Genomic DNA, 72089 nt, shown 5'->3' with positions numbered 1-72089 from the left:
ATTCCCGGAGAGAAAGGTGTAAATGTTGTATAAACTAGAGCTTTGTGGGACTCCGGCACTTATGGATTTTTTGGCTGACAAAGTTTCGTTCAAATATACGCAGAAGTGTCTATCAGTCAGGAAACTTCTAATTATATTGATCAGGTAGACTGGAGTGTTACTGGCTCTCAGTTTGTGGATTAAACCGTCGTGCCATACAGTGTCGAAAGCAGCTTCATCATCCATGGTTACCAAGCCAACAGATTGCTTTTCAACCAACTTAGTTTTGACAAAGTTAGTCAATTTGTCCAAAGGGAAGATACAGCTATAGTGCTCTCTAAATCCATATTGCATTGATGGTAAAATATTGTTTTCTTCAAGGTGGGTGTTGAGTCTGATCTTGATGATCCGTTCAAATATTTTAGATAAACCACACAGAAGGCTAATCGGACGATAACTCAAAGGAGAATTTGGAGGTTTACCTGGTTTTCCAATTGGAATAATCTTAGCAGTTTTCCATTCATGAGGAAAATAACCAATTTTCAGACAACTATTAAAGATCAGTGTAACAAATTCAACTGCACCTGCTGGTAAGTTTTTAAGACAAATATTAGGTATTTTGTCTATCCCAGGTGATTTTTTGTTTTTGAGTGACTTTATTATGGATTTTACATCTGTAGTTGAAATAAGGGAGTCACATGTGATATTGGTCTCAATAGCGAGTTCAATGAGAGAGTTATGCACTAGCTTAGAGGTAGCACTATTAGAGAAGGTTTCTGTAATGTGGTGTTTGGACTCAAATATTTCACTAAGACAGTTTGCCTTTTCTAAGTTTGTAGTGTAGATCTTATCATCATGGTTGAAGCAGGGAATAAACGGCTTTTTGTTTTTTATTACTTTTGTAAGTTTCCAGAAAGGGTTGGAGTTATAACCCAGTTTAGAGAGCTTTTCTCCCCAAATAGTATTATTATGATTAAATAATTCCTGCTTTATGATTCTATTTAAGTGGTTCATTCTAGCTTTGCAGATTGGCAGTCTCGTTCTGATCCATTGTCTCTGAACAGCATTTCTGGTAGCAATAATGTCTGTTATTCTGGCTGGAACTTTTCGGGCTTGTAACTTAACTTGTATTCTTGGGGTGCAGTGTTCAATTGCCTGTGTTATTTTTTCTATAATGGTCTTGGTCATACAGTCAACTAATACTTTATATGGGACGCAGTCTTTGAAGGCATTTAGGTCAGGATGGATTGATTTAGCAAGTGTACGTCTAAACGTTTCCCAATTGGACCTAGAATATTGCAGATAAGTTTCAACAAAACTGGCATTAGTATCAGTAGCAAGTTTGCAGGTAATTGGCAGATGATCAGAAGAGAGATCATTGTGTACTTTGGGATGAAATAGCTTTCTGGGTTGATTTGTTAGAAAAAGATCAAGAGTTGATGGCTTTCCTTTGTAGTTAGGAGGTATGTATGTAGGATCATTGGGGTGGAATAAAGTGAATTTCCCCATAGAAGAAAGGTCATTAAGGGTATTGCCATAAGTGTTTGCTCGATAGCAGTTCCAGACTCTGCTTCTGCAATTTAAGTCCCCTCCTACAAAGACCACTATCTTTGATTCGAGAAATCTTAAGAAGATCGGCTTTAAACATATCTTTTATGTGAATTGATCCATTTGGTGAGATGCATTGGCTTTTCAGACATTTAGCTGAGATGCCAGGGAAGTATGCTGCAATTACAAGAAGAGATGTTTGAGCATCTAAACAAACTTTTATTGCAACATTTTCAATAAGGTGAGTGTCAATGATCTGGATCTGAGAGTGTTTAATGGATTTCTTAACAATTATTGCAACACCCCCTCCTCTAAAGGCAGAGCGATCGTTTATATAGACTGAATAATTAGGGATGAAGAATCTGTTTGTTTGCGTCAGCCAAGTTTCGCTGACAAGACATATATGTATTTGGTTATCGTTCAAAAAGTTAATAAGTTCTAGACGTTTATTGAAAACGGCACGTGAGTTCCATGCCATGATATTAAGAGCGTTTGGTTGACTATTTGTACACATATTTAAGAGCTAGTTCAGTAATAATATTAAATTGATCGCTTTTAGTTTTACAAAGACTAAGTTTGTTTATCAATTCCCTAGTAAGAGTAGTAATTTCCTCAAATGTGAAAAGATCTTGGTTGGTGGAGTTGTTTGTACCATTAGTGACGACTTGGCTATAGCTCAGAGATGTAGTTAGAGGGCCGCTCTGGATGGTGTTGGATACAGCAGTGGCCCTAGGCGTTGATGGGGAGGCATAATTGTTTTGGTTTGAGTTGTTTTTGTTATATTTGGAACGCTTTTGTAATAGCGACAGGTAGGAGAGCCGGCAAGGGCAGTTAACATCTGTAGACGGATGGTTTCCTTTGCAGTTTGCACACTTTGTTGCAGTCTTGTCAGGGCAGACGGTCGTTAGATGATGGCCAGCACAGTGTGCGCAGGATGTCTTGATTGCGCATTGGTTAGCACCGTGACCATATAGTTGGCACTTGTAGCATTGCGTCAATTTATTGTGGGTTTTGGTTTTATACTCCCAACGAACTTTGGTGTGGTTTATGTGTGCATACTCATTCCTTAAAAGTCTTATAGTTATACTCTTTGGAGAGAAGTAAACAACATACAATATCAGTTTATAACCGTTTCTTGGAGTTTTTTCAATTAACTTAACATCAGTGCAGCTGAGACCAAGATTCAAGAGCATGGTTTTTACTTCATCATTGGACTGCTTGTCTAGTCCAGAGAGAACTGCCTTGTATGGCTTAGTATGTCTTGTCCCGTAAGAGAAAAATTCACAACTGTTTTCCTTTAGCTTAATGCACAGCAGGTTAAAGTCAGATTCAGATTTTACGTATATTTTATGTCCAATTGAAATAAATTTGATATAATAATCGCTGATTTTTGTTGAAAGCAAATTATGGACAAACTGCACTGTTTGTTTGATGACTGTGATTGGTGGTAATTTTACACTAGCCTCAGGCTCTGGTTCAGGCACAGGTATATTGATATTTTTGTTTTCAAGAGTCTGTAGTGGACGAAAATAGTTTGAAAAATTGTTTTCAGTGTGTTTACGCGGCGAATTTTTATCATTCGTGCGAGGCATTTTACCGTTGGCAGGTGCAGTAGCCCTGCCAAATGTCAAATTACGACGTTTAATGATTGTTTTTGGTTGTTGCTATGCAAGAAACAGATAAGCACGCGCTATTTTTAGCTTAAAGTACCGTAAGTTTTAACGAAAGAAGTGAAAATATAATCGAATGACTCAGATTAAGGTACGACCTCTCGCGTTGAGTGATACAACAAGACTGATAAAATGGTTATATTAAAACTGAATATATTGAAGGAAATAAAAGAGAACTAAACCTAAGTACATAAATTGGAATATAAATCTAAAGCTAAATACAAAAGAAGTAAATATGTAAGGCGTATGGTCATGCTATGAGCTCTTGGTCAGACGCTGTGTCAGCGTATTTATGCTTATGTGGAATTCGTCACATCGATGTTGCAGCTGCACAAATTCTTCTACCGTTCAATAGTAAAGACTTCATTTAAGAAAATAAAACTGTGAAAGAAAACTTTGAAATAAAATTAAAATAAATAATTCAATTATATTTATATTTTTCTATATTTAAAAAAAATAAAATTTTTTTATTGTAGAGATAAACAAATTAGTTATTATATATGTATATATTTTTTTTTTAAATTGTTATTATTTTTACGGTTGATCATTCCACCTTTTATTTTATAAATGGTTTTAATCTGTTTTTATGAACTTTTTTGTTTTTATTATTATCATCTGCAATTATTATATTATAATATTTTTCTATACTCACTACCTTATAAGACCCTATATATTTAGCATTTAGTTTATGACCTATTTCTTTTCTTAACAAGACTTTTTCTCCTATTGTTTACTCAAAATTTTTTTCGTAGTATTTCTTATTCTTTAACTTATGGTTTTCCAACATTATCCTAGCTCTTTTATATGCCATTTCTATTCTAAATTTGATTTCTTTAGAGTAATCGTCTAAATTGTATATAGGATCTATTCTATTTATTTTGTTAAAATCTATGACATGATTTGGTAGTCTTCCAAATACTAGTTCGTATGGACAATATTCATGCACTGCCGAGGGTGTTGTGTTGTAACAATAAGTGAAACATCATCAAAATCGGACGAACGAACATATTCGTTGAATGTTCTATAACTTCACTCTATTGTCCCTAAAGTCTGGTGGTGGTATGCTGTAGATGTTAGATTTTTAATCGTCATATACTTGCATATATCTGTTATAATCTGATTTTCATACTCAGTTCCCATGTCCGGAATGAGTGTTTTCATTGGACCATACTGTAGTATTTAACTACATTACTTGCACTCTTGGATGCAACTGGAATGGCTACTAAGTATTTTGTCAGATCGCATATCAATGTGACAATATACTCATTTTCATTATTTGGTTTTGGTAGCGGACCTATTGTGTCCACTTTCACTCTGTCAAAAGCCTTCGCTGGTGTTTCTGTTATTATCATTTATGACATTTACTTATGTGCTCTTTGATATGGCTTCCCATATTTTTTCAATAGTAGTGTCTTTTGAATTTTGCCAGCGTTCTGGTAATGCCAGTATGACCTCCTTGAATTGGATCATCATGGTATGTAGACAGTTTTGCTTCTTTTTTTTTCATTTTCTATTAGGGTCACCGGCTGGAGTAGCGCTACTCTTAATGTTTTCAATATAGTATTGCCCATATTTTAAAAAAAAGAATCTATTGAAATAATTTCAAAGATTTTTTCGCTTGGTGCCACTTTGAGTTGGCTGATTTCAAGTATACCGGCTTGCATTTCAAGCCTTTGAAAGAACTGACCTGAGTCGAGAATTCCATTGGTGTACAAATCGCTAACATCAATTCTTGCTATTACTTTTTTCCATGTTTCAATGAACACTTAGATTCTGTTATTCACAAGGTCACTACTTTCCGTACCTCGTCATTATTAATGACTTCGTATACGTTGGGCCTAGAAGCATTTTGAAGTTTTTGCCTTGGCAAAAGTTCTTCTTTATTAACTGCGCAGTTTTTCTGTCTACTTTGTTGCCTGGTAGTGACTTTCAGGACTGAATGAAATTTCCTCTGCATCTAAAGTTTTGTCTAGAGTGTCCTTGGCTTTTATTATTTTAATTTCGTTATTTTGGTAACCGTTTGGTTATTACCTCAGTTGCCTCGACTATATCCATTTTGTCGCTGTTGTATTTGACTGTCCTATTACTTCGGTTAGCTGTTTACATATTTGGAAATGGCTTCACTCATTTTATTGAATGTAACTGCCTGCATGATGAGTTTTACATAACTTATAAGTTTTTTTTTTATCAATGGAGCAGTTTCGAGCTATAGCTTTGACAGCAAGTGTTGTGCTTTTGAAATGTGAATGCAACAAGTTCAGATTGTAGTCCACTCATAGTTTGATGTAAAGGCTATCACACATTTGGCCACACTTCCCAAATGCGCGAGCACAACCGAAAAAGCTATTTTTACTATGTTTTTGTTTTGCTAGTTAGCGCTTAAAGTTGGCACCAAACGGCTAGCGTAACCAGCGAGGCTTTCGCCGTTAGTTTTGCGGCTGTTCAGCAAGTTTAAAAACATTGCCGACGACGTCTCGTTTTCATAGCGGTGGCGGAATTATTCTTTGAATTCATTCCTCTTAATGCCGGGATATAAAATTTGACTTAACCAATGCTATGCTACATCGGAGTTTTTTTGCTCCCGCTACTGCTCTGATTTCGAAGGGCTACGTAGCATAGCTACAGAGCAATTCCTTTTCTGTTGCTATCGTAGCAATTTCGTAATCGCACTCGTAGCAACTTCGTAGTCGCTCTCATAGTAGATCTGTACTAGAGGTGGGCATGGGCCAAAATATTACATCCAACACTACCCAGCCCATGGGCTGAAAAGCAAAAATTTACTCGCACCCGAAAGCTAAAAAAAAATGGACAATCAGAGGAAACTATAATTCTACAAACTGGGAGCACAACCGGGATAAATCCAGCATGCAAGTTAACATGGACAAGAGGGTTTAGCGAATGCATCTGCAATATTGGCAGTGGCCACGATCGCTGGGTAACATGAGTCGACCAATGCTTATGGTTCGTGGATTTAGCGCCTACATTCACAGTTGCTTGTCGATAGGCATCAATGTGTTTCGCAAGGTGAAAGTCCAAGGACCAACTCTGAAGTGATGCCACTCTGTTGGTTATTGTGGTTGGGTTTGCTCCGCTCTCATCTCGCTTTTAATACTTGTCCTAGTGCCCTTCGAAATCAGAGCAGTGGCGGGAGCAGAGCAATATATTTATTATTGTTTAAGAATAAACATCGTGTTCATCTGAAGCGGCTTCACCAAATCAGATGCACTAAAGAAATTATAATAAAACTGTACTTTTGTCACAAACAAGTAATCTAGCATATGACTAGAATTACAATCAGCCACACACATTGTGGAAAAACACTTGTAGTTCTAAACTAACCCAAAATATCACAACGGCAGAAGGTCATGTGGCCGAAGCCGTGCCCAAGATAATAATAATTTTCAACCCCCGATAACGTGGGATTTGAGTCTCATTAGAATAAGATATTTTAAGAACAATTGTTATCTCCTAGAGCCTAAGATTCCCTATATAAACTCCATACTTTTGTTAATAAAATCAGTTCATATTTTGAATTCAACGAATGAAGATGGTGTTTTAGTTTGCGGTGCTGAACTCCTATTCATTTTGGTCCTTCGAGAAAAAGGAACTCTGTAGTTTTCCCCCACCAGTGGTAAGAGACTCAGAGAATGAATCAGCTCCTTAAGAGTTTGAGATCTTATGCAAGTGTAAAATAAGAAAGAACTCTGTAGTTTTCCCCCACCAGTGGTAAGAGACTCAGAGGTTCAATCAGCTCCTTAAGAGTTTGAGATCTAATGCAAGTGTAAATGCTTAGACCAGCTAAAGGTAGCAAAATAAATAACTCTTGTTTTCCCCCACCAGTGGTAAGAGACAGAGTATAAAATTAAAGCAAAATATTGCTTAATAAATAAAAAGTGCGTGCGACCGAGTATATAAAGGCAGTTTGGCTAGTCGAGCAACTGCAATAATTTCGGCGGCGGTAAAAAAAAAAAGAACAATATAAAGTTCGTGTGTGGCGTATTCGAAGCCCTAATATCGAAAAAAAAAAAAAAAAAAAGTTAACTAGTGTATAGTTATATACATATGTACACTTTACGTAGTTGCAAGTCGGCAACTACCAACAGCAGCAGAGCAACAAGATAGTTGCAAAGAAGAGGCTGGAAAAGTGCCAGTATAAGAAAATCTGGTGCGAAATCCGGCACCGGTACCGCCTGAGCCCAAAGGCCCTGGACAACAGCAGCTGAGCGACGAAACAGTAAAAATAATACGGCGATCTCTACCCATTGGCGGACAAGCAGCAGCGAACAGGATCATCAGATAAGATATAAATTAAAATAGTCATAAGTACTTACATCAACCTACATATTTTAATATTATCATTATAAATTAAATCGATATCCTCTAAGACAAAAATGTTCCCTACCAAAATCGAAAAATTATTAGCGAAGCAGCACGAGTTGCATAAAAGGGTAAAGAAGATAGAAGAAATAGACGCTAGTAAGTTCACTAGCAAAGTTCTTAATGAATTAAGAGACATACAGAAGCAATGGATTAGTTACAATAACCAAATGCTAGAGAGTGGAGCAACCGAACATATCTATTTTACAGATAGAAAATATGAGGAAGGCTTAAATATGATTAATAGATTAATAGCCAAAGGAGAAGCAATCAGGCAGGGCACTGTTGATTCGGGAAACATTGAAGCAGATGCAACGATGTTAGAGAATTTTGAAGACAGCAGCGGAGAGTCGCGGGGAAACGCGACCTCCAGTAATGAGAATGCTAAGGTTAGCCAGGAGAAATTGCAAGAAAAGGTTCGTCAGCTGCAGGAATATTTAGACATGGTGAGCAAAGATTTACGTACGATAGATAATAGAACAGGCGAAATGTATGTTAAAAAAATAAAATTCTTGTTCAGGAAGGTACAGATGTGTCAGGCTTATACAGTTGAGTTTATAGGTAATGATACGTTTAAAGAGGTCATAGAAGAATTAGAGTTCGACCTTCAGAATACCTTGGTAGCATTAGAAGAAAAAATAAACGATCAGAAAAGTTTGAAAGTTGAGAATGTTACCGTGAGAGGCGAACTACCGGTGTTGCCAAAGATTCAGGTACCCACATTTTCTGGAGAACCTAGAGAGTGGGACCTGTTTGTAGAATTATTTACGGAGTTAATTGAAAAAAGAGAAGATTTAAGTCTTGCTCTTAAGTTCAATTATTTGAAATCCGCGTTAAAGGGCGAAGCAAGGAGCATGGTAGCTCATCTATTGTCAGGTTCAGCTGACAATTATAGTGCCGCTTGGGAACTGTTAACCAAGCGGTATGAAAATAATCGGAGGGTGTTTTCCGAACAGTTAAATCGGATCGTTGATTTACCGATGATCAACAATGCATCCGCAAAAAGCATAAAAGGAGTGATTGACATAGTTAATGAGTCAGTACACTTAATTAAAATTAAAACAAATTTGTCCGATGAAGTGGACATAATATTTGCACAAATGCTACTAAGGAAATTTGACAGAGAGACTCTACAATTATATGAGAGTCAGATCAGAAAAACCAGGCAAATACAATTGCTATCGGATGTCATGGAATTCTTGGAGCAAAGATATTGCTCGCTAAGTGCCGTGAGAAAGGAAGAGAAAAACCATTAGAAAAAACGTCGGCTGTGGCGTTTAAAGACAGTTGTCCGATCTGCAATGGCCCCTGGCATAACGCACTTCAGTGCTATAAGTTTAAAGCGCTAACACCTATAGAAAGGCTGGAAATAGCAAAAAAAGTACAATTGTGTACACGATGCTTGAAGCATTCAAGCAACAAGAGATGCAATAATGAAATAGTCTGCTCATTTTGCAGCAGAGGACACCATACGTTACTCCATTATGAAGAAAATCAGGAGAGCGTTAATACCTGTGTAACGGCACAACGAAAATTGTTGGCCTTAGCCCTAATACAAGTTAAGAAAATAAATGGAGGGTTTCAAACATTAAGAGCTTTGGTTGATAGTGGTTCTCAGAGTACTATATTATCTGAAGAAGCCGCTCAAATATTGAAATTACGTAAAATTAAACAATATACAGAAATAAGTGGCGTGTCCTTAATAAAAGCCAAAAAATCAAAATATAAAGTAAAAATAGATGTGAAGACGCGAAGTCCACGGGATAAACTTCTTAAGGTTGAGGCAATTGTTTTGCCAAAGTTAATAAAAGCTCTTCCGTTAAAAATAGCAAACGTGGATATGTCAAAATGGCAATCCTACGTACTTGCTGATCCTACCTTTAATAAACCTGGTAGGGTCGACATAATAATAGGGGTAGACTTATATACCCAAATCTTAAAAGGGGGAGTTAGAAAGATAAATGGCCTACTAGGTCAAAATACTAAATTTGGTTGGATCGTCTCGGGATGCACCAAATCAAAAATAAATAAATCTGTAGTGGCACCAACAATAGATGTTACAGGTTTTAAAAAGAGTTGGGAGAAGAAAAAAGGTAAATGTGAAAATAAATACAACACAAGTCCAAACAGACTCAACAACGATACAAAAAAAGAAATAACCTGTCGGGCCCCGGCAGAACCTCACCTTAGAGGTAAGATAAAAGCTGAGGTGAAAGAAAGAAGTTTATGGCCCCTGGCAGGACCTCAGTTCGGAGGTAAAGTAAAATCTGGGGAAGAAAAGGTATATATCCCAGAGCCAGTACAAAATGAGGACACTCAGATGGCAATGGTTAAATTAAATAATGATTATCTAAGAAATAGTGTCAAAATAAAATCAGGTAAGAAATTGTCCGAACATTTAATCCGAATAACCACTTAAAATTCAAATACCAGCAAAAGCCACATTGGTTTAAGCCGAGAGGTAAAAGTAGTTGGTCTTTAAAGTCTCCACCATATAAAAAGGCTAGAAGTCAGCACAGTAATACACATCAGGAGTGGGTAGATATCCCGAAACAAAAATTGTTAGGCATCGGGCGATATTAGTAAACCAATTTGGAAAATCATACAAAATAATAGGAAGTCAGTTTATAAGAAGGATAACATTGATTTGCTAGGGTTAACTTCTCTCATGTAGCTCGTCATGCTTCTTTACCAACAATTATCTTACTAATAATAATGTTAATAATAATAATTTGTTTAAGACAACTCAATAAAAATAAAACGTCACAAAACGTCACATTTGGCGGCCCTTTGCAGAATGTTTAAGAATAAACATCGTGTTCATCTGAAGCGGCTTCACCAAATCAGATGCACTAAAGAAATTATAATAAAACTGTACTTTTGTCACAAACAAGTAATCTAGCATATGACTAGAATTACAATCAGCCACACACATTGTGGAAAAACACTTGTAGTTCTAAACTAACCCAAAATATCACAACGGCAGAAGGTCATGTGGCCGAAGCCGTGCCCAAGATAATAATAATTTTCAACCCCCGATAACGTGGGATTTGAGTCTCATTAGAATAAGATATTTTAAGAACAATTGTTATCTCCTAGAGCCTAAGATTCCCTATATAAACTGCATACTTTTGTTAATAAAATCAGTTCATATTTTGAATTCAACGAATGAAGATGGTGTTTTAGTTTGCGGTGCTGAACTCCTATTCAATTATATAAATTGCTGCTATGTAGCAGCATATGCAAACACTGCTGCCCACCATAGCCTCACTTAACGCTGCTCCGTCATTATAATGTCTGCGGTAATGCACCATTTTAAGGCAGGTTTGCTGCTGTTCACGTGTTGATACTTGCATGGTTTTCAAAAGCTCCGACAGGTTTTGATTTTGCATTTGACAATAATACGCAATTGGCCCTCAGAGAATCCAGGAGGTTGGGCCGATCCCACTTCTGATGTCGGGGCGTGGACATTACTGGCATTCCACGAGGACATTACTGGCAAATTGAGTGGCAAAATTGATTTAAAAGAATATATTATCGTCCAAATTGATGGCTTTAAAAAATTTGTAAACCTATATTACACCCTCAAAATAGACACAGAAAGCTGTATCAAAACCATGACGTCTTGAATTTCTCTAATTGGTGTACCAACGCGCATTGTGGTCGATAAGAGTATATGCTTTACAAACACAGTTTTCAGAATTTCGTTGTTCGTTTCCAGTGATAAAGACTCGCCTTGGTTTTGTTTACCTGATAGCAATTGTAACAGTGGTGGCTGAACATCAACTTCACGTTTAGTCTTCATGATGTACCAAGTGTCGCGTATGTTAATAGTCGCGTTTTGTGACTGAATTATGAAAGTGCCTTCCAACCTGATATTTTCTCCATCGATATTGATGTCCCTCTTAAATTCGTTGAGCAAAAGTGTACCGGGAGCCACCTCTGAAATCGTTTTGACATGTTGGTTTTTCGTAACGTTGCAGTTAGGCTTTTCCCTGTGAAAGTATAGTTTAGTTTATGTCCATAGTCTATTTTTTCAATGTTTTTTCGTATTTTATAGGTAGTGCCATCATATTTTTTTAGAATATTCCTTGATTACTCTAGGTATACTGACAATGTAACGAAGAGCTTTGACATCTGATGCAATACTAACTTTGGAAAATTCTATTAGCTTTTCGATAGGAACAGATATGAATAGATAATTTTGGTGATTTCCTCTCTTACTAAGCTTAACTTATATTTTGTTATTTCTATTTCTTTAGTTTTTTTCTTTTGTTTTATATAAGAAAAATAGTATAAATAGTTATATATTTAACCTATCATACCTTCTGTTACCCTAGAATTTATGGTTGTATGCTTTGCACTGTAATATGGACTTAGTGCAACTTTAAATATAGAGAAACTTAAAGAAATAAGAGTGTGTACAGCTTGCACTAAGTCACGTACGCCTATGTTGCTTTTTCATATCATTTTTTTGCTAGTCGATTCACTCGCTAATCTACCGTTCAATAGTAAAGACTTCATTTAAGAAAATAAAACTGTGAAATAAAACTTTGAAATAAAATTAAAATAAATAATTCAATTATATTTATATTTTTCTATATTTAAAAAAAATAAAATTTTTTTATTGTAGAGATAAACAAATTAGTTATTATATATGTATATATTTTTTTTTAAATTGTTATTATTTTTACGGTTGATCATTCCACCTTTTATTTTATAAATGGTTTTAATCTGTTTTTATGAACTTTTTTGTTTTTATTATTATCATCTGCAATTATTATATTATAATATTTTTCTATACTCACTACCTTATAAGACCCTATATATTTAGCATTTAGTTTATGACCTATTTCTTTTCTTAACAAGACTTTTTCTCCTATTGTTTACTCAAAATTTTTTTCGTAGTATTTCTTATTCTTTAACTTATGGTTTTCCAACATTATCCTAGCTCTTTTATATGCCATTTCTATTCTAAATTTGATTTCTTTAGAGTAATCGTCTAAATTGTATATAGGATCTATTCTATTTATTTAAAGTTAAAATCTATGAACTGATTTGGTAGTCTTCCAAATACTAGTTCGTATGGACAATATTCATGCACTGCCGAGGGTGTTGTGTTGTAACAATAAGTGAAATATCATCAAAATCGGACGAACGAATATATTCGTTAAATGTTTTATGACTTCACTCTATTGTCCTGTGGCATGTTCTAGAATAACAACATTGCAATGTATACAAATATATTGTATCAATTAGTAACAATATTTATGTGCGCAACATTCAAGTACATTTGCCTCTTAAGCAACATAACCACCCATGAGTGCATGGTGCTGGACAATTGCTGCGTCGGCAAATATAACACGCGCGGCCACTCAGGCCCAATATGCAATATGATACATCCTCACTCTCTCGCTGCATATATACATACATGCTCTTATGTAAACATTATACACTTATACATTTATACATAAATATGTTTATACATAAGCATACCGCTCCTCTGCCTGCATTGCCAGCAGCGCAGCTATGCGGTTTGAGCTATAGAGAACAATTTTAATAGAATTAAGAATTATTCAATAAACCATACTCAAACTGAAAAGACCTGTTTGTGTCTTTCTTTTTAAAACTCAAACTATCACATCTTGAATGATACAACAGCGGAGTGACCGGAACTTACAAAAGTGACCGGAAGGCAAAACGGACCTAATATATAAACTGCAACAACGACCGCTGGAGGTGCTCAAGGGAAGATATTAAGCAGACTATTAATAACGTGTGGTAGGCAATCCGCCCACTACACCAACGGTGGAGCATCGTCGATTCGTGAGAATGAATGGAAAAAAAATATATAAACAACAGTGAGTACAGTGATGGGAAAATAATCCGGTGTGGCAAAGAAATTAAAAGCCAGAAAGGCTGAAATTTTGAGGCTATTAAACAGCCCAAATATTATTAGTTGGAATACCTCGGTGAGATTACACGCATAGGTAGAATTCATAAAAAGCCAATTGGGCGAAAGAAAAAATAAAGCCACAACCGAAGTCCCATACTTTTAATTACACAACGTGGCAAAGACAAAATTAAAAATAACGCCACAACCTGAGAAGGAAGTACCAAGATTAAAAATAGTCTGCCCAAACGACTGCGAGGGACCACTATATTCGCCGAATTGCGAGTATACCTGTAGCCACTGCTACGCGACCCGAAAAGAAAAACCTGGTGCGATGACCGGCACCGGTACCGCCTGAGCCCATAGGCCCAGGACAACAGCAGCAGATCAACAGCGAGAGGGGCAAACCGCCACTTTCGCCTGCGAAGGAGCGTCAGTGCAGCCAACCGGCGACGACCAGCTGACGCAGAGGATAATACAAGGCATACAACAAAAGACATTGAGACAATCAACACCTTTACGGATAATAATCAGCAACCGAGATTGAAGTGAACCGATAGCGCTACAAAGAGCGCCCAACAAAAATTAATAATAAAACTGTGCGCTGCGTCGCTTAATTTTTTTTAATGCACTGCGATGCATATTTTTTTTTTTATATAAATTATAAAACAAACTATGTACAATTGTGCGGCATTAAAGCTGTCCAATTAGAGTGTGGCCTGAAAACCACACGCAAAACTAGGCAGGGATATATGTAAAAAAAAAAAAGGAAAATTTAACAAAAACAAAAAAAAAAAACAGATGAACAAAAAATAAAAAAAAAACCCTATCTCTAATTAAAGCAGGATCAAAAGAATTCCAAAATAATTCAGAAAAGAAATAAAAAAAAACAATTTTAAAATTTGAATGTTTGATAATAGAATAAGCAAGTTTGATGACATATTAAATGAACCCAATATGGGGTTAATAGATACCAAGACAGTGGACTCCACTGCTAACGTCATTAATAAAATAGAGTCATCGAATGTAGATTTGAAGCCAACAAATGCACTTTTATTAGTAATTGTAATAATAATGAGCGCATATGTGTTATATAAAGCATACAAACTACACAATAAATGTGTAACAAAAAGAGCCTTAAGCCATGCTAATGATCTTGATAAGATCTAAATAACATATGCAACAATTGTAATAAAAGTGCATTTTAAAAAAATTATTATCAAAAGAACAAATATATATATCAATTTCAAAAAAAAATTTTAAGCTGAATAAAATATATATCAATTGATTAAGATGAGTAAAATAGATGATTATTTTAAGAAGATAGTAGATAGGCATCCCAGAATAGTTTCCCACTTAATTGAGGTTTTTAGAAGCGAGCAAAGTAATTCTCCCCAACGCTCGATTTGTTTAATACAGATTTGGTTAGCTTACCTAGATATAACAGGAGAAGAATTCCCAGTAAGAGGTTGCACTTGGGTACAAATGAGTTTCATCCTCACAGTACCATATGTATGCTGTTACACAAATGCCACACTCACATTTTGCTTCTACCTGATGGATGAAGCTCAACAATAATAAGTTGTTGCGAGAATAAAGCAAAAATCAAGAAAAACATAAGAGTAGAGCAAATGGCCTAGATATAATATACAAATGGATCGAGTAGAACTTAAATATTTGAACAAATATGTTCCATTCTTAGATTTCCTCTTCAACAGAGGTGAAACCAATCCAAAATATAAGGAAATTAAGGACTGGATTGTAAATAACAGAAAATTCAAATCAAGGATAGCCCACTTGATTGCAAGATCCATAGTAGAAGCATATAATCGCCTAAAGCGAAAAAAATAGAATTTTACCCTCCCCATACCATACCCCATAAACTCTTTGAAGAACCCATAGAGACAATCGATCTCTCACGGAGTAAAAAAAAAAAAAAGAGAGTGTAAATTTTTTCTATTAACAAAATATGATTACTTGGGATGATATAATAAGAGAAGCTAGAATACATGCACAAGAATTAAATAAATCTTGTAAATGCCTCTCGTAGAATAGGGAAACATCCCAAAGTACAATAGAAAAACACTCGAAAATAATAATAGAGAGTTTAAAAAAAATCAGAGCAGTGTTAAAAGAACACTACAGTAAACTAAGTGCGGGACGAAAAACAGCCGCAGATGCATTCTATGATGAATGCAAACAAAAGGCAAAGTCCGTATTGAAAAGATACAATATTGAATATAAACAAACAATTGATTTGGAAAGTTCAATATCGCTGGAAGAAGTAACAAAACCAATGGCTGATAAAGAAATAGGTCAAGAGGAACTATCAGTGAGCTCTGATCAATCAATAATAAGTCATAAAAAACCAGCCATTCCAAAAGAGAGCACAATGACACAAACGAGGGTAGAATTCATAAATACAGCCATCAAGCTGATACCATACTTCGATGGTGATGTTAAAAATCTACCAGGTTTCATCGGAGCGCTTCGCGTTCTTGACACTATAAAAGAACCGCACGAAGCGGTAGCCATCCAATTAATAAAATCAAAATTAAAAGGTCAAGCGGCTAGCAGCCTAAGCTCAGAAAAAACGATTGATGAAGTAATACAAAGACTATCAACAATCTTCAAGGGTGACTCAGTAGACCTTTTAACTGCAAAAATTAAAAATCTGCAGAGAAATCCCAATAACTGTGTTTCATACACAAACGAAATTACTGAGTTGACTGACGCCCTTAAAAGCGCATATATGTCCGATGGTCTTCCAAGTGAGGAAGCAGTAAAATATACTACCAAAGTGGCAGTAAATTCCATGGTAGGTCACACCAAAAGTCCAAGAGTCCAATTATTAATGGAATCAGGACACTTTCAATCAGCTAAAGAAGCAATCACTAGATTTACCACTCTTTCAGTAGAGTCGGGATCCACAGATAGCTTCCAAAATAATGCCATCTATTATGTTCAAAGAAACCGTGGTAATTATAATAACAAATATAATTATCGCGGTAGAGGCAATGGTCGTGGTTATTATAATAACTATAATAATAACAATAACGGCCAAAATTCCCAGCAAAACACGAATAATAACAACAGAGGTTACAACAAGAATAATAGAGGTAACCGAGGAAATAACCGACAAAACGGTTATACCAATAATAATGTTATGGTAGCACAGAATGCTTCGGGAAACTCCCAGGCACCTTTAGATACTCAGCAGTAAAGAGTAATAAGATTCACGCCATCAGTTCAAATCAAAATACGTTTGTTACCTTCACGAATGTGGCAACGGGAAAAAAGTTAGTATTCTTAATAGACACAGGAGCGGAAATATCTATTGTAAAAGGAAATTCCGATAATCTTCAAAATATTCAAACCAATAAAATCATCAATATACAAGGAATTAGTCAAGAAGTAACTAAATCCATAGGGTTTACTTCTGTGGAAATACAATCTTCAAAATATATAATCCCACACGACTTTCACGTCGTAAATAACCAATTCGCTATTCCATGTGATGGAATACTAGGAATCGATTTCATAAGGAAATACAACTGTCAATTAGATTTCAATCCGTCCGAAGATTGGTTAATAATTAGACCAAACAACCTAAAATATCCAATATATGTACCAATATCGTACAGTTCTGGTAACAATTCAATAGTATGTAACATATAACCTGCTACAATTTTACTGCGAGCTGTTGGAATCTGGTAGAATCTATCAGTAGTACGCGCTGGTCTCGGCTCAATTAGTCGGTGAGGAATGGGGGATGGGGAAATGGATAGACTACCCGCTCTACTAGTTACAATTTTATTAATGAATTCGCGTACTGACACAATTTATCCTCGGTTTAACGCTTTGTACTGGCAAAAGAAAAAAGAATAGAGAAAAGAATGAGAAAAAGAAAAGAAATATCGCGTTTCCTGGCGCAGCTGCTGAACAAGAAGGGGTCTGATATCAGTGACGCCCAAAACAAATTCGCCCACCCTACCATGATCGATGTATCCAAAGTCAAACAAAATTACCCAGCGATCCCTATTCCAAACCAATTTTTAACCTAACTTACTTTGCATGATTCCCCCCCCTTGTAAACGTCTCAGCCTAAATTCATCTCAAAAACTTATATTTAATAAAAGTAACAAATAATATAAAGCATTTCAAAAATTAAAAATGATAGATTATGATATAAATATAGATATGTAGATATGACAATGTTTATATGAAAAGTATATTAAAATTCAAAGAAAGAAAAAGAATTACTTTTTTTTTGAGCATAAGTCAAACTTCTGATGACCAAAAAGACCAAAATCAAATTTTATACGTTATTTAAACGAGAGCAACGAAAACTGCTTTAACTCTCTCTTTACTTTGCTTGGTCAATCATATACCAAAAACACAAAAAAAAAAAAATGATATAAAACCTAAGAGTACTCACTTAAGCATCCCTCGAAGAAAGATCTTTCTGGTGACTGTAAGTAAGTAATTGGGAAAAAATATGGGGAGAGAGTATGTTGTTGATTCAAGAGAGAATTAAACCATGCTAAGCTTTCGCCAGTGGCGTGCAAAAAAAAAAAAAAAAGGGGTGAACCAAAATTTTCACCGAAGTTCCACTCATGACCAAAAAAAATTACAAATGAAATTATAAAAATAAAGTAAAAAAAAATTTACAAAAAAAAATTAACTTGGCTTTGGAGTACACCAAAGACTCCGAATTTTACCATTTAAAAGTTAGCTTTAAGGCGAAAGTATTAGAAAAAAAAAATTAAAGGCATTTAATTATTTTTGCCCAACATTAGTTTAACCCATGCAATATTAGGGCCTGGCGAAGATATTTAGTTTCTTGGCTGAAGGCTAGGCAACGATCACCAGTAAATAAAATAACCAAAACGGAACGCCAGACAAGCGGCTACACATACGAAAGCTCCGCTGGTTGATAGTTATCACAAAAGAAAAGCTTTTACTTATCAGAGTTTGCTTGCAAGGTAAGGGTGGGGGGGAGTCTCTCCTCTAGTCTAGAGAATCCTATACTCTTTATTTTTTGTTTTACTCTTCATGCCCGTCTCAGATCTTTTCTGGCCAATACTCTGCGTTTGCTGCTCCAGGGGCTTCGGTCCGTTTTGACAGCTTGTCCCTCATAAGCCTTTCTCTAGTCGGCTGACCGGCTTAGACCATTGCATCTAGCCTGTGAACTAGGTGCCAACTCTATATATAAAACAAAACTTTCTTACTACACACATTAAAAGGCGCATTTTTTACTGTTTACCATTTGACTTGGCACCGGATTAAAAAGGATATATTACTTCCTCTCGACAATCTACTTCATCAGACTGCCCATGTGCCTAAAAGACAAACATTTTTCATAAAAATTGCTTCCTTTACTCAAACTGACATGCGCGTTCATATAGCGCTGGACTTACATTTATTTTGAAATAAAACACTATCACTCACTGGCGGAATAAAACTGCTTCGAATTCACCATTCAAACTTCACAATCGGACTTTTTCCGAAAAAAAATTAGTTTTCACTATGACTTTAATTTTTGCGACCGCACTGGTTGAAGATGATTTGGAAAAGAAAAGTCATTCCCATGGGGGCCGACATACTTGGCTAAATCTCTATCCCTTAGTCCTCTTTGGACCCCTCTCTTCGCCTCGATTACCCCCAAACTTCCCTGATCCCAACTCTAGAGGAGCCTAGGGGGCGCCACAAAAAAAAAGAAAGTAATCGGATAAAAAAATTCAAAGAAAATTTTCTGAACCAAAAAAAATGAATCTCGAAATCGCATTTCCTATTTTTTTTCAAAATTATACAATGTTAGTCTACATTCTGTTAGTTAGTATAACGCTAACTAACAATACAAGCAGTACAAGCAGTGGACGCAGATTACTCTGTGAAACTTATATTGCCCACTTTTAGGGATAAAACGTTTATATATCGTTTTAGTTATAAAGAAGAAAAATCATTCCTACTCTTTTTTTTCGTTTTCTTTCTAAATACAAACGGTTACAAGCGCTACTACAAAACCCCCCACTAAAATCACACTTACCTAATGGAAAGGGTGAAACTCGCTTGAAACCGGGCCAAAAAAAATTATTGCTTAATATCTTTTGCATGGAATTTGCCTACCAAATGGCCTTGTAGATTCTCCAACTCATAGTACGCGTTGCCGAGCTTGCGTCTCACTCTCGCCTTCACGAACGGTGGCGCTAACTTGGAGTTGAATCCTTTTGAGAAATTACTTTGCTGGAAGTTCCTACGAAATACCTCTTGTCCTACTGAGAAAGACACCTCGCGACTTCGTAAATTATACAGATTCTCATTCCGCTCATGCTGTTTTCGTGACTCCTTTTTAGCTTTAGTTCCCATTATTTCGAAAGAGTCGTCCCTACTAAACCTTACAGCCCGATCCTATAACAATTCTAAGTTCCGTAGCACTTGGTAAACGGACCCGTCGGTTACCATATGCTGACCAAATGCCATCCCATAGGGTGTTGTATTTATTGCCGAATGAATAGTAGACCTCAATGCACAAGCGATACTACTTAGCTTTTCGTCCCAATCAGACTGGCTTGGACTTACGTAAGCCTTCACTGCTGCCAATACCGACCGGTTTACTCTCTCCGACACATTAGCCTGCGGAGCATACGCAGCCGTATACGTGTGACGCACTTTATACCTTTGCAACAGCTCATTAAAATGGTGTGCTCTAAATTGGGGCCCATTATCGGATACTATAATCTCAGGTACCCCAAAACAATGAAAAAGATCCTCTTCTAGAAACTGGGTAACCACTTCCGCGGTAAACTTTTTTACTTTCTTTAGGAACGGAAATTTTGAGAAATGGTCCACTACAATAAATATTCCAATATTGCCAGACTTGCTATGCGGGTAAGGACCCAAGAAATCCACATACAGTCTCTCAAAGAATCTTGACGTTACACCCGACTTGCCTAATGGTGGCCTTAACGTATAATTCGGGTGTTTAGTGGCTTTACAAACATCACATCTGTTTATAAACTCTTTAATAAAAAATTGTTGTCCGATAAATTTCCGTTACCTAGAATTGATGACATTTTAGATCAAATAGGTAGAGCAAAGTATTTTTCATGCCTCGACCTAATGTCAGGTTTTCATCAAATTGAACTCGAAGAGAGTCACGAGACATAACATCCTTTTCCACATGTAATGGCTCATATCGCTTCACGCGATTACCATTCGGTTTGAAAATAGCGCCAAATTCGTTCCAGAGAATGATGACTATAGCATTCACTGGCCTTGAACCTTCGCAAGCTTTCCTTTACATGGATGACTTAATAGTCATAGGTTGTTCCGAAAAACATATGCTCAATAATCTAACAGATGTTTTTGAGAAGTGTAGGCAACACAACCTAAAGTTACATCCTGAAAAATGTTCATTCTTTATGCATGAAGTCACCTTTTTGGGACATAAATGCACAGATAAAGGAATCTTGCCTGATGACACAAAGTATCATGTCATTCAAAATTATCCAGTCCCACATGATGCGGACAGCGCTAGAAGATTCATTGCGTTTTGCAATTATTATCGAAGATTTATACAAAATTTCGCCGAATATTCTCGTCACATAACAAGATTATGTAAGAAAAATGTTAAATTCGAATGGACTAGTGATTGTCAAAATGCGTTCGAGCATTTAAAATCAGCATTAATGAACCCAACTCTGTTACAGTACCCAGATTTTAGCAAAGAATTTTGCATAATCACAGACGCAAGTAAATACGCATGTGGAGCAGTCCTCACGCAAAACAAAAATGGACTACAGCTTCCAGTAGCATACGCGTCTAGATCTTTCACCAAAGGTGAGATGAATAAGAGTACAACTGAACAAGAGTTAGCTGCAATTCATTGGGCAATCACGCATTTCAGACCATACATCTATGGTAGACATTTTACTGTTAAAACAGATCACAGAGCATTAACTTATTTGTTTTCAATGACAAACCCAAGTTCCAAGCTAACCAGAATGCGACTTGAATTAGAGGAATATAATTTTACGGTAGAATATCTAAAGGGAAAAGATAATTTCGTAGCCGACGCGCTATCGAGAATAACTATACAGGACTTACAAAATATACTAACCAGTCACAAAATTCTGAGAGTCACTACCAGAAATCAAAGTAAACAGTCAAATTCCTGCGCAGGAAAAGAAAAAGAAAATAATATGAAAGAGTTGCAAAAGCAATCTCTTAATGCTTCTAAGCCCAATGTGTATGACGTCATTGTAAACGACGAAGTACAAAAAGTAGTGACCTTGCGAATAACCGATTCTTTAACCACGTTCAAACATGGCAAGAAAGTTTTAGCAAGAATTGACATTTGCGATATGTATACCAATGGAATTCTCGACTTAGGTCAATTTTTTCAAAGGCTCGAAAAGGAAGCCGGTATACTCAACATAAGTCGATTCAAAGTGGCACCGAGCGAAAAGATCTTTGAAACTATCTCAATAGAATCTATTAAAAATATGGGCAATAAAATTTTACAATCATTAAGAGTAGCGCTACTCAAGCCGGTGACCCTATTATCAAATAAAGATAAAGAAAAAGAAGCAATACTGTTTACGTTCCACGATGACCCCATACAAGGAGGTCATACTGGAATATTAAGAACTATGGCCAAAATAAAAAGGCATTACTATTGGAGGAATATGACACGAGATATATCTATATATCTATATATCTATATCTATATATGAAAAGATGTAATAAGTGTCAACAAGCAAAAATAACAAAGCACACAAAAACTCCATTAATCATAACTGAAACGCCGCAACTGGCTTTCGACAGGGTAATTGAGGATACGATCGGTCCACTCCCAAAATCAGAATAAGGAAATGAATACGCAGTAACCTTAATCTGCGATCTAACTAAATACCTTGTAATAATACGAATAAAAGACAAAAGTGCAAAAACAGTAGCGAACGCTATCTTTGAAGATTTCATTCTGCAGTACGGTCCAATGAAGACGTTCATTTCGGACATGGGAACAGAATATAGAAATTCAATAATTGAAGATTTATGAAAAACCTTGCAAATTAAAAAGATAACTTCAACTGCACATCATCACGAAACTGTAGGCACTGTGGAGCGAAGCCACCGAACACTCAATGAATATTTACGATCATACATTTCAGTCGACAAAACTGACTGGGATGTATGGATACGGTACTTCGCATATTGTTTTAATACAACACCCTCTATGGCACATAATTATCGTCCATATGAGTTGGTATTTAGTAAAACTGCGAACTTACCCAAACATTTTAATAGTGTTGATAATATAAATCCACTATATAACATAGAAGATTATGCTAAGGAATCAAAATTTAGATTAGAACAGGCTTATAAAAGAGCCAGAATTATGTTAGAACAGCATAAGGCAAAGAATAAGGAAATATATGATAGAAAGGCAAAAGATATCGAATTAGAAATAGGAGGTAAAGTTTTATTACGTAATGATACGGGTCATAAGTTAGAACCTAAGTATTTAGGCCCATACATTATAGAAGAAATAAGAGATAGGGATAACATTTTAATTAAGGATACAAAGAATAAGAAACAATTAGTGCATAAAGATAGGTTAAAAATTTTTATCAATTAATATATATGAACAAAATAATAATAAAACAAAACAAAATTTTTATCTGCATTTAATGACACTATACATATATACAAAATATATATCATCAAACAGAAAATCAAACATTCAAATTAAAACTGAAAAAAAAAAAAAAAAAATTTTTTTTTTTTACCAATAATACATAAATAAATTCCCATTAGAAAATAACTCCATATAATTCCGTTATTTTTCTAAAGAGGGGGGATGTAGCATGTTCTAGAATAACAACATTGCAATGTATACAAATATATTGTATCAATTAGTAACAATATTTATGTGCGCAACATTCAAGTACATTTGCCTTCTAAGCAACATAACCACCCATGAGTGCATGGTGCTGGACAATTGCTGCGTCGGCAAATATAACACGCGCGGCCACTCAGGCCCAATATGCAATATGATACATCCTCACTCTCTCGCTGCGACATATATACATACATGCTCTTATGTAAACATTATACATTTATACATTCATACATTTATACATAAATATGTTTATACATAAGCATACCGCTCCTCTGCCTGCATTGCCAGCAGCGCAGCTACGCGGTTTTAGCTATAAAGAACAATTATAATAGAATTAAGAATTATTCAATAAACCATACTCAAACTGAAAAGACCTGCTTGTGTCTTTGTTTTGAAAATTTAAACTATCACATCTTGAATGATACAACAGCGGACGTATTACAGTCCTTAAAGTCTGGTGGTGGTATGCTGTAGATGTTAGATTTTTAATCTTCATATACTTTCATATATCTGTTATAATCTGATTTTCATACTCAGTTCCCATGTCCGGAATGAGTGTTTTCATTGGACCATACTGTAGTATTTAGCTACATTACTTGCACTCTTGGATGCAACTGGAATGGCTACTAAGTATTTTGTCAGATCGCATATCAATGTGACAATATACTCATTTTCATTATTTGGTTTTGGTAGCGGACCTATTGTGTCCACTTTCACTCTGTCAAAAGCCTTCGCTGGTGTTTCTGTTATTATCATTTATGACATTTACTTATGTGCTCTTTGATATGGCTTCCCATATTTTTTCAATAGTAGTGTCTTTTGAATTTTGCCAGCGTTCTGGTAATGCCAGTATGACCTTATGGATCATCATGGTATGTAGACAGTTTTGCTTCTTTTTCTTTTTCATTTTCTATTATGGTCAACGCCTGGAGTAGCGCTACTCTTAATGTTTTCAATATAGTATTGCCCATATTTTTAAAAAGAATCTATTGAAATAATTTCAAAGATTTTTTCGCTTGGTGCCACTTTGAGTTGGCAGATTTCAAGTATACCGGCTTGCATTTCAAGACTTTGAAAGAACTGACCTGAGTCGAGAATTCCATTGGTGTACAAATCGCTAACATCAATTCTTGCTTTAACTTTCTATCCATGTTTCAATGAACATCAGATTCTGTTATTCACAAGGTCACTACTTTCCGTACCTCGTCATTATTAATGACTTCGTATACGTTGGGCCTAGAAGCATTTTGAAGTTTTTGCCTTGGCAAAAGTTCTTCTTTATTAACTGCGCAGTTTTTCAGGACTTTTGTATTCATATCATTGGGTTACTCTGAATGAAATTTCCTCTGCATCTAAAGTTTTGTCTAGAGTGTCCTTGGCTTTTATCATTTTAATTTCGTTATTTTGGTAACCGTTTGGTTATTACCTCAGTTGCCTCGACTATATCCATTTTGTCGCTGTTGGAAGTACAGTCCAGTATTTGACGGTCCTACTACTTCGGTCAGCTGTTTACATATTTGGAAATGGCTTCACTCATATTATTGAATGTAACTGCCTGCATGATAAGTTTTACATAACTTAGAAGTTTTTTTTTTTTTTTCAATGGAGCAGTTCCGAGCCATAGCTTTGACAGCGAGTGTTGTGCTATACTTATTAGCTAAATCAGTAATTTAGGCTCCTTCTAGGGACTTAACCAATTTTTCTACCTCTGGGTATATTGATTAACAGCTTTGCTCTTTTGTTGCTCTTTCCTCTTTTCTTGCTCTTTGCTCTTTTGTTCGCGAATTGACTGTTTGGTACCCGGTTTTCATAATTCTTTTCAATACTACGACAATAAGGGTTACCCATTTTTATATTAGAGAATTTTCTTGTTTTTTTTTTTTTTTTTTTTTCTTTGCATATTTGCATATTTCTTTATTTTTCTTGTCAGCCAAATTAAAACGTTTTAATTTGGCTGACAACAGACGATGAGAGCCAAATTTGATTTCGTTATTGTTTTTGTTGTTTCTTCTTTTTTTTTTATCTATCTACCTCCTCATCTGAATCTCCTAAATCAAAAGTTTATATACCTGCTTGAATGATATTTTTATGGATTGTTCCATAAGGTATACACTATTCAACTTGTAATTGTTGGCTATCCAGTACCTAATTTCCTGGTATTTGTAATTTGTTTCACCTGAGTGTATCAGGAAATCAAGGAAAGGAATGTACTTTTGAAGGTATTTTGTTTCTATTATGCTCATATTGTTTAACATGTATTTGGTTTCGAAATGATTTATTGTAATAAATTCTCTGTGTTATTGTAATATTATTAATGAGTTTAACCTGAAATCTGGGTGCTTATTATAAATTTCTTTAACAATTTCTGTCATATTGTAATTTTACTGTTTTTAAATCTTGTCTAGGTTATTGGCTCTGCTCATATATCTTTTCTTTATTATTTTGTTATGTTTTACGTAGAGGGTCAATAGAAATTGACACACTGACACTATAGTTAGTATAAGAAGCAGCAGCCATAAAGCATTAATATCGTCAGTGTGATCAATAATTTTGACATTCTTGACCACATTGGCCGAATTATCTTTTGCCTGGGTATCCATTTTTACAATTTAAATTATTCGTTCACTTATAAAATATGATCTCTTTTCTTTGGAAAATATATTTTGTAACAGTGGTGGCTGAACATCAACTTCACGTTTAGTCTTCATGATGTACCAAGTGTCGCGTATGTTAATAGTCGCGTTTTGTGACTGAATTATGAAAGTGCCTTCCAACCTGATATTTTCTCCATCGATATTGATGTCCCTCTTAAATTGGTTGAACAAAAGTGTACCGGGAGCCACCTCTGAAATCGTTTTGACATGTTGGTTTTTCGTAACGTTGCAGTTAGGCTTTTCCCTGTGAAAGTATAGTTTAGTTTATGTCCATAGTCTATTTTTTCAATGTTTTTTCGTATTTTATAGGTAGTGCCATCATATTTTTTTAGAATATTCCTTGATTACTCTAGGTATACTGACAATATAACGAAGAGCTTTGACATCTGATGCAATACTAACTTTGGAAAATTCTATAAGCTTTTCGATATGAACAAATGCTAGACTTTCTTCCACAATTGACTAAGGAATTTACTGTATTGGCCTTAGCCCAATCTGATTTCCTCTCTTACTAAGCTTAACTTATATTTTGTTATTTCTATTTCTTTAGTTTTTTTTTTTTGTTTTATTTTCTACCAAGTTATTATTTATTACTTGCTTATTATTGTTTTGGAATTGTTCATATATTTTGTCGACCACGATTCTGTGATCTTCATGGTCCGGGGTGTCCGCGCGTCATTTCCACGCTGTTCTGAATTTGTCAGCAGCTTTGTTCATTTGAATCCATTTTCGATACGAGTTATTTTATATACTAAGTTCTTAACGACCTCCTTCAATACCTATACTTTTCTCTAACTCTACAACATCAATGATCTTGAAGATCCAATCGCTTATTAATACTAAGGTCGACTATTATCGCCTGGATAATACATTTTTAGGGGATTTTTTTTTATGATTCTGCAAATCTGTGTTCTGTTTCGTTAAAACTCTTCCTGAAATTCTTTCCCTTTCAAGCACTAATTTCTCCGTTGAATGCTCTAAGTTTCTGGCAAAGAATGTTTTTATTGGTTTCTTGTTAGTGATACCGTGAATTATTTTATTGTACTCATCCACGACTTTAAAAATTTCATCTTCGAATTCCATTTCAGGATGCTGATGTGGATTGAAATTTTTCGAATTGGCCGTTGCTAGACGAAGTATAGGGTGGGGACATATATTCCAAACTGATTTTTCAAGAGAACAATTTTTTGACGCAGAATTTAGCGAATTTTTATTAACTGTGACCACTATTTTTGTCATCCCGAAAGCTATCAATAACTCGGGTAGTGGTAATTTTAGATGTTCTGCTGCGAGTTTTACCTGCGCATATTTAGAAAACTTGTCTTTTGCTGTTAAAGTGATATTATTTTGTATTGAATAAAAGTTTATATGGATTATTTCACCTGGATAAGTTGGAATAGATTTTGGTTGTAGTTCTTGGTTTCGAAGGTGTCTTTGATATTTCGAAAGATTGCATATTTTGCATATAGAAGAAACATTTTCATAAATATTGGAGTCTCCCCATAAAATTTACCACAATGATAGAATCTATATATATAAAAGAAAGTCGTGTTAGTTACAACACTTATAACTCGAGATCTGCAGAACCAATTTTCATGGTTTTTGATTTGTTGTTTTTGTCACCACCCCGAATAGGAGAATACATCTTAAAAACAATAAATAATTTTTCTTTTTCTATAGGGTGGGTCAATTTAAAAATAAAGTCAACTGTTGTTTTAATGTCATTGTAGTGCTCTGTAATATACAATGTGAAAACTAAAGGAAAAATTCGAATATTGTGTTTTGTGTAGCAACATAATAGAAATTCGAATATCGTGTTTTGTGCAGTGTTTAGTAACCCATATTATCAGACGAAACACATTAGCAATCTAATCATTATGCCACGTCCTAGAAGATCTAATCTTTCCCAGCGGAGCCGTAATGCAATTAGGCTACAGAACATCGCTAGTCAATTATCCGATGAACATGAAGAAATTATACGAGAAGAGCGCCGCGTTAGTATTCAACGAAGAAGAGCATTAATTCGAGAGCAAACTGAAGCAGGCCGTGAAAGAGCTCGGTTGGTAATGCAGAATCGTTGAGCGAACAACAAAGGCAACAAATAGATAATTTGCGACGCAGAACAAGATATTTAGCTGATTTGAATCGAGCAGCGTTTGGATACGATTGCAGCAATGATTACAGCTTGCATCCTAGCGTTTGCATTGGGCAAATGGACGTTGTTTGCAAGTATTGTGGTGCATTAAAGTTTTCCGGAGAAACAGCTGGATTATGTTGCCTTAATGGTAAAGTTAAATTGCCAGTGTTGACTCCGCCACATGAGCCATTGTATTCATTACTTTGTGGCGAAACACAAGAATCACGCCACTTTCTTGCAAATACTCAAAAATACAATAGTTGTTTCCAAATGACATCATTTGGGGCAGACATTATCGAAGACGAAGGATTTAATCCTACATTTAAGGTATTTATTTTTGTACTTACATAGAATGTAGTTAAAGAATAACTTACTTTATCTATTGGTATGTATTATATTTGCTAATTACTCTCCCACAGAAAAAGTGTTTATAACCCAGTTTCTGGTTTAAATCTAGAACATTCATGTTTTTCCCATGGTCAATTATACGTTGCATGTTCACGGGTCGCAAGACCATCTGCGTTAATTGTTTTTGCGCCTGATAATAAAACAAAAAATGTCGTGTATCACAAGGTACTTAAGTGAAGAGCAACCTGTGTACTAAATACAGAAATAATAATGAATGATTAATGTATGTAGGTATTTAATTTTGTTTGTATTTTTTCAAAAAAAAAAAAAAAAACACAATCTGCTTATTTATTGTCATTATTAAGGCGGAACAAAGTTCGCCGGGTCTCTAGTTGGATATAAAAACTCAGATTCCAAAATTTCAATCCGATCGGATAAATAGAACAATCGGTTCAACCGCTGCCGGCAGCGCTGCTTGCTGCCTACTACGTCATCATCAAATTAACAGCACATGCATACACACACAGACGCAACGCTACATGAACTGTATGTGTATGCGTGCATTGCTTTGCTTAGAGAATGATGAAAGAAGAAGAAAAAATTGTAGTAAAAAGAGTAAAGAATATTTCAAAAAGTGCAAATTTTATTGCCAAGGAATGCAAGGGTATATAAACTTCGGCTACTGTGGGTTGGGTCAGGCATCTCTGCTGAGCGGGGCGAATTGAGCGAAAGACGTGGCTTCGAACCGAAAAGACGAGACAGTTGAAGTATGGATTGAGGATTTCGAAGACATGGCTGACATGATGCAATAGGATAGTTCAGTAAAAATTTATGTTTGTCAAAAGAGCTATGTATTAAAGGACTTGCTAAAATGTTTATTATGAGTGAACGCGGAATTAAAAATTGGTCGACATTGAAAGAATCACTTTTAAATGAGTTTAAAATAGTAATAAATAGCGGTGAGTTACATAATCAGTTGTCAGAACAAAAAAAACAAAAAAAGTAAAAGTGTTTGGCATCACGGGGGTAAAATAAAGAACAGTGCTCCTATGCAGTATGTGATTGACGGAATTAATGACTTGAGTATGATTAAAGCTATATTTTACAATGCTAATAACCTAGAAGAGTTTAAAGAGAAAATAAAATGTGAGTGAGTCCAAGAACGTTTAAAGCAAAAAAAGAAAGTGTAATTAAATACGAAAACAAAGAAAGTGATGTAAAATTTTTTAACTGTGGACAAAAAGGACATATATCTGAAAAATGTGACAATAAGAGTAAAGGAGGAAAGTGTTTAGTTTGCAATAATTTTGGTCACATAGCAAAAGATTGTCCAAATAAAATCCCTGAACAGAGCACAGATGTTCGTAATACTAAAAAATATCATTTGATCATATGATTATGTGTAAAGAAGTATCAATCAACCATGAAAAGTGTATAGCCTTGTTTGACTTTCGTAGCAAAAAAATTTATAATCGTTTGAAAAAACCTATGCGCGTTAAAGTTGATAAAGTTCTATTCGGTTTCGCAGATAAAAGGAGAGTGGTATCTTTCGGTTCATTTACGGAAAGGCTTTTCGTAAGCCAAAAGCAGTTTGATTTGGTTTTTCTAGAAGAGTCACCTGAATTCCTAGATGATGAAGTGATTTTAGGAAAAGACTTTCGTAAGCAAGCTGAAATAAAAATTATTCGTTATGGCGTACAAATTGGGATACACAGTCATACATATATCCAACTCCAATACCCAATAACATATAAATACTTCGCCCCCTAAAATTCATAACGTTAAAGTAAACATCCGTTTTTATAACAATTGTCCCCCTCAAAATCAAAGCGTATGGACGCTAACTCATAATTAACATAAACAATTAAACACTTGCAATAATAATTGTCCCCCTAACAACCAAAAGCGTGAGAACGCTAATTCAGCATTTAAATTCGGGCCAATCAAATCGCATCAGCATCAATCACGCCACTAAAGAGCCCACAAATTTAGCCTATAAATATAACGATAAGACATTTTTGTAACTCAGTTTTAAGTTTTCATTCAAATAATAAAGTACGTTGCTTTTAACTCACAATATATTTTTTTCAAAAAAAAAAAAAAAAAAAAAAACAAAACACCACTAAAACAAAAAAAAAAGAAGAAACAAAATGGATGTAGACTTCACCGAAGCCCACCTCAATCAAGCACAATCAAGGATAGATTTCATTATGCACTTATATGCAACCCATGATATAAGGCAACATAACATATTGTTCAGTGCAATCGAGATGCAGCTCACTGGAGAGACACAACGGCTCTCACAAATTGGACAAGCCAACACCTGGCCGGAACTAAGGTCACTCCTCACCAATGAATTGAAGACGCAGACCCCCTGTGAGGAACTTCGCCTCTTCAACACCAACTATACAGGAAACCCTCGTAAGTTTGTAACAGAATTAGAAGATAAGTCCTATATTATCACAAACAAACTAAGTCTAGAAAACGATGCAAATAACACCATTCTTTATACAAATGCTTTGAATATCACTATAAAAGATGTGAAAAACAAAAAATTACACGATAGATTATTTATGACGTTAGCTAGATACGATATAACCACAGTCAGCAAGTTGAAGCAGGTAGCTCAAAGAGAAGGGTTATACCAGAATAGTATAACAGAAATCAGAAAATCAAATTAAAGCCAAAATCAAAACCAAAAAGGTGGAAAACCCTTTGTACTCAATAGTACAACTCCGTCTCATACAAAACAATCCGATTCAATACAAAACCAAAAACTTTTCCAAGAATTTCAATAAAAATTAAATATTGACAGGGCTTAAAATCCAATGAATTATCAACAGCTAAATAATTATCTGAAAAATAATGTAGCAAACCAGCCTACAAAAAGGCAAAAAGAAAGTAATAGTGGAATTAGCAACACATCCAAAAATTTTCATCGGATTGTTTCGGATCATTCGGAAGAAGAGATGGGGACAAGTCTTTCATCAGAATAATGATGAACAATAAACCTTTGAGATGTGTAGTCGACTCAGGCTCTTCAATTAATATAATGTCCGAAAACTTTTTGAATTTCAAAACCTATTTAGGAGATTCCGAAATTCACATGATTGAAGGAGCAGTAGAATTAAAAGAAATAATTTTTCTTGCGCCGAGCAAACTTTGTCCAACATAACAAAAATTTTATATCCATAAATTTTCAAATAAATACTACATGTTGATAGGCAGAACTTTCCTAAAAGCCTGCAAAGCTCAAATAAATTATGACGAAGAATACGCAAAACTAGGAAACTATACATTTTATTTTAGAGATGTTGAAGAAATAAAGGAATAACATAACATAGAATGTTTGGACCCATCCACAGAGAGGGACCCAGAAACAAATTTCGCGATTGAAAATGAAATAATAAAAAGCAATGAGCATAGACTCGACCACTAAAATAACGAAGAAACTCAAAAACTTAAAAAAGTCGAATTCAGAGACATTTAGTACCGCGAAGGTGAAAATTTGACTTTCACGAGTACAATAAAGCACTCTATTCATACAAAACATGAGGACCCAATTTATAAACGTCCTTACAAATATCCCCAAACATTTGATATAGAAATCAACAAACAAATAAATGAATTGATTGAACAGAGTATCATTCGACAGTCGAACTCCCAATACTGTTCACCCATTTGGATCGTTCCAAAAAAAAAGGAATGCTTCCAACAAACAAAAATTCAGATTAGTCATTGACTATCAAAATCTAAATGAAGTCACCATAGATGACAAATTCCCAACTCCAGTCATAGACGAAATTCTCGACAAACTGGGAAAATGCCAATACTTCACCACCATTGACTTAGCCAAGGGATTTCATCAAATTCAAATGGATCCTGAATCTATTGCAAAAACAGCTTTCTCAACTAAACATGGCCATTACGAATACACACGTATGCCATTTGGTCTTAAAAATGCCCCGGCAACATTTCAAAAATGCATGAATAATCTTTTGGAAGACCTTTTTTAAGGATTGCCTTGTTTATCTGGATGACTTGATTACTGTCATTTGCTTATTTTCATAATGAACAAGATTTTCCCTTATTCCAACAAGCTTTTATTGAAATAATACAATCGAATGCAAATACAAAAACCTCGAAATCTATCATTAAGTTAGAGAACCTTCAAACGTTTGCACAATTTAAAGAAATAATCCTAAAACAACATAAAGAATTATTACATCCAGGAATCGAAAAAACGATTAATTTGTTTAAAGAAAAATATTATTTTCCCGATTTTCAAAACCTAATTCAAAACATTATTAATGAATGCTCAGTATGCAATATCGCAAAGACAGAAAATAGAAATACAAAACTAACTTTTGAAATGACACCAGAAACTTTTAATATCAGAGAAAAATACGTCATGGACTTTTACATGATCGACAATTTACAACTCCTTTCATGCATTGACATTTACTCCAAATTTGCAACACTTTTAGAAGTAAAGTCTAGAGATTGGTTAGAGGCCAAGAGAGCAATTATGAAAGTATTCACTGTAATGGGCAAACCAATAGAAATAAAATCAGATAAAGATTCAGCATTTCTGTGTATAGCACTAAAAAATTGGCTACAAGAAGAAAATGTAAAGTTAGAAATCACATCAAGTAAAAACGGCATTTCAGACGTAGAAAGATTCCATAAAACAGTAAATGAAAAACTCAGAATTATAAATAGTGAAAATGACATTGAAGATAAATTAATCAAATTTGAAAAAATTCTCTACTTATACAACCATAAGACGAGACATAAGACAACTAACCGAACACCAGCGGACATTTTTATCTGACCAGACTATAATACCCAAACGAATAAAATACACCGAATAAACAATTTAAATAAAGATAGACACGACTTCGAAATCGACACTAGATTTAAACAAGCACCATTAGTAAAGTCAAAAACGACCAATTTATTCAAAAAGACAGGAGAAATAAATCAGTTAGATGAGAAACATTTTGAAGAAAGAAATAGAGGACAAAAAGTCACACACTACAAAAAAAAAGTCAAAAAGAAAAAAAGTTAATAAAAGCAAATACGACAATTACTTAATTACAGGTCAACAACTCAAAATGACTTTTTTGTGCATTATGCTACTTTTAACATTAAAAACAACATGCAGCCAATCCATTGACATAAACCCAGTAAAAGCACCAAACGGTTACTTAATATTTAAAACAGGAACCATGGATCTACCGACAAACTTTGAATATCATTATTTAAAAGTGAATTTAACTCTAATAGACATTATATATAACAATTTAATTTAATGCAACAAGCACAGGAATTTTTACATATAATCCATATTCAATACTTAACAGAAAAACTAAGTAGGGAAATTAATGGAATACACATTGTAAAACGTAATAAACGAGGACTAATTAACGGAATTGGTTCAATATACAAATATCTTTTTGGTACTCTTGATCAGGACGATAAAGATGAATTAGAAGGAAATATAAATAATCTCGAAAGCAATAGCGTACTAGCAAACGAACTAAATTACGTAATAGACACTGTTAATAAAGGTTTAGAAGTAATAAACAACCTCAGGGAAGAAAAAGAAAAATCAGTAAATTTCTAAATTTCTAATTCTAGAAGTTCTAATCTTTAATTTTGAACATTTCACAGAATACATTGAAGACATAGAAATGGGCATGCACTAGACTAGGAATTTTCAACCCAAAACTTTTAAAACATAAGTCATGTTAATTCGGAAAAACTATTGAATATAAAAACTTCCACCTGGCTTTAACCAAATTTGAACGAGATATTTATCATTTCAAACATTCCTCAAGAAATAATAAAAACCGCTATCTTTGAGATACTTTCTTATCCAGATGAAAATAAAAATATTTTAACAGAGAACTCATACGAAAAATATTATTTTGACAACAACAATTTGTTTAATAAAAATACAAAACAAATGGAAACTAATGAATGTATAATAGGCATAATAGGAATGTATTAAATCAAATCCGAACCACTTGCAAATATACTAAAACATATAAGAATTTTCAAACTAATTGCATTGAACCAAACATAATTATAACATCTAACTTACCAAAAACTAAACTTAATCAAAATTGCGTAAAAAACGACTTAATAATAGAAGGCAATAACATAATAAAAATTTACGATTGTGCCTTACAATTAAACAAAATATCAATAATAAATTCATTGCTTGACTATAGCCAAACCAAATACATAAATATGTAACAAACAATATAACCAGGCTAGAACCTATTTCCTTTATCCACACAAAAGAGATAATTAACGAACACACCAAAAATTATACTGTATTTCAAACTATTACATTAACCACTTTGTACTTACTATAATAAGTTTGATTACATACTTAATCTATAAGTTTAAGACAATGCCACAAAAATTAATAATTAAGCATTTTCGATCAAATGACAAGCGAGCCCGCACATGAAAAATTGAAACCCCAATTATTGAAAAAATTGAGTCCCAAATTATACACAAAATTGATACTCCAATCTATACAGCTGAGAAAAAGCCTCGCTATATCCCAATGTATCCGCCTTAGGAGAGGCTGTTTTCTTTAGGATGGGGGAATCTTATATCCAACTCCAATACCCAATAACATAAAAATTTTTTCCCCCCTAAAATTCATAACGTTAAAGTAAACATCCGTTTTTATAAACAATTGGACACTTGCAATAACAATTGTCCCTCTCGAAATCAAAGCGTGTGAACGCTAACTCATAATTAACATAAACAATTAAACAATACCAATCACGCCACTAAAGGGCTCCCAAATTTAGCCTATAAATATAACCATAAGACATTTTTGTAACTCAGTTTTAAGTTTTCATTCAAATAATAAAGTACGTTGCTTTTAACTCACAATATCTCTTTTTTTCCTCTTTGGGAAAACCTGATATTTAATTATATAATGATAAAACAGAATTAAGTTCGGTAATGAGAATAAAGGTCGAAAACTACAAAGTGTGAAGTGAGCGAACTTATTAAAAACTATAAACCGGAAAAGTTAAAATCGACAAATGTTGAAATGCGTATTGTATTAGAAGACGATAGTCTTATAAAATCTTTTAATTTCCTAAAAGGATTAAGAACGCAGAAACCTGTTTTGCAAAATATTTAAACACAAGTTTGAAACAGAATTACAATCAGACGCATCGATTGATGGCTTCGGAGCAATTTTATTACAAAAGTTACCTGATAATAAAGAACTGCACCCTGTATACTACATGAGCAAACAAACGACTGAAGCGGAAAGAAAATTTACTGGATACGAATTAGAGATTTTGGCGTTAGTTGAAGCCTTCCGTAAGTTCCAAGTTTACCTTCTAGGTACGCATTTAAAAGTCACAAGCGATTGTAATGTATTTGCAAAGACGATGGTTAAAAAAAATATGTGTGCTCTAGAGTCGCTTGATGGATTCTTTAAATCCAAAAATTTGATTTTGATGTTGAGCACCCTGCACGAAATCTTATACATCATGCAGATGCGGTTAGTCGCTACCCCGTTATGATTACATACACAGTAAATTCAAGAGTGTCCAAGTACAAGGCGACCGATTGAAGGTCATAGTCGATATCATTGCTCAGAAAACTTCTCACAAGAACTATTTTATGAAAGCTGGCATACTCTATAATTTGGTCAATGATGAAGAACTAATTGTATCTGCAACGGAAAATTATTAAACATGCATGAGCAGGAGAAAAAGGTCACTTTTCTGTGAAAAAGACGAAGTAAATTATTTCTAACACTTAATCGAAAGCTTGGTAAAAAAGAATGAGAATGAGCGTCAACGCACAAGCAGTATAAGTACATTCTTGCAGTTATCGATGGCTTTACAAAATTTTGCTGGTTGTACCCGACAACGACATCTACGAAGGAAGTAATCACAAGACTACAACAACAAAGTTTAATTTTTGGTAATCCAATTCAAATTTTTTCTGACAGAGGTACTGCGATTACTTCTGACGAGTTTAAGGAGTATTGCAAGGCAGAAAATATCGAACTTCACGCAGTCACGACTAGTCTTCCACAAGCCAACGGACAAATCGAATGTCGCTGTTTTTTTTTTTGTTGTGTAAGATTTCAATAGAAGACCCCAGCAAATGTGATAAGTTTGTCGGCAAAGTGCGACAAACGATTAACTTAACGTACAGCATAAGCACACATTCAACGCCGTTCGAACTACTGATTGGTATAAAGATGCACACAAAAGACGACCTGAAGCTGAAAGAAATAATTCACGATAAGATGATTCAGATTTTTAGCGATAACAGAGATGAGCTACACAGTTCAGCGAAGCAGCAGATCCTTCGTATGCAAGAAGAAAATAAGAAGACCTAGAACTTACGTCGCAGACCTGCTTCTATATATAATGTTAGTGATCTGGTAGCGGGAGGTTTGAAGCTGAAGTGCAAATACTTTGGTCCGTACCGCATTACCATGGTAAAATAAGCTTTCTGCTCTCTGACGTGACGGTCGTGTTTTTGCATAGCTCCTGAGTTTTTATTAATATTTATTGTTTTTTCTCAATTTTTAATTGTGCTTAGTTTGTTTACACTTCCGCTGGTGTTGTTCGCTCCCTTGTGTTTTATTTCCATAATTCGCCAAATTAATCAGTTAAAACAGTTTTTTCTTTTTCGTGATTAGTGTTTGGTGCATTTACATTTTTTTTTTTTTTTTTTTTTCGTCATTGCTTCTGCTCCCCTCATCGTCCCCATCATACCATCAGTGCTAGTGGCTTTGTTGTTCTCTCTGCTTTGTGCTTGTGCTTAGCTTCTCTCCCGCGTAATCACTTGTAAGGCCGCCTCTCAAAGCTCGGCTTATAACTGTTCTTGCACTCTCTGTTGTGCTGTGCACTCTAGCTGTCTCTTTGTTTTATTTGTAATTATTGATTATTCATCAATAATTATCTTTGTGCTGTGAATTTAATTTTTCTATATATTCTTATATATATATAATTTTTTTTGCCTTTCTTTCGGCTTTTCAATGGCTTGTTGTCTACCTAATTGCAAACATTCTGATCGTTTTGATGATCAGTATAGAGCAATATCTTGTTGGCTCTGCGATAATCTTATTCACTTAAAATGTGCTGGCTTCAATGGCCGCGACTACGACAAATTTTCTGGTTTGTCTGTGTCTAAGCCTGAGCTTGGCTTAATGCGCTGGACTTGCCCATCTTGTGCCAGCCAGCAGCTTGATTTTAGCCGTATGTATAGGGATCTTCGTTTAAGGTTTCTCTCTTTAAACAAACTGGCCAAACAGCTGTCAAACGAGTGTGACTCTAGCGTTCAATTATTGTCGCAATTCAAATTTGTTCCACCTTCTGAGAAATTGCACAAGAAATGTACCCTTGAGTTGCCTCGTAAGCAGTCGCCAGCTCTCTCTATTACTTCCTCTCCGATTTTACTTTCGCCTACACCATCTTCTTGTCCCTCTTTATGCTCTTCTTTTCAGATTGAAGTACCCATTACAAGCCCTGGTGTACCTCAATCTATCCCTCACGGGAACTCTGATCAATCACAGGATCATGCCGGCTCTCAATCACTTGCGGATCCCAATGCTCCTCCGCCTCCACTAACTGTAGTGCCTCATCGCAAACAATTATTTATTTCTAGGCTTGCTCCAGATACTTCTGAGTCGTCTGTGGCAGCTTACATTGGTAATATTTGCCCTGCTAAGGTTTTAATTCAAAAGTTTAAGTTTTCTAGGCCTCGTGAAATCTCCTCTTTTAAAATTACAGTACCAAATGAGTACTTCTCAGCTATGGTTGACCCTAATTTTTGGCCAGAGGGCCTAGTTGTACACGAGTTTGCGCCCAATAAGCGCTCTCGTCCGTTGCCTGTCCACCTTCCTACTTTATCCTCTGCTTCAAAAAACTAATAACGTCTAGTCTTTGCATTCTTTATCAAAATGTAAGAGGACTTCTTACCAAGCTGTCGAACCTTTTCTGTGATAGCCAAACCTTTTCGGCTGACATATTAGCTTTCTCTGAAACTTGGCTTAACTCCTCTGTTTTAGATAATGAAATTCTTTCTAGGGAACTACGACTTGCGCTGCCTATATGAAGCCGTGGTTTCCCTGTGACATAGACGACCAGGACGCATTCGAGGCGAATGCGTTTTAGGATAGCCGAGTTGTGGGATTGGGTCAGGCACCTCTGGGGCTTATTGAGCGAAAGACGAGGCTGTCGAACCAAAGAGACGAGAGAGTGAGGTTGCATAAAAGGCGAAACGATGAAAAGCAGAGAAGACAACTTATTTCTAACTAAACTTAATTAAAATATTTAAATAAATAGTTTTACAATAAAGTATAATATTACAAATATATTAAATGAAATAAATTCCTATAATACTGTATGCCTATGATAACTGGGGAACGGTATTTCGAACGTGGTGGTTTCGTTATCACCAGTGAGGATAAACAGTTGGTTTTGAAAGACATTCTTGGGAATTTCCATTGTTGGTATGAGCTCGTGACCTGAGCTATTGTCACTATGCACTGTGGCTGACGTGCTGCTACCATTGATGCTGGTAGGGTTTCTGACATGTGCGTCTGCTACCACATTTGAGCCACCCCGTTTTTAGTTTTAACTCATAGTTATACTCTTCCGGGTAACTATTCCATTTTTTTTTTTTTTTTCCATATGTATGTACAAATATATATACATTTTTTTTTTTATGTTAATATTTTATTTGTGTTGTCTCATCTTCAGACAGCTTTCACAAGGAATTTGAGCTTTATAAATTGAGTCAATGTTATCGAGCAATCGGTGTCGGTTGTCTGTCCAAAGGATGCAGACGCCTTAGCCTACACCTGGAGGTGTTGACGGCCAAATCATTGGCTAGGGGATTCGGATGAGCTTCTAGGCGGTCTATTCAGCGCGTGATGTGTCGACCTTTTAGTTCAGCTATCGTGGGTAGGCCCAGGTCCTGGTGAAAAACACGTACCATTCTGCTCCCGTTATGCGACGAAGCGCTTTGTTCTGCATGGTTTGGAGCTTTTTTAGAGTAGATGTGGCTGCAGAGACCCAAATAGGGGCATATGTGAATGTTGGTACCACTATCGCCGTGTACATTTTTACTTTATTTGCGAGGGACAACGTGCTGGACCCTTTGCATCCAGTCCAGCATTTTGATATTTCTGGTACATTTGCCTTTTGTTTTTTTTAACGTTTTTTTCAATTAAATCTTCTGTCTATCACCCAATTATGTGGCACTGCTGGCAAACGTAATTGTTTTTTTGTTGAGTGTTAGTGCAGGGCAGATTAATCTTCTGGGCAAATGTGGTTTGGTCCATGCATGGAAGTCGCCTGTGAACAGTGTGTATAAAACGGGGGGCATCTAGAACAGCAGTTTTTCCCGGCCCTTATTGCAGACCCATCTTCTTTTCCCACATCTATAATGGCATTGAGTTCTTTTAATATGTCGTTGCCTAGGGTTCCATTAAATGATTTCAGTTTGGGCAAAAAAAGGAAAGTTATAGGTTTATTGGGTTCGTTCTTTTTCACCATTTAGAAGCTTGGACGTAAAAAGTTTAGTTAATCATTTAAAATGTAAGGCGGTGCTTGGACTGAATAACTAGTAGAAGCCTTAATTGAGGGGGAAGTGTTGATATGGCAATTCTGTGCCATATCTGTACATGTGGCAACCCTAGTTAAGCTTTTGGGATAATAAATTGAGCTCACTCTCATCTTAGCAACCAAACGTTGTAGTACTTCACTTTTAACAAAACAACAGAGTTATTGACATATAATAAATAGTTTCCCACATCTATTTGGTTAATAAAAAGAATGTTATTGGTTTATTGGGTTCGTTGAAAAGACTCAAGTGGACATGTTTGGTAATTAGAATGCGACCACCTACAGTTTTCGCATAGAACTGATGATAGATGTAATTTTTATTTGAACCGTTATCTATTAACAAATTGTATATTGTTCCGTCTTTGTCACGGACTACAAAGTACACAGTATCGTCGAGTTGTGGGTAAGGATCTTGAGCTACGGTTTTGTTTCCTCTTTGTTTTGTGAGGTGAAGTATACTTGTTGTTGTTGTTGATACTCCTAAAATTGCGAGTATTGAGTAATCCTTTTGGCCCTGATATTCGCACTGACGTTCAGACATATTTATTTGACGCTCCTTCTGAATTGGAGTACCGACATATGGTTCGTTTTGCATAACAGCTTTAATGGGGAACCGTCTGAATAGGAGTACCGACATATGGTTCGTTTTGCATAACAGCTTCAATGTGGAACCGTCCTTGAATCTTGTTTGGGAAATTTGCAGTGGACTGATTTACTCGTTTTAAAAGAAATGGTTGTTGAGGGTGGTTATTCTCTCTATTCATGTTGTTTACTTTCTTGGTCATGATAGAGCTGTCTACTTCCATTGGTGTAGGTTTTGGTTGGGGTTTTTGTGCAAAAGGTCTTGGTGGGGCATTAAAGAAGGCTGGGTTATTGTTTTAAAAGGTGTTATTCTGCAGAATGTGCACTGGTGTATTCGCTATGGTAGGAGGAGGGTGCTGATGACCGAGGCCAATAGAGTTTTTAACATTTATATTATCCACGGAGTCAATCAATTGCAATGCATGTTTTAAATTAAGAGGTTGCGCCAAGCTTTGTCTATCTGACAGATCACCATTCAGATCCGTAATGAGGGTGCCTAAGGCTCTATATTTTATTTGTTTTGTCATGACCATCTCAATTTCGGGACTATGCCCAATATTATCCATCTAGTCAAAAATTGTTGGTGAACCGTTAAATATAATTCATGGATCGTACTATTTTTCTAACTCATAGAAAATAACTGGTATTCTAGTGTACCCAGATCACGCCTTTCAGAATAATCCATTGCGAAATTGCCTCCCAGTGTAGAGCGGTATGGCTTACTTTCAGTACTGAGTTTGCATGTCCTGTAATTTTATCTCGAATGGGGAATAGGATCGCAAAATATTTAGGTGTTCCCTGTTAGGGAGCAAACACCTTCAATACTCGCGAAGCTAAAGAGAACCAGGTTGTAAATTCTGCTGGATTTTCTGGATTTAGGGTTAGATCCCCATATACTTGAAGTTGATGCTTTCTGCGGCTCTTTAGCTGCTGTTTGACCACTGCCCTGTTATTTTATTAAGTGTTTTTTGGTTCTAAATGTTAATTAATATTATGTAAAGATCTCGATATTATGGACTTAATAGGTATTATTTCGTGCGTTTTTGGTTCTTTAGTGAATTATTTCTTTTGTTTTTGGATCTTTTGTAATTTTCTTATTTCACTATTATAGACTCAGCAATAAGCATTGGTTTGTTTCTTTCTGGTTCTTTTGTGATTTTCGTATGTTTAACTTAACTTACAGTAATATTACTTTCATTTTGGTGCTTCTGATTGGATGGTTGTGAGGGGTACTCGCTTTTCCAATGTTGAGGTACTAACGCTCCGGATCCAGACACTGTTACGCCAATTTTCCTCCGAACGGATACTAGAGGAGTTTTTGCAGTGACAGGTTTTCGGCCCTGACTGACCTTAGCGAAGTTTAAGCACAGCGGTTTTTTGGTTACCAGTACTAGTCACTTCACTCGGTCAAGGTTTTATTTACAGGGTCCATGGTCGGGCGCCAAGTAAACACTTCCTTCATTCACTTTAGAAAAAAATAAAGTTTTATTCAAAATTCCTTTATTACTTTTTTGTAGTATAGTGGATGCACATACGAGTTCTTATTACTCAACATAAATATTGAGCGGCAACACTTTGTTAGCCGAATATGCATAGGGCATTGCCTTTGTCACTCAGCGACAGCGTGCCAAGTTATTGCACACATTTCAAGTGCAAACGTAATATGATATGCACTCATTGCATTCATCGCTTAGAGCCGGGTGAGCATGTTTCCAATACTGACCGCTAATATACATATGTGCATGCATAACTCGCACTCTCTCCCGTCTTACATTTTGTTACTTTACTTATATATAATGTTTATATAAGACGGCTGCTCTGCCGCTGCGCCGACAGCTAGCAAGCCTTTAGCTAAGAGAACCAAATTCATACAATAAAAGACATTCAATCAATCAACACCTACTGATAATACATGGCGACCGTGACTAGAGTCACAAGGAGCAGCGTATCGGGAAGATTGTGGCAACTATACCAGGAGGATATACAAAAAACGTCTGTGTGAATAGAGTGTGCGTAATGGTACGTGGAGGTCAGAAAAACAAAATTAACAAAAGTATAGCACACATAAAGTGGCTTCAATTTGCTCAATCAACACCGCCCGCATGGACGACGGCTCAAAAACTTTATAATGAGCTTGAATTTTTAAAAGAGACCCTCCAAAATAGAGTACCACAAGTCACAACTCACTCAGCACATCAGATAAAAGTTATAAATCAAAAAACCTTAACAAAACCGAATATTCCCAAGCCACTGCCGAAACGATCAGAAGTCTGCCCGACCGACTGCCCCGGACCTCTCAACTCTGCAGCATGCAATTCCGCATGCATGAAGCCGAAGACCGGCACGGGCCCAGCCTGAGCCCATAGGCCCAGGACAACAGCAGCAGATCAACAGTGAGAGGGGCAAACCACCACTTTCGCCTGCGAAGGAGCGCAAGTGCAGCCAACCAGCGACGACCAGCTGACGGAGAGGATGCAGAGGATAATCCATATATATTTTAATTAAATATAAAACAATATTTTTTATATATATATATTTTATATATATATATAATAAAAAAAAAAAAGGGGGCGTCTAACGGTTAGACAGGATAGAAGTGAAACCTTCCGTAAAACAAACTGAGAGAGAATGAGACGAAAGCAGCATTAGGAGCGGGATAATTATAGGTTCATTATAATATTGCTATAAAGGTCATATTTTATTTTCTTCATTTTATTATTATTCATCCTCAATGTTTTCAATTTCAACAAATGATACGAGTGGCTTATGATAGCTAAAATATGATACAAATGCTTTGGTTTCGATGTTGTCAACATATCTTTGAAATACCGCATCAATTGTTGTTTTTGATCGTGTTGTTGATTCAGTGCGATTGTTACACATTTTTAAACTGAATGTTGTCAATTAAAGGAACCGCTGTGTCCAATGCAAAATTTACGTTAAAATCGCCACTTAAAATCATTAGAACTTTATCGTAATCTTTTCTAAGTATCCGCGATACTTCTGGTGTATACTTTATTAAATTTTCATGAATGAATTCCGTGATGCTATTTATTGATTGATTCGGTGAAATATAAATTGCCACAATTAAAACTGTTTTTCCATTGCTCAATCTGGTTTCGCATGCACATATTTCTCCCACTTTAGAGAGCTGAACAGACAGTGACTCTAGTTGCTGTGCATTCATTCATTATATATTTTGTGATACATTTTTATTTACTTTTTATACCCTTGCAGGGGGTATTGTAAAATTGGTCAGATGTTCGTAACGCACAGAAGGAGGCGTTTACGACCCCATAAAGTATATAAATTCTTGATCAGCATGAGGAGCTGAGTTGATATAGCCATGTCCGCAAAATTTTTTCTTGTAGAGCTATATGATATAGTGGTCCGACCCCATAAAGTATATAAATTCTTGATCAGCATGAGAAGCTGAGTTGATATAGCCATGTCCATCTGTCCGTCCGTCTGTGCGTATGCGTTTTACTCAGCCGTCTTAAGAGCTCTCGGGATGAAATCTTTTTTTGGGGTTTTTTATTACCCGGGTAAGATAAAGTATGAAAATCAATTCAGCTTCTCATGCTGATCAAGAATTTATATACTTTATGGGGTCGGACCACTATATTATATACTGGAACCCAAAAAGCAATAGTATTGACAACAATTCCGGGTGTGCAGGTTAGATCAAGAATAGATGAACATCCAATATTGGGTAGAGTAATTGTTATGATGGTATCCAAGAAATAATTCACATCCATAATATAATGGAATGGAATGAATTATCAAAGGAATTATCAAACATTAAAGCAGAATTCGAAAAATCGCATAAGTCACTAACACAAAATAGACCGATACAGCAAACCAAAGTTAGAAAACACGTGAAAATATTAGTTAAATGCTTCAATGATGCCCGGATACTAATATATGAACACAAAGATAAACTTACTCAAGATCATTGGTCTCACGCATCAAAGTTTTTGATCAGACTAAGATCCAATTTGACAACTATTAGAGAAAAATTCGACCTCGATATATCAATACCTAATATTCTCAAGAACCTCAGTAACAATTGAAACTGGTGAAGAACCAGAATCAAAAGAAGTTATTAATATTGACCAAAAGGATTTGGAAGAAGAAGAAATAGATAATCTCACTATCCCCGCTATATTAATGTCTGATTTGGACGATTCTACAGATTCAGACACTAGCTCGAGTGTAGTTGAAAAGAAATTGATTACAATGTCACAGTCAAATACTGATTTTATCAACACTGCATTAATGCTTGTACCAGTATTTGATGGTAAAGCAGAAAACTTAACAAGTTTTCTCGATGCATTGGAAATTATAGAATCAATAAAAGGCGAACACGAACAATTATCTATTTCAAAAATAAAAACAAAGCTAAAAGGTGTCGCCAGAAACCTAGTCGGAAATGAGACAACTATATCAGAAGTCATTTCCGGACTAAGAAGCAATGTCAAAGGCTAAACTGTAGAAGTATTATCAGCTAAGCTGATGAATCTACATCAACGCAACAAAACTGCTAACCAATATACATACTTCAGATTTTGAGCAGATGACAAAAGCTCTAGAAAGTGCGTACATAACGGACGGACTACCCCTTGCGTTATCCAAAAGTTATTCTACACAGTTTGCAGTTAAGGCAATGACGAAGAATTGCGCAGTTGATAAGGTAAAACTTGTTATGCAGGCTGGCACCTTCAACACCATGAATGATGCCATATCCAAATTCGTAAACAGTTGCACAGAAGCAACTGGACAACCAAATACTGTCCTTTACTATGAAAATTATCCTCAGCGTGGTGGAAATTGCGGACGTGGAAATTCCAGAGGTAACTATCGTGGTCGTAATAATAATCACAACAACTACAATGATACCAACTATAAAAATAATGGAAGAGGTCAATACAGAGGAAATAATCGAGGACGTGGTAACTCAAATCGAAGCCACAATAACAATAACAACGTGAGAATAACCCAAAATGCACCGGGAAACTCTCAAGACCCTTTAAGTGCCCAACAGTAGAAAATGTAATGGTTCATGCAATTAATCTCAGTCAGAATATATTTGTCACTTTTGCTAACGTATCCACAGGAAAAGAACTGGTTTTTCTAGTAGAAACAGGTGCAGACATTTCAATAGTCAAAGAAAATTCTGATGTCTATCATGACATAAACGTTAACTATATAATAGACATAAAAGGAATAAGTCAGGAGGTAACAAAATCAAAAGGTTTAACCTCTATTGAGATACGGACAACTAAATATATAATCCAACACGACTTTCATATCGTGGATTTACATTTCGCTATTCCATGCGATGGCATATTAGGAATCGACTTCATAAAGAAATACAACTGTTAATTAGACCTCAAGCCGTCTGAAGATTGGTTTATAATCAGACCCGATAACCTTAAATATCCAATTTATGTACCAATAACATACAGTTCTGGCAACAACTCGATACTTCTTCCAGCAAGATCCCAAGTTATTAGAAAAATTCAATTAAATTCCCAAGAAGACAGTGTATTGATTCCAAACCAGGAAATTAAAGATGGTATTTACATAGCTAGTACAATAGCAACAACAAAAAATACATTCATAAGACTACTTAATACTACAAATTGACCTCAAATAGTCAAAACAAGTAATGAAACTAGAGAAAAGTGTGTATTATCTCAACTATCAAAGAACTTTCCTTCACAATTTAAGTCACAGCTCTCAAGCTTATGCACCAAATACAGCGATATATTCGGATTGGAAACAGAACCAATCACTACAAATAATTTCAACAAACAGAAACTGAGATTAAAGGATGATGAACCAGTATATGTCAAAAATTATAGAAGCCCACACAGTCAGGTGAACAAGATACAGAAGCAAGTCGGAAAATTTATCACCGACGGAATAGTCGAACCTTCTGTATCTGAATATAATAGCCCATTATAACTTGTCCCTAAAAAATCATCTCCGACTTCAGATTCAAAGAAATGGCGATTAGTGATTGACTATAGTCAAATAAACAAAAAATTATTGTCCGATAAATTTCCACTCCCTAGAATTGATGACATTTTAGATCAACTAGGGCGAGCAAAATATTTTTCCTGTCTTGACCTTATGTCAGGATTCCACCAAATTGAACTTGAAAAAAGGTCAAGAGATATAACGTCATTTTCAACGAGCAACGGCTCGTTTCGTTTCAATCGATTACCTTTCGGTTTAATAATAACGCCTAACTCATTTCAGAGGATGATGACCATTGCAATCTCTGGATTAGAACCTTCACATGCATTCCTTTACATGGATGACTATTAATTATTAAATTATAGGTTGTTCCGAAAAACACATGCTTAAAAACTTAACAGATGGTTTTGACAAATGCAGGGAATACAACCTAAAGCTGCATCCAGAAAAATGTTCATTTTTTATGCATGAGGTGACTTTTCTTGGTCATAGATGCACAAATAAAGGAATACTTCCAGATGACAAGAAATATGACGTCATCATGAATTACCCAGTCCCGCACAATGCGGATAGCGCTAGACGTTTTATAGCCTTTTGGAATCATTATAGACGATTCATTAAAAACTTCGCCGAATATTCCCGACACATAACAAGATTATGTATAAAGAATGTTCCCTTTGAATGGACAGTTGAATGTCAAGACGCATTCCAATATTTAAAAAGTAAACTAATGGAACCAACATTGTTACAATACCCCGACTTTAATAGAGAATTCTGTATAATTTCGGATGCAAACAAACATGCATGTGGAGCGGTTTTAACTCAAAACCATGATGGACTCCAACTTCCCATTGCTTATGCATCTAGATCTTTCACTAAAGGAGAAAGTAATAAGTGTACTACTGAGCAGGAATTAACTGCAATACACTGGGCAATATTACATTTTAGACCATATATATATGGAAAACATTACTTAATAAAAATAGACCATAGACCTTTAATATACCTCTTCTCAATGATCAATCCCAGTTCTAAACTGACACGTATTAGGCTCGAATTAGAAGAATATGATTTCACAGTTGAATACTTAAAGGGAAAAACTATGTAGCTGATGCGTTATCAAGAATAACCATCAAAGACCTATGACGAAGTACGCATTGCATGTAAAAGATATGTTATGTTTATTTAAACATGGCAAAAAAATTACTGCAAGATATGATGTTAGCGATTTATATATACCAATGGGATCATAGACTTAGGTCCATTTTTCCAAAGGCTTGAACTGCAATCCGGTATAAATAAAATCAACCAACTCAAAGTGACACCGTGGGAAAATATCTTTGAAAATGCTTCAATAGATAATTTCAAATTAATGGGCAATAAAATATTAAAAACATTAAGAGTAGCGCTACTCAACCCGGTGACCCTAATAGATAAACAAAAAGATAAAGAAGCTATTTTGTCTAACTTCCATGACGATCCCATACAAGGAGGTCATACTGGCATTTCAAAAACTTTAGCAAAAATCAAAAGACATTATTTTTGGAAGAATATGACTCGTGATATCACTGAGTACATACGAAAATGAAACAATAACAGAAACACCCATAAATGTTTTCGACAGAGTGATAGTGGACACGATTGGTCCACTACCAAAATCAGAAAATGAAAACGAGTATGCAGTCACCTTAATATGTGATATAAGTAAAATATTTAGTTGCCATACCTGTTCCAAATAAGAATGCTAATACTGTCGCTAAAGCAATATTTGAATCTTTTATCCTGAAGTATGTTTGTGGAGGGGCGGAAGGACCCGACTAAGCCTCAAATGGTTGGCGGGTGCCAATATCTTCAGGGTCTCGTACGTGAGTAGAATGATTAAAACGCGCGAAAAACTTCGTTTTAATTAATGATGATTTATTGAATTCACAAGGTATACCGACACACACACGAAATGGTTCGGTTTGAAAAAGTGACAAATCGTAAAGTCAAATAATCAGGAAAAAGAACGGGTGTTCGGATGAAAAGCTCGATTCAGAATAAATGGCGATGCGATCCTGGTGTGACCGTAGATGCCGAGGATCAAAAAACCCTCCTCACTCCTCACCGCTCACTGCTCTTCGCCGCTCACTGCTGTTCACCCGGTGGCGTGAACATACCGCCCCCCTTGCAACATGTTGCAATTGCCACCCTGGACATATAAAGGATGGGGGACGGCAACGTCCTGGAGCGCCTAGATCCCACGGAACGTCTTGTCGGACCTCGACTCGAGGACGGCCGTACAGGCTTGGTCGACCCCGACCTTGGTCACAGCTAACCCCAGGGACCGGGCAAAGGAGAGATTGATGCGGCTCTTAGCCGCATACGCATCGAGAAGGACGCGGGTCTCGAAGGATTTCGAGCCTCCGGTTGGGCGGACTGCGGTTGGCAGGACAATCGTCGTCGAGCAGGGAGGATAGAGAGATCTCGGGTGCGCCTTCTGGGGAAGCTGAGCGGTCTGACGATGATCGGGAACGGGGTTGTAGCGGGGGTGCAGCACGCCCGGAGGGGGTGATTGGCTGCGACGCCGGGCGGAGGCACGTTGTCTGGGCGGTTGGTCGGCCATGTGGAGCAGGGTATGGTGCTTTTGCCCGCATCGTCGGCCACCATGGCGAGGCCGGCACGCGTCGGATGAATGCTCGTGTGCCAAGCAATTGGGACAATACTTATTGATAAGCACCGCCCGGAGCCGCTTTTCCCCTCGGAGATTCAGGAAGCGCTGACACTGCCGGAGTGCATGAACCCCCCGACAGACCCGGCATCGGTACACGTTTGGGCCCTGTGGAGCAGCTCGTTTGCTGCGGTGGTGCGGCAGACGCGTGGGGGCCATGTCGCTATGAAGGGGCGAGCTGAACGAACTGTAACGGAAGAAATTACGTAGGGGGGAGTGGAACGAGAAACATGCACGGAGACGAGGACATTCGGAGGGAACATAGAGGGATTGGGAGTCACGATAAGGTTTTAGGCTCAGGACTCCTGCTGTCTTGCAACAGAATGAGCTTCGCTACGGGTCTTCGGATTGACCCACGGGCGGTGGTGACATCAGCCACTCGGACGAGACCGTCAGCCCCGGGCAGAGTGCGCTCAATTCGCCCTAAGCGCCACTCGTTGGAGGGGAGATGATCTTCGGACACGATCACGAGGTCGCCGGTCTGGATGCTGCGAGTCGGTAATTTCCACTTGTTCCGCTGCCATCAGTTAATCAGCGACATAGGCTCGACCAGAATTTCCGGTTCCGCAATGGATAAGAGCGGTCCTCCAATCAGGAAATGTAACGGGCTTAGGGCCAGCAGATCCTCTGGATCCTCGCTCCGGGAGAGATTGGCCTGGAGTTTAGGCACGCTTTGATCCTACACAGGGGAGTGGAAAGTTCCTCGAAGGTGTATTTGACAGTGGACGAGGACTTGTAAAACAGGGTCTTAAAACTTTTGACCCCTGCTTCCCACAGTCCTCCCATATGGGGCGCGCTTGGCGGAATGAACTGCCAGGATAAAATGTGCTAAGGAAATGCCTTCATTATATCAAGCTTGGTGGCGTTCAGGAAATCTTTTTCGAGCGCCTTTGAGGCCCCTACGAAGGTTTTGCCATTGTCGGAGTAAATGCGCTGTGGGCATTGTCTCCGTGCGACAAACCGAGAGAAGGCTGCAAGAAATCTTTCAGTGGTGAGGTCGGAGGTAGCCTCGAGATGGATTGCCTTCGTGCTGAAACACACAAAGACGCAGACATAACCCTTAGTTATGAGACACGCACGCCCGGTGTAATTTTTGATCTCGAACGGCCCTGCGAAGTCAATGCCCGTGTGGTTGAAGGGCCTGGAGTACGTGATGCGTTCTCGAGGGAGATCACCCATCATCTGGGTCTGTAGTCGTCGACGATGAACGATGCAGACTTTGCACCCCTTGATGTGGGACTTCACCATGTTCTTGATCCGTGGGATCCAGAATTTGGTGCGCAGATACCGCACCATCAGTTGATTGCCGCCATGCAACGTGATGCGGTGGGCGAATTCGACAAGTAGGCGAGTGAAATGAGTACTATAGGGGAGGAGAATAGGGTGACGTTCATCATATCGGAGGGACTCAGCGGCCCGGAGTCGTCCGCAGGAGCGGAGTAACCCATGCTGGTCGAGAAATGAATTCAGATTGAGTAGCGTGCTGGATGATGGCAGGGGTCGCCCTTCACCCAGGGCCCGTATCTCCGCGAGGTATTCCCGACGCTGAGAGGTCCGAATCAAGGCGCGCTCGGCGGAGAGAAGTTCGTCATTGGTGAGGCGAACCGTGGAAGGCGTCGAAATCCTCTTGGTGGCGAAGCGTAGGATGTACGCGATGACTCGTAATGCCCTACCATAATCCGAGAAACGTTCGCTGACGTCCTCGAGTAGGGTGGTCGCGGTGGTGTGACACTGGACTCGTTGCTCCAGCTGGGTGTCTGAGAGTTCGTTATGGGGAGTTGGCCAATACTCGGGGGCTCGCTGGAGCCAGTCCGGCCCATGCCACCAGAGGCTGCTGGCCGATAACTCGGCCGCGGAGACTCCACGGCTCGCCAGATCAGCGGGGTTAATAACAGTTAGAAAACACGTGAAAATATTAGTTAAATGCTTCAATGATGCCCGGATACTAATATATGAACACAAAGATAAACTTACTCAAGATCATTGGTCTCACGCATCAAAGTTTTTGATCAGACTAAGATCCAATTTGACAACTATTAGAGAAAAATTCGACCTCGATATATCAATACCTAATATTCTCAAGAACCTCAGTAACAATTGAAACTGGTGAAGAACCAGAATCAAAAGAAGTTATTAATATTGACCAAAAGGATTTGGAAGAAGAAGAAATATATAATCTCACTATCCCCGCTATATTAATGTCTGATTTGGACGATTCTACAGATTCAGGCACTAGCTCGAGTGTAGTTGAAAAGAAATTGATTACAATGTCACAGTCAAATACTGATTTTATCAACACTGCATTAATGCTTGTACCAGTATTTGATGGTAAAGCAGAAAACTTAACAAGTTTTCTCGATGCATTGGAAATTATAGAATCAATAAAAGGCGAACACGAACAATTATCTATTTCAAAAATAAAAACAAAGCTAAAAGGTGTCGCCAGAAACCTAGTCGGAAATGAGACAACTATATCAGAAGTCATTTCCGGACTAAGAACCAATGTCAAAGGCTAAACTGTAGAAGTATTATTAGCTAAGCTGATGAATCTACATCAACGCAACAAAACTGCTAACTAATATACTTCAGATTTTGAGCAGATGACAAAAGCTCTAGAAAGTGCGTACATAACGGACGGACTACCCCTTGCGTTATCCAAAAGTTATTCTACACAGTTTGCAGTTAAGGCAATGACGAAGAATTGCGCAATTGATAAGGTAAAACTTGTCATGCAGGCTGGCACCTTCAACACCATGAATGATGCCATATCCAAATTCGTAAACAGTTGCACAGAAGCAACTGGACAACCAAATACTGTCCTTTACTATGAAAATTATCCTCAGCGTGGTGGAAACTGCGGACGTGGAAATTCCAGAGGTAACTATCGTGGTCGTAATAATAATCACAACAACTACAATGATACCAACTATAAAAATAATGGAAGAGGTCAATACAGAGGAAATAATCGAGGACGTGGTAACTCAAATCGAAGCCACAATAACAATAACAACGTGAGAATAGCCCAAAATGCACCGGGAAACTCTCAAGACCCTTTAAGTGCCCAACAGTAGAAAATGTAATGGTTCATGCAATTAATCTCAGTCAGAATATATTTGTCACTTTTGCTAACGTATCCACAGGAAAAGAACTGGTTTTTCTAGTAGAAACAGGTGCAGACATTTCAATAGTCAAAGAAAATTCTGATGTCTATCATGACATAAACGTTAACTATATTGTAGAAAATGTTCAGGTCGTGACGTGGGACAGCTCCAAAAAAGTTCGCGAGTCGAACATGTACCCCGAGCCCTCTAACCAAACAATTAAACGCCGGTTTTGTGTTGTATTGCGCTATATTCAGTTGCACAATTTGTGGGCATATCGATCGGTTAGATCGGTTGGCTGAAATCTTTATTTCAATGTTAATTCAAATTTCTCACATGTTTCTATTTTATCTTACATTTGTGTTTTTCTCTCCTTTTCACGTCTTTCCTGCTTGCCTAATTTTCTGTGACTGGCGCGCCGTCATAGCGGGCCGCCGCTCTGTCATAAGTGCAAGCAAAGACAAAGTAAATTCTAACTGTTCATCTTCGAATGAGAGAGAATAAAAACCAGGGGCGCGTTGGGTAAGCCTTTCTACTGGCGCGGGGCGGTAATTAAGCCTGCACCGCAACATTCCCCACCCCGTAATTCACCAGCGTCTTCGTGCGGTGGATTACTCTCCAAATTCAGTACGGCCAGCTTCACTGTTGGTCGCGTCACAAGTCCATCTACTGTGCGAACGACTGCGCTTCGCACCTGTCCGTCTTTCCCACGATGAACGTCGATCACTCTTCCCTTTGGCCACGTATTACGTTTAGCGGCATCGTCTACAATTATCACCACGTCACCTACTGCTACCGGCTTGAGCTGTGGTTGGAACCATTTCGTGCGCCTTGTGATTGTAGGTAGATATTCTCTTAGCCACCTCTTCCAGAAACGGTCGGCAATTTGGCTGGCAACACGATACCCTTTTGCGAGTTGCGGCCCAGACTGTTGCAGTGAACCGCTCCCACGTAGGCCACTAGAACTGCCCTTTAGAAAATGGTTCGGCGTTAATGCTTCCGATTCGGCGCTTTCTAAAGGCACATACGTCAGAGGCCTTGAATTCAAAATTTGCTCTACGTCAGCAAACGCTCCTCTTAACACCTCTTCCTTCAGGCCGGCCTTTGGCAGTATTTCTGAAAGTATAGATTTAGTAGAACGTACCAGTCGCTCCCAAACGCCGCCCATGTGCGGTGAACTGGGAGGGTTAAACTTGAACTCCAACGTTGGATACTGCTGTTCCACAGCTGAAGTTGATATCCGTTCTATGTGCTCCTTCAATACGCGGCTGGCTCCTCTAAAATTTGTACCATTGTCCGATAGTATGGTACGCGGCACCCCTCTTCTGGCTACAAACGCCTTCAATACGCAAAGAAATGAGTCGGTTGACAGTGATGTAGCAATTTCTAGGTGTACCGCTCGGGTCGTAAGGCATGTGAATAACACACCCCATCTCTTCTCGTGCCTGCGGCCCACTGCGACTTCAAATGGGCCGAAGCAGTCCACTCCAGTAAAGGTGAATGGTTGTGTGTGCGGCGATAACCTCTCCTTTGGTAAATCGCCCATCTTTGGTGGCACTGGTCGGGCCACTCGTATACGGCACGCTACACAGGCGTTCGCGACTTTTCTCACTAAAGCGCGTAAGCCGGTTATCCAGTACCGCTGTCTTACCTCGTTAACGACAATTTCATTGTGCAAATGGTAATTCTTCCTGTGATAGTACTCCACAATCAGAAACGTTACTCTATGCTTTTGCGGTAGTATAATGGGTCGCTTAGTGTCCATAGCTACTCCTTCAATTCTGTCGATTCGTCCTTTGATACGTAGCACTCCTAACTCGTCCAGGTAAGGAGTGCACTTAAATAGCTTACTTTTCATATTTGTTATGCCATGTCCTTGGTTTAAGCATCTGATCTCTTCTGGGAACTCCTCTTCTTGGCATGCACGAATAAAAACTGCATCGGTTTCCACATCGCGGTTTATAGCCAAAATGTTCATCAGTTGTTCTCCGCAAGGCCTCTTACATATGCCTTGCAAAAAGTTTAGAACTCGCATTTGTACCGCCCGTAGCTTTTCCAACGTTCCGAATCGTTCCGGATCAGGTGTGATGCAAGCCAAACTAGAGTTCCCTTTGACTTTCTCCTCGTGGTGCAAGATACTTTCACTCGTCTTGCTCGGGCCCTGCTCCATGCTAGGCCATTGTGTCTCTTGTTCATACAAGAATCTCGGGCCAACAAACCACCTTGAATTCCCGGTCATGTCTGGCATCTTTGTCCATTTCGCGCCATCGTCTGCAACGTTATGCTGGGTGGGCACCCATCGCCAAGATAGCACGTCAGAGTCTTCCAGAATTTCTCCAACTCGCAATGCCACAAATTGATTGTATTTGCGGGCATCTGATCTAATCCAGCATAAAACGTCCTTAGAATCCGTCCAGAAAATACGCTGACATACTGTTACTGAGAGTTCAGGTTCGATGAATTTCGCCAGCCGTAAACCAGCCATCAGTTCCATCCGTGGTATTGAGACTGGCTTCAAGGGGGCCACTCGTGTCTTAGACGCTACCAGGGAACAGTGGACTATTCCATCCACTTCTGCTCGCAGGTACACAAGCGCTGCATAAGCGTTGATGCTGGCGTCCACAAACGTGTGAAGTTGTACTCGTCTTGCACAACAAACCTTCGGCATGCACCTTGAAAAATAACAGCTTCACCCAAATTTTCCAGTCTGCTTGGTCCTCTTCCTGAAGAGACTCATCCCAATCCGTTCCTGCTCGCCAGATATTCGGCAAAATAATTTTAGCACGAACAGTGAAAAAGCCAAGCAATCCAAGTGGGTCAAAAATTGACATAACCACACTTAAAACAGTTCTTTTGGTCGGATAGTCTTTCGATGCTCTTTCAAGTAAATCCGGCTTGACTACATACGTAAGTTGATCTGTCACGGGCAGCCACCAAATGCCTAAAACCTTGTCTTGCGTTTTTTCAAGGAATCCCACCTCCCCAGGCACGTCTCCTTCTTGGTTCTTGAGCGCTCTCACTACGCTCGCAGAATTCGAGGTCCAGCGCCTCATGTTGAATCCACCCCCCCAAGTGAATTCTCTGCACCTCCATGGCCAACTCCGTCATTTCGTCTTCGGTGTTTGTCGACTCGAGCCAGTCGTCGACAAACGTGTTTCTACAAATGGCCGCAACAGCTCTTGGAGATTCTTTTTTGAACCGCTCTGCGTTGCGATTCTTTATGTAATTAGCTAAGGCCGGCGAGCAGGAAGCCCCGAATGTCATAAGCTGCATCACGTACGTTTCTGCCGCCTTAGCCGAATTTCCATTGCGCCATAGAAACTTCTGAGCCGTCTGGTCCTCTGGGCGCACTCTTACTTGGTGAAACATCTCACCAGCATGTCACCAGCCACTGCTACTGGTCGCTCCCGAAAACGTATTAACACGCCAACTAGAGATGCCAGTATATCCGGGCCCTTTAGCAAGACGTCGTTTAATGACGTGCCGTTGACTTTCGCAGCTGCATCCCAGACCAGCCTCGTCTTGTTCTTGTTTGGGTTAGTGACTGTAAATATAGGAAGAAACCATGAACTTTTACCCTTATTTAGCTCACTTTCTGTTAATCTCCGGATGTATCCCTTTTCTTCATAGCTTTGCATAATGTCCAACATAAAGCTTTTAAGATCGATGTCCTTTGCCATTTTCGCTTCTAAACACTGAAGACGCCTCATGGCCATCGAGTATGAATCCGGTAGATCTACTCTGTCGAACCTCCATAACAGTCCAGTTTGCCAACGTTTGTCAATCGGGCAATAACTTGTGGTCGCCTCCATAATCTGCAACGCGCGCTCGTCGTCTTTCGATCTTAATGGCTTACTTGGCACACGTGTTCCCGAGGACTCCATAGCAAAGTATTCTTTCATTGACGCATCCAAAGCGCGCATGCTGCTCGCTTCATTGCACTCACATATGTGCAATATGTGTGAGGACGCTGGAGCGGCGTCGCTGTGCCGGCCATACACAGACCAGCCCAATCTACAGCGCGCCGCGACCACGTCGTCTCCTTCGGACTCCCGTATCTCCAAAGGCACACAAACTTTCAAATTATCCAGACCAATAATTAAGCTTGCTTTTACGTTACAGTAACTTAAATTTGGTAAATACTGTAGATGCTTTCTCGATGTTACCAGTTCGTCCGTAACTGTTTGCGTAGGCAAGTCTAACTTACGTACCGTGCGCAAACTCTTGAGTTCAAATTGCGTCGTTCCTTGACACATCGACGACACTCCGACACTCACATACTTGGACGCGCTTTCCGTTTGAGTGACTTGACTGGTCCACTTTAAGCACAGTTCTTCGGCCGGGCCATCTAGTCCTAACTCGTCTGCCAGAGTTTCTTCAATCAAAGAGCAAGCGGCTCCCTCGTCCAGTAAGGCATATGTCGCTAAATTTCGCTTCCTTCCGTATAACATGATTGGCATATATCTGAATAAAGCCTTGGTTGTTATATCTCCATGGAATAAGATTGGTGGATGAACTGGTTTATCATCCTCATTCGTCTGCCACTGCGATTTGCTTTCCTTGTAGTCCGCTGTCTCGTGGATCAACGAGTGGTGTATCTGCCTGCACCCATCGACACCACAACTTCTTTTACTTTTGCAATTCCGTATCACGTGCTGATCAAAACAACAAAAGCAAAGCCTCTTTTGCCGCACGAACTCCTTTCTCTGCTTTATGCTCATTTCTCGAAAGAGGCGACAGTCTGCTACGTTCTACGTCGCTCTTTGGTTCTCTTTGCTCCATCCTTAGCTGGAACTGTATACGGCGTAACCATTGAGGCACACATTGCAATGCCAAACAACCAATTGTCAAAGATAGACAAGTTAGCCACACATCCAATTAGAGTCATTCGGTGTCTTCCCCAATCGAGTTTCAATTCTCCCGGCAACTTATCGACCAGCTCGCCTAGTAAAGCTGGATCGTGCAGATACTCTTTAAGCCCAATTGCGACCAGTGTCGCGCAATAGTTCTGCACTGCCAAGGCTAGCTGAATAACCGAATCCAAATTATTTGAGCGTGCCGCTGGTTCTTCTCTTAGTTTCCTTTGAAGGCTCGAGTGAATAATCTCCGGTCTTCCATAAAGCATCCGTAACGTACCGATTGCATACGGCACCGTCTCTGGACACATTAGCTTTCCTCGAACGGCATCCCAAGCCGCTGCTTTTAAGCACTTTTGGAGCCGAATAAGATTCTCTTCGTTGCTAATTCCACATCTTTCAGTAGATAGTTCGTAGTGGCTTATAAACAACAACCACTCTTCTGGCTTACCGGAAAACACGGGTAAGTCTTTGTTCAGTACTTGGCGGGCCGCTATCTGTTCCGATGACAATAAAGTTTTCCTGTGTCCTAAATCCGTAGAGTGCACTCCAGGGCTTAACGTCAAGTGTCCGGTAGCCGGCAGTTGGCTTCCAGGTCCATGCTGCATTCCACCCTCGTTACTCATTTGTCCTTGGGTCCACAATCCGTTATGAAGATTAGCTGTATTGGCCAGAAAAGGTAGACTCACTCCTTGAATAGTCGATTGCGCCAACGCAGGTACGGACCACGGAGCTAGATCAATTTTACTGGGCCGTTTAATTGCCGTACCGTTTCCTGCGTGACTTTCGAATATTCCATTAAGAATCGTTTGTTGCACTGACAAAGCGTCGCCTCTGGATGGCGTTGACATCGTTGGTGTATCAGTTTCTTTGTCGCTTGAGACCGCTCCATTCTCAGTCGCCTCAGCGCCGTCTTCCTGACTCTCAGCGCTAGGTTGAACTGGTACTCTATCACTGTTGCTCATTGCATATGTTGCGTAACAATGAGGTTATGTTTGCCTGTTTGCACGTGGTTCACTATCTCCGTCTCTTTTCCTCTCTCAGCGAGCCGGCATGTAATCGTCTGCCGCGGTCGCTCTCACGAAGGAAGCTTCTGGAAGTTTCCACGTTCACTATCTCCCTCTCTCTTTCTCTCTCAGCGAGCCGGCATGTAATCGTCTGCCGCGGTCGCTCTCACGAAGGAAGCTTCTGGAAGATTCCACTCCAATCCACGTGGTTCAGAGATATTCAGACTCTGCTAATATCTCTGGAGCCAAAGAAATAAATATTTCAGGATGTAGAAAATGTTCAGGTCGTGACGTGGGACAGCTCCAAAAAAGTTCGCGAGTCGAACATATACCCCGAGCCCTCTAACCAAACAATTAAACGCCGGTTTTGTGTTGTATTGCGCTATATTCAGTTGCACAATTTGTGGGCATATCGATCGGTTAGATCGGTTGGCTGAAATCTTTATTTCAATGTTAATTCAAATTTCTCACATGTTTCTATTTTATCTTACATTTGTGTTTTTCTCTCCTTTTCACGTCTTTCCTGCTTGCCTAATTTTCTGTGACTGGCGCGCCGTCATAGCGGGCCGCCGCTCTGTCATAAGTGCAAGCAAAGACAAAGTAAATTCTAACTGTTCTTCTTCGAATGAGAGAGAATAAAAACCAGGGGCGCGTTGGGTAAGCCTTTCTACTGGCGCGGGGCGGCAATTAAGCCTGCACCGCAACATATATAATAGACATAAAAGGAATAAGTCAGGAGGTAACAAAATCAAAAGGTTTAACCTCTATTGAGATACGGACAACTAAATATATAATCCAACACGACTTTCATATCGTGGATTTACATTTCGCTATTCCATGCGATGGCATATTAGGAATCGACTTCATAAAGAAATACAACTGTCAATTAGACCTCAAGCCGTCTGAAGATTGGTTTATAATCAGACCCGATAACCTTAAATATCCAATTTATGTACCAATAACATACAGTTCTGGCAACAACTCGATACTTCTTCCAGCAAGATCCCAAGCTATTAGAAAAATTCAATTAACTTCCCAAGAAGACAGTGTATTGATTCCAAACCAGGAAATTAAAGATGGTATTTACATAGCTAGTACAATAGCAACAACAAAAAATGCATTCATAAGACTACTTAATACTACAAATTGAGATCAAGTAGTCAAAACAAATAATGAAACTAGAGAAAAGTGTGTATTATCTCAACTATCAAAGAACTTTCCTTCACAATTTAAGTCACAGCTCTCAAGCTTATGCACCAAATACAGCGATATATTCGGATTGGAAACAGAACCAATCACTACAAATAATTTCAACAAACAGAAACTGAGATTAAAGGATGATGAACCAGTATATGTCAAAAATTATAGAAGCCCACACAGTCAGGTGAACAAGATACAGAAGCAAGTCGGAAAATTGATCACCGACGGAATAGTCGAACCTTCTGTATCTGAATATAATAGCCCATTATAACTTGTCCCTAAAAATTCATCTCCGACTTCAGATTCAAAGAAATGGCGATTAGTGATTGACTATAGTCAAATAAACAAAAAATTATTGTCCGATAAATTTCCACTCCCTAGAATTGATGACATTTTAGATCAACTAGGGCGAGCAAAATATTTTTCCTGTCTTGACCTTATGTCAGGATTCCACCAAATTGAACTTGAAAAAAGGTCAAGAGATATAACGTCATTTTCAACGAGCAACGGCTCGTTTCGTTTCAATCGATTACCTTTCGGTTTAATAATAACGCCTAACTCATTTCAGAGGATGATGACCATTGCAATCTCTGGATTAGAACCTTCACATGCATTCCTTTACATGGATGACTATTAATTATTAAATTATAGGTTGTTCCGAAAAACACATGCTTAAAAACTTAACAGATGGTTTTGACAAATGCAGGGAATACAACCTAAAGCTGCATCCAGAAAAATGTTCATTTTTTATGCATGAGGTGACTTTTCTTGGTCATAGATGCACAAATAAAGGAATACTTCCAGATGACAAGAAATATCTCGCACAATGCGGATAGCGCTAGACGTTTTATAGCCTTTTGGAATCATTATAGACGATTCATTAAAAACTTCGCCGAATATTCCCGACACATAACAAGATTATGTATAAAGAATGTTCCCTTTGAATGGACAGTTGAATGTCAAGACGCATTCCAATATTTAAAAAGTAAACTAATGGAACCAACATTGTTACAATACCCCGACTTTAATAGAGAATTCTGTATAATTTCGGATGCAAACAAACATGCATGTGGAGCGGTTTTAACTCAAAACCATGATGGACTCCAACTTCCCATTGCTTATGCATCTAGATCTTTCACTAAAGGAGAAAGTAATAAGTGTACTACTGAGCAGGAATTAACTGCAATACACTGGGCAATATTACATTTTAGACCATATATATATGGAAAACATTACTTAATAAAAATAGACCATAGACCTTTAATATACCTCTTCTCAATGATCAATCCCAGTTCTAAACTGACACGTATTAGGCTCGAATTAGAAGAATATGATTTCACAGTTGAATACTTAAAGGGAAAAACTATGTAGCTGATGCGTTATCAAGAATAACCATCAAAGACCTATGACGAAGTACGCATTGCATGTAAAAGATATGTTATGTTTATTTAAACATGGCAAAAAAATTACTGCAAGATATGATGTTAGCGATTTATATATACCAATGGGATCATAGACTTAGGTCCATTTTTCCAAAGGCTTGAACTGCAATCCGGTATAAATAAAATCAACCAACTCAAAGTGACACCGTGGGAAAATATCTTTGAAAATGCTTCAATAGATAATTTCAAATTAATGGGCAATAAAATATTAAAAACATTAAGAGTAGCGCTACTCAAACCGGTGACCCTAATAGATAAACAAAAAGATAAAGAAGCTATTTTGTCTAACTTCCATGACGATCCCATACAAGGAGGTCATACTGGCATTTCAAAAACTTTAGCAAAAATCAAAAGACATTATTTTTGGAAGAATATGACTCGTGATATCACTGAGTACATACGAAAATGTCAAAAATGCCAGAAAGCTAAAATAACGAAACATAGTAGGACCCCACTAACAATAACAGAAACACCCATAAATGTTTTCGACAGAGTGATAGTGGACACGATTGGTCCACTACCAAAATCAGAAAATGAAAACGAGTATGCAGTCACCTTAATATGTGATATAAGTAAAATATTTAGTTGCCATACCTGTTCCAAATAAGAATGCTAATACTGTCGCTAAAGCAATATTTGAATCTTTTATCCTGAAGTATGTTTGTGGAGGGGCGGAAGGACCCGACTAAGCCTCAAATGGTTGGCGGGTGCCAATATCTTCAGGGTCTCGTACGTGAGTAGAATGATTAAAACGCGCGAAAAACTTCGTTTTAATTAATGATGATTTATTGAATTCACAAGGTATACCGACACACACACGAAATGGTTCGGTTTGAAAAAGTGACAAATCGTAAAGTCAAATAATCAGGAAAAAGAACGGGTGTTCGGATGAAAAGCTCGATTCAGAATAAATGGCGATGCGATCCTGGTGTGACCGTAGATGCCGAGGATCAAAAAACCCTCCTCACTCCTCACCGCTCACTGCTCTTCGCCGCTCACTGCTGTTCACCCGGTGGCGTGAACATACCGCCCCCCTTGCAACATGTTGCGATTGCCACCCTGGACATATAAAGGATGGGGGACGGCAACGTCCTGGAGCGCCTAGATCCCACGGAACGTCTTGTCGGACCTCGACTCGAGGACGGCCGTACAGGCTTGGTCGACCCCGACCTTGGTCACAGCTAACCCCAGGGACCGGGCAAAGGAGAGATTGATGCGGCTCTTAGCCGCATACGCATCGAGAAGGACGCGGGTCTCGAAGGATTTCGAGCCTCCGGTTGGGCGGACTGCGGTTGGCAGGACAATCGTCGTCGAGCAGGGAGGATAGAGAGATCTCGGGTGCGCCTTCTGGGGAAGCTGAGCGGTCTGACGATGATCGGGAACGGGGTTGTAGCGGGGGTGCAGCACGCCCGGAGGGGGGGTGATTGGCTGCGACGCCGGGCGGAGGCACGTTGTCTGGGCGGTTGGTCGGCCATGTGGAGCAGGGTATGGTGCTTTTGCCCGCATCGTCGGCCACCATGGCGAGGCCGGCACGCGTCGGATGAATGCTCGTGTGCCAAGCAATTGGGACAATACTTATTGATAAGCACCGCCCGGAGCCGCTTTTCCCCTCGGAGATTCAGGAAGCGCTGACACTGCCGGAGTGCATGAACCCCCCCGACAGACCCGGCATCGGTACACGTTTGGGCCCTGTGGAGCAGCTCGTTTGCTGCGGTGGTGCGGCAGACGCGTGGGGGCCATGTCGCTATGAAGGGGCGAGCTGAACGAACTGTAACGGAAGAAATTACGTAGGGGGAGTGGAACGAGAAACATGCACGGAGACGAGGACATTCGGAGGGAACATAGAGGGATTGGGAGTCACGATAAGGTTTTAGGCTCAGGACTCCTGCTGTCTTGCAACAGAATGAGCTTCGCTACGGGTCTTCGGATTGACCCACGGGCGGTGGTGACATCAGCCACTCGGACGAGACCGTCAGCCCCGGGCAGAGTGCGCTCAATTCGCCCTAAGCGCCACTCGTTGGAGGGGAGATGATCTTCGGACACGATCACGAGGTCGCCGGTCTGGATGCTGCGAGTCGGTAATTTCCACTTGTTCCGCTGCCATCAGTTAATCAGCGACATAGGCTCGACCAGAATTTCCGGTTCCGCAATGGATAAGAGCGGTCCTCCAATCAGGAAATGTAACGGGCTTAGGGCCAGCAGATCCTCTGGATCCTCGCTCCGGGAGAGATTGGCCTGGAGTTTAGGCACGCTTTGATCCTACACAGGGGAGTGGAAAGTTCCTCGAAGGTGTATTTGACAGTGGACGAGGACTTGTAAAACAGGGTCTTAAAACTTTTGACCCCTGCTTCCCACAGTCCTCCCATATGGGGCGCGCTTGGCGGAATGAACTGCCAGGATAAAATGTGCTAAGGAAATGCCTTCATTATATCAAGCTTGGTGGCGTTCAGGAAATCTTTTTCGAGCGCCTTTGAGGCCCCTACGAAGGTTTTGCCATTGTCGGAGTAAATGCGCTGTGGGCATTGTCTCCGTGCGACAAACCGAGAGAAGGCTGCAAGAAATCTTTCAGTGGTGAGGTCGGAGGTAGCCTCGAGATGGATTGCCTTCGTGCTGAAACACACAAAGACGCAGACATAACCCTTAGTTATGAGACACGCACGCCCGGTGTAATTTTTGATCTCGAACGGCCCTGCGAAGTCAATGCCCGTGTGGTTGAAGGGCCTGGAGTACGTGATGCGTTCTCGAGGGAGATCACCCATCATCTGGGTCTGTAGTCGTCGACGATGAACGATGCAGACTTTGCACCCCTTGATGTGGGACTTCACCATGTTCTTGATCCGTGGGATCCAGAATTTGGTGCGCAGATACCGCACCATCAGTTGATTGCCGCCATGCAACGTGATGCGGTGGGCGAATTCGACAAGTAGGCGAGTGAAATGAGTACTATAGGGGAGGAGAATAGGGTGACGTTCATCATATCGGAGGGACTCAGCGGCCCGGAGTCGTCCGCAGGAGCGGAGTAACCCATGCTGGTCGAGAAATGAATTCAGATTGAGTAGCGTGCTGGATGATGGCAGGGGTCGCCCTTCACCCAGGGCCCGTATCTCCGCGAGGTATTCCCGACGCTGAGAGGTCCGAATCAAGGCGCGCTCGGCGGAGAGAAGTTCGTCATTGGTGAGGCGAACCGTGGAAGGCGTCGAAATCCTCTTGGTGGCGAAGCGTAGGATGTACGCGATGACTCGTAATGCCCTACCATAATCCGAGAAACGTTCGCTGACGTCTTCGAGTAGGGTGGTCGCGGTGGTGTGACACTGGACTCGTTGCTCCAGCTGGGTGTCTGAGAGTTCGTTATGGGGAGTTGGCCAATACTCGGGGGCTCGCTGGAGCCAGTCCGGCCCATGCCACCAGAGGCTGCTGGCCGATAACTCGGCCGCGGAGACTCCACGGCTCGCCAGATCAGCGGGGTTAATAACAGTTAGAAAACACGTGAAAATATTAGTTAAATGCTTCAATGATGCCCGGATACTAATATATGAACACAAAGATAAACTTACTCAAGATCATTGGTCTCACGCATCAAAGTTTTTGATCAGACTAAGATCCAATTTGACAACTATTAGAGAAAAATTCGACCTCGATATATCAATACCTAATATTCTCAAGAACCTCAGTAACAATTGAAACTGGTGAAGAACCAGAATCAAAAGAAGTTATTAATATTGACCAAAAGGATTTGGAAGAAGAAGAAATAGATAATCTCACTATCCCCGCTATATTAATGTCTGATTTGGACGATTCTACAGATTCAGGCACTAGCTCGAGTGTAGTTGAAAAGAAATTGATTACAATGTCACAGTCAAATACTGATTTTATCAACACTGCATTAATGCTTGTACCAGTATTTGATGGTAAAGCAGAAAACTTAACAAGTTTTCTCGATGCATTGGAAATTATAGAATCAATAAAAGGCGAACACGAACAATTATCTATTTCAAAAATAAAAACAAAGCTAAAAGGTGTCGCCAGAAACCTAGTCGGAAATGAGACAACTATATCAGAAGTCATTTCCGGACTAAGAACCAATGTCAAAGGCTAAACTGTAGAAGTATTATTAGCTAAGCTGATGAATCTACATCAACGCAACAAAACTGCTAACTAATATACTTCAGATTTTGAGCAGATGACAAAAGCTCTAGAAAGTGCGTACATAACGGACGGACTACCCCTTGCGTTATCCAAAAGTTATTCTACACAGTTTGCAGTTAAGGCAATGACGAAGAATTGCGCAATTGATAAGGTAAAACTTGTCATGCAGGCTGGCACCTTCAACACCATGAATGATGCCATATCCAAATTCGTAAACAGTTGCACAGAAGCAACTGGACAACCAAATACTGTCCTTTACTATGAAAATTATCCTCAGCGTGGTGGAAACTGCGGACGTGGAAATTCCAGAGGTAACTATCGTGGTCGTAATAATAATCACAACAACTACAATGGTACCAACTATAAAAATAATGGAAGAGGTCAATACAGAGGAAATAATCGAGGACGTGGTAACTCAAATCGAAGCCACAATAACAATAACAACGTGAGAATAGCCCAAAATGCACCGGGAAACTCTCAAGACCCTTTAAGTGCCCAACAGTAGAAAATGTAATGGTTCATGCAATTAATCTCAGTCAGAATATATTTGTCACTTTTGCTAACGTATCCACAGGAAAAGAACTGGTTTTTCTAGTAGAAACAGGTGCAGACATTTCAATAGTCAAAGAAAATTCTGATGTCTATCATGACATAAACGTTAACTATATTGTAGAAAATGTTCAGGTCGTGACGTGGGACAGCTCCAAAAAAGTTCGCGAGTCGAACATGTACCCCGAGCCCTCTAACCAAACAATTAAACGCCGGTTTTGTGTTGTATTGCGCTATATTCAGTTGCACAATTTGTGGGCATATCGATCGGTTAGATCGGTTGGCTGAAATCTTTATTTCAATGTTAATTCAAATTTCTCACATGTTTCTATTTTATCTTACATTTGTGTTTTTCTCTCCTTTTCACGTCTTTCCTGCTTGCCTAATTTTCTGTGACTGGCGCGCCGTCATAGCGGGCCGCCGCTCTGTCATAAGTGCAAGCAAAGACAAAGTAAATTCTAACTGTTCTTCTTCGAATGAGAGAGAATAAAAACCAGGGGCGCGTTGGGTAAGCCTTTCTACTGGCGCGGGGCGGTAATTAAGCCTGCACCGCAACATTCCCCACCCCGTAATTCACCAGCGTCTTCGTGCGGTGGATTACTCTCCAAATTCAGTACGGCCAGCTTCACTGTTGGTCGCGTCACAAGTCCATCTACTGTGCGAACGACTGCGCTTCGCACCTGTCCGTCTTTCCCACGATGAACGTCGATCACTCTTCCCTTTGGCCACGTATTACGTTTAGCGGCATCGTCTACAATTATCACCACGTCACCTACTGCTACCGGCTTGAGCTGTGGTTGGAACCATTTCGTGCGCCTTGTGATTGTAGGTAGATATTCTCTTAGCCACCTCTTCCAGAAACGGTCGGCAATTTGGCTGGCAACACGATACCCTTTTGCGAGTTGCGGCCCAGACTGTTGCAGTGAACCGCTCCCACGTAGGCCACTAGAACTGCCCTTTAGAAAATGGTTCGGCGTTAATGCTTCCGATTCGGCGCTTTCTAAAGGCACATACGTCAGAGGCCTTGAATTCAAAATTTGCTCTACGTCAGCAAACGCTCCTCTTAACACCTCTTCCTTCAGGCCGGCCTTTGGCAGTATTTCTGAAAGTATAGATTTAGTAGAACGTACCAGTCGCTCCCAAACGCCGCCCATGTGCGGTGAACTGGGAGGGTTAAACTTGAACTCCAACGTTGGATACTGCTGTTCCACAGCTGAAGTTGATATCCGTACTATGTGCTCCTTCAATACGCGGCTGGCTCCTCTAAAATTTGTACCATTGTCCGATAGTATGGTACGCGGCACCCCTCTTCTGGCTACAAACGCCTTCAATACGCAAAGAAATGAGTCGGTTGACAGTGATGTAGCAATTTCTAGGTGTACCGCTCGGGTCGTAAGGCATGTGAATAACACACCCCATCTCTTCTCGTGCCTGCGGCCCACTGCGACTTCAAATGGGCCGAAGCAGTCCACTCCAGTAAAGGTGAATGGTTGTGTGTGCGGCGATAACCTCTCCTTTGGTAAATCGCCCATCTTTGGTGGCACTGGTCGGGCCACTCGTATACGGCACGCTACACAGGCGTTCGCGACTTTTCTCACTAAAGCGCGTAAGCCGGTTATCCAGTACCGCTGTCTTACCTCGTTAACGACAATTTCATTGTGCAAATGGTAATTCTTCCTGTGATAGTACTCCACAATCAGAAACGTTACTCTATGCTTTTGCGGTAGTATAATGGGTCGCTTAGTGTCCATAGCTACTCCTTCAATTCTGTCGATTCGTCCTTTGATACGTAGCACTCCTAACTCGTCCAGGTAAGGAGTGCACTTAAATAGCTTACTTTTCATATTTGTTATGCCATGTCCTTGGTTTAAGCATCTGATCTCTTCTGGGAACTCCTCTTCTTGGCATGCACGAATAAAAACTGCATCGGTTTCCACATCGCGGTTTATAGCCAAAATGTTCATCAGTTGTTCTCCGCAAGGCCTCTTACATATGCCTTGCAAAAAGTTTAGAACTCGCATTTGTACCGCCCGTAGCTTTTCCAACGTTCCGAATCGTTCCGGATCAGGTGTGATGCAAGCCAAACTAGAGTTCCCTTTGACTTTCTCCTCGTGGTGCAAGATACTTTCACTCGTCTTGCTCGGGCCCTGCTCCATGCTAGGCCATTGTGTCTCTTGTTCATACAAGAATCTCGGGCCAACAAACCACCTTGAATTCCCGGTCATGTCTGGCATCTTTGTCCATTTCGCGCCATCGTCTGCAACGTTATGCTGGGTGGGCACCCATCGCCAAGATAGCACGTCAGAGTCTTCCAGAATTTCTCCAACTCGCAATGCCACAAATTGATTGTATTTGCGGGCATCTGATCTAATCCAGCATAAAACGTCCTTAGAATCCGTCCAGAAAATACGCTGACATACTGTTACTGAGAGTTCAGGTTCGATGAATTTCGCCAGCCGTAAACCAGCCATCAGTTCCATCCGTGGTATTGAGACTGGCTTCAAGGGGGCCACTCGTGTCTTAGACGCTACCAGGGAACAGTGGACTATTCCATCCACTTCTGCTCGCAGGTACACAAGCGCTGCATAAGCGTTGATGCTGGCGTCCACAAACGTGTGAAGTTGTACTCGTCTTGCACAACAAACCTTCGGCATGCACCTTGAAAAATAACAGCTTCACCCAAATTTTCCAGTCTGCTTGGTCCTCTTCCTGAAGAGACTCATCCCAATCCGTTCCTGCTCGCCAGATATTCGGCAAAATAATTTTAGCACGAACAGTGAAAAAGCCAAGCAATCCAAGTGGGTCAAAAATTGACATAACCACACTTAAAACAGTTCTTTTGGTCGGATAGTCTTTCGATGCTCTTTCAAGTAAATCCGGCTTGACTACATACGTAAGTTGATCTGTCACGGGCAGCCACCAAATGCCTAAAACCTTGTCTTGCGTTTTTTCAAGGAATCCCACCTCCCCAGGCACGTCTCCTTCTTGGTTCTTGAGCGCTCTCACTACGCTCGCAGAATTCGAGGTCCAGCGCCTCATGTTGAATCCACCCCCCAAGTGAATTCTCTGCACCTCCATGGCCAACTCCGTCATCTCGTCTTCGGTGTTTGTCGACTCGAGCCAGTCGTCGACAAACGTGTTTCTACAAATGGCCGCAACAGCTCTTGGAGATTCTTTTTTGAACCGCTCTGCGTTGCGATTCTTTATGTAATTAGCTAAGGCCGGCGAGCAGGAAGCCCCGAATGTCATAAGCTGCATCACGTACGTTTCTGCCGCCTTAGCCGAATTTCCATTGCGCCATAGAAACTTCTGAGCCGTCTGGTCCTCTGGGCGCACTCTTACTTGGTGAAACATCTCACCAGCATGTCACCAGCCACTGCTACTGGTCGCTCCCGAAAACGTATTAACACGCCAACTAGAGATGCCAGTATATCCGGGCCCTTTAGCAAGACGTCGTTTAATGACGTGCCGTTGACTTTCGCAGCTGCATCCCAGACCAGCCTCGTCTTGTTCTTGTTTGGGTTAGTGACTGTAAATATAGGAAGAAACCATGAATTTTTACCCTTATTTAGCTCACTTTCTGTTAATCTCCGGATGTATCCCTTTTCTTCATAGCTTTGCATAATGTCCAACATAAAGCTTTTAAGATCGATGTCCTTTGCCATTTTCGCTTCTAAACACTGAAGACGCCTCATGGCCATCGAGTATGAATCCGGTAGATCTACTCTGTCGAACCTCCATAACAGTCCAGTTTGCCAACGTTTGTCAATCGGGCAATAACTTGTGGTCGCCTCCATAATCTGCAACGCGCGCTCGTCGTCTTTCGATCTTAATGGCTTACTTGGCACACGTGTTCCCGAGGACTCCATAGCAAAGTATTCTTTCATTGACGCATCCAAAGCGCGCATGCTGCTCGCTTCATTGCACTCACATATGTGCAATATGTGTGAGGACGCTGGAGCGGCGTCGCTGTGCCGGCCATACACAGACCAGCCCAATCTACAGCGCGCCGCGACCACGTCGTCTCCTTCGGACTCCCGTATCTCCAAAGGCACACAAACTTTCAAATTATCCAGACCAATAATTAAGCTTGCTTTTACGTTACAGTAACTTAAATTTGGTAAATACTGTAGATGCTTTCTCGATGTTACCAGTTCGTCCGTAACTGTTTGCGTAGGCAAGTCTAACTTACGTACCGTGCGCAAACTCTTGAGTTCAAATTGCGTCGTTCCTTGACACATCGACGACACTCCGACACTCACATACTTGGACGCGCTTTCCGTTTGAGTGACTTGACTGGTCCACTTTAAGCACAGTTCTTCGGCCGGGCCATCTAGTCCTAACTCGTCTGCCAGAGTTTCTTCAATCAAAGAGCAAGCGGCTCCCTCGTCCAGTAAGGCATATGTCGCTAAATTTCGCTTCCTTCCGTATAACATGATTGGCATATATCTGAATAAAGCCTTGGTTGTTATATCTCCATGGAATAAGATTGGTGGATGAACTGGTTTATCATCCTCATTCGTCTGCCACTGCGATTTGCTTTCCTTGTAGTCCGCTGTCTCGTGAATCAACGAGTGGTGTATCTGCCTGCACCCATCGACACCACAACTTCTTTTACTTTTGCAATTCCGTATCACGTGCTGATCAAAACAACAAAAGCAAAGCCTCTTTTGCCGCACGAACTCCTTTCTCTGCTTTATGCTCATTTCTCGAAAGAGGCGACAGTCTGCTACGTTCTACGTCGCTCTTTGGTTCTCTTTGCTCCATCCTTAGCTGGAACTGTATACGGCGTAACCATTGAGGCACACATTGCAATGCCAAACAACCAATTGTCAAAGATAGACAAGTTAGCCACACATCCAATTAGAGTCATTCGGTGTCTTCCCCAATCGAGTTTCAATTCTCCCGGCAACTTATCGACCAGCTCGCCTAGTAAAGCTGGATCGTGCAGATACTCTTTAAGCCCAATTGCGACCAGTGTCGCGCAATAGTTCTGCACTGCCAAGGCTAGCTGAATAACCGAATCCAAATTATTTGAGCGTGCCGCTGGTTCTTCTCTTAGTTTCCTTTGAAGGCTCGAGAGAATAATCTCCGGTCTTCCATAAGGCATCCGTAACGTACCGATTGCATACGGCACCGTCTCTGGACACATTAGCTTTCCTCGAACGGCATCCCAAGCCGCTCCTTTTAAGCACTTTTGGAGCCGAATAAGATTCTCTTCGTTGCTAATTCCACATCTTTCAGTAGATAGTTCGTAGTGGCTTATAAACAACAACCACTCTTCTGGCTTACCGGAAAACACGGGTAAGTCTTTGTTCAGTACTTGGCGGGCCGCTATCTGTTCCGATGACAATAAAGTTTTCTTGTGTCCTAAATCCGTAGAGTGCACTCCAGGGCTTAACGTCAAGTGTCCGGTAGCCGGCAGTTGGCTTCCAGGTCCATGCTGCATTCCACCCTCGTTACTCATTTGTCCTTGGGTCCACAATCCGTTATGAAGATTAGCTGTATTGGCCAGAAGAGGTAGACTCACTCCTTGAATAGTCGATTGCGCCAACGCAGGTACGGACCACGGAGCTAGATCAATTTTACTGGGCCGTTTAATTGCCGTACCGTTTCCTGCGTGACTTTCGAATATTCCATTAAGAATCGTTTGTTGCACTGACAAAGCGTCGCCTCTGGATGGCGTTGACATCGTTGGTGTATCAGTTTCTTTGTCGCTTGAGACCGCTCCATTCTCAGTCGCCTCAGCGCCGTCTTCCTGACTCTCAGCGCTAGGTTGAACTGGTACTCTATTACTGTTGCTCATTGCATATGTTGCGTAACAATGAGGTTATGTTTGCCTGTTTGCACGTGGTTCACTATCTCCGTCTCTTTTCCTCTCTCAGCGAGCCGGCATGTAATCGTCTGCCGCGGTCGCTCTCACGAAGGAAGCTTCTGGAAGTTTCCACGTTCACTATCTCCCTCTCTCTTTCTCTCTCAGCGAGCCGGCATGTAATCGTCTGCCGCGGTCGCTCTCACGAAGGAAGCTTCTGGAAGATTCCACTCCAATCCACGTGGTTCAGAGATATTCAGACTCTGCTAATATCTCTGGAGCCAAAGAAATAAATATTTCAGGATGTAGAAAATGTTCAGGTCGTGACGTGGGACAGCTCCAAAAAAGTTCGCGAGTCGAACATATACCCCGAGCCCTCTAACCAAACAATTAAACGCCGGTTTTGTGTTGTATTGCGCTATATTCAGTTGCACAATTTGTGGGCATATCGATCGGTTAGATCGGTTGGCTGAAATCTTTATTTCAATGTTAATTCAAATTTCTCACATGTTTCTATTTTATCTTACATTTGTGTTTTTCTCTCCTTTTC

The 72089-nt window shown here is 39.1% G+C and overlaps 2 protein-coding genes across 2 annotated transcripts; both read right to left on the bottom strand.

Moving 5' to 3' along the window:
- Window positions 1-53059: 53059 nt before the first annotated feature.
- Window positions 53060-56978, bottom strand: LOC137575520 (uncharacterized). Its single transcript, XM_068288106.1, has 5 exons — window positions 56739-56978; window positions 55885-56585; window positions 55506-55684; window positions 55187-55276; window positions 53060-55122 (listed from the first exon to the last, which is right to left on the bottom strand). Exons 1-5 carry the CDS (start codon window positions 56976-56978, stop codon window positions 53060-53062), a joined length of 3273 nt encoding a protein of 1090 aa, XP_068144207.1.
- Window positions 56979-66245: 9267 nt separating this feature from the next.
- Window positions 66246-70163, bottom strand: LOC137575519 (uncharacterized). The gene is made up of 5 exons (XM_068288105.1): window positions 69924-70163; window positions 69305-69770; window positions 69070-69256; window positions 68373-68869; window positions 66246-68308 (listed from the first exon to the last, which is right to left on the bottom strand). Exons 1-5 carry the CDS (start codon window positions 70161-70163, stop codon window positions 66246-66248), a joined length of 3453 nt encoding a protein of 1150 aa, XP_068144206.1.
- Between the last annotated feature and the right edge of the window lie 1926 nt (window positions 70164-72089).

This window comes from Drosophila tropicalis, unplaced genomic scaffold, assembly GCF_018151085.1.
Source record: "Drosophila tropicalis isolate 14030-0801.00 unplaced genomic scaffold, ASM1815108v1 contig_573, whole genome shotgun sequence".
In the NCBI taxonomy this organism is placed as follows: domain Eukaryota; kingdom Metazoa; phylum Arthropoda; class Insecta; order Diptera; family Drosophilidae; genus Drosophila; species Drosophila tropicalis.
Note: the sequence above shows the minus strand (reverse complement) of the source record. Positions and strands in the feature narration are given on the sequence as shown.

Coding starts and splice junctions, on each gene's coding strand:
- LOC137575520 (XM_068288106.1), bottom strand. CDS start 56,978: ATGTTATACGGAAGGAAGCGAAATTTAGCGACATATGCCTTACTGGAC. Junction 55,685..55,884: donor CTGGTGAGATGTTTCACCAA/GTAAGAGTGCGC, acceptor GGCCATTTGTAG/AAACACGTTTGTCGACGACT. Junction 55,277..55,505: donor AAGGAGACGTGCCTGGGGAG/GTGGGATTCCTT, acceptor TCTGGCGAGCAG/GAACGGATTGGGATGAGTCT.
- LOC137575519 (XM_068288105.1), bottom strand. CDS start 70,163: ATGTTATACGGAAGGAAGCGAAATTTAGCGACATATGCCTTACTGGAC. Junction 69,771..69,923: donor AACTCAAGAGTTTGCGCACG/GTACGTAAGTTA, acceptor GTGCCTTTGGAG/ATACGGGAGTCCGAAGGAGA. Junction 69,257..69,304: donor CATCCGGAGATTAACAGAAA/GTGAGCTAAATA, acceptor CTATATTTACAG/TCACTAACCCAAACAAGAAC.